Source organism: Heterodontus francisci, chromosome 27 (assembly GCF_036365525.1).
Source record: "Heterodontus francisci isolate sHetFra1 chromosome 27, sHetFra1.hap1, whole genome shotgun sequence".
In the NCBI taxonomy this organism is placed as follows: domain Eukaryota; kingdom Metazoa; phylum Chordata; class Chondrichthyes; order Heterodontiformes; family Heterodontidae; genus Heterodontus; species Heterodontus francisci.
This window is the reverse complement of record NC_090397.1, coordinates 25,177,827-25,249,581: the sequence shown is the minus strand read 5'-3', so window position 1 is coordinate 25,249,581 and position 71,755 is coordinate 25,177,827. Positions and strand designations below refer to the sequence as shown.

The window sequence follows — 71,755 nt, the reverse complement described above, 5'->3', positions numbered from 1 at the left end:
TCCAATATGTCTTATGAATCTGCCCTGCAACCTTCAATGATTTGTGCACAAATACACCTAGGTCTCTCTGTTCCTGCACCCTCTTTAGATTTGTACCCTTTATTTTATATTGCTTCTCTTAGTTCTTCTGACCAAAATAAATCACTTCACACTTCTCTGCATTAAATTTCATCTGTTGCTCGTCTGCCCATTACACCAGCCTGGCTTTGTCCTTTTGAAGTTTATCACTACCCTCCTCACAGTTCAAAATACTTCTAAGTTTTGTGTCACCCGCAAATTTTGAAATTGTGCCCTGTACACCCAAATCTTCTTTGGCCTCCTTGTCTCAAGAGACAATGGGTAAGCGCCTGGAGGTGGTCAGTGGTTTGTGAAGCAGTGCCTGGAGTGGCTATAAAGGCCAATTCTAGAGTGACAGACTCTTCCCCAGGTGCTGCAGATAAAATTGGTTGTCGGGGCTGTTACACAGTTGGCTCTCTCCTTGCGCTTCTGTCTTTTTTCCTGCCAACTGCTAAGTCTCTTCGACTCGCCACGCTTTAGCCCTGCCTTTATGGTTGCCCGCCAGCTCTGGCAATCGCTGGCAACTGACTCCCACGATTTGTGATCAATGTCACAGGACTTCATGTCGCGTTTGCAGACGTCTTTAAAGCGGAGGCATGGACGGCCGGTGGGTCTGGTACCAGTGACGAGCTCGCTGTACAATGTGTCCTTGCGGACCCAAATCTAAGTCATTAATATATATCAAGAAAAGCAGGGGTCCTCACACTGACCCCTGGGGAACCCTGATATACACCTTCCTCTGGTCCAAAAACAACCATTAACCACTCCTCTCTGTTTCCTGTCACTCAGCCAATTTCGTATCCATGCTGCTACTGTTCCTTTTATTCCATGGTCTCTAACTTTGCTGACAAGCCTGTTATTCGGCACTTTATCAAATGCCTTGTGGAAGTCCATGTACACATCAACCAAATTATCCTCATCAATCCTCTCCATTACCTCATCAAAAAACTCAAGTAAATCAGTTAAGCACAATTTTCCCCGAATAGATCTGTGCTGGCTTTCGTTAATTAATCCATATTTGTCTCAGTGACTGTTACTTTTGTCCTGAATTATCATTTCTAAAAGCTTTCCCACCACAGAGATTAAACTGATTGGCCTGTAGTTGATGGACTTATCCTTGCACCCTTTTTTTGAATAAGGGTGTTACATTTGCAATTCTCCAGTCCTCTGGCACCACCCCTGTGTAGGACTGGGAGATTATGGCCGGTGCCTCTGCAATTTCAACAGCATTACCATGGCTGAATCCCCCACCATCAACATCCCAGGGGTTACCATTGATCAGAAACTTAACTGGACGAGCCATATAATTATGGTGGCTAAAAAAGCAGGTCAGAGGCTGGGAATTCTGTGGCGAGTAACTCATCTTCTGACTCCCCAAAGCCTATCCATCATCTACAAGGCACAAGTCAGGAGTGTGACAGAATACTCTCCACTTGCCTGGATGGGTGCAGCTCCAACAACACTCAGGAAACTCAACACCATCCAAGACAAAATAGCCTGCTTGATTGGCACCCCATCCATCACCTTAAACACTCAGTCCCTCCACCAGCGGCACATCGTGGTAGCAGTGTGTACCATCTACAAGATGCACTGCGGCAACTCACCAAGGCTTCTTTGACAGCACCTTTCAAATCCGTGACCTCTACCACCAGAAGGGCAAGGGCAGCAGATGCATGGGAACACCGCCACTTGCAAGGTTCCCTTCAAGTCACATACCATCCTGACTTGGAACTATATCACCATTCCTTCACTGTTGCAAGGTCAAAATCCTGGAACTGCTTCCCTAAAAGCACTACCAACACAACATGGACTGCAGCAATTCAAGAAGGCAGCTTCTCAAGGGAAATTAGGGATGGGCAATAAATGCTGGTCTTGTCAGTGGTGTTCACATCCCATGAATGAATACATAAAATCATAGGAACATGGAATGGTACAGCACAGAAACAAGCCATTCAGTCCATCAAGTCTGTAATTGATAATCTCCACGAGCCACATTGTCTAATCACACTCTACTTCTTATTCTCAATGTTCCTCTTTTTCAAGTAACCATCTAATTCTCTTTTAAAGGACTTTTTACATTCTATGTCAACAATGACGTGTGATAGGGATTTCCATGTTCTAACCATCCTCTGTGTAAAGGATTTTGTTCTAACCACCCTTTTAATTATTTTTGTGATTATTCTTAATTTGTGCTCTTCTGGTACTATACCACCAGCCTTTGGAACCAGTCAGTCACTATTTACCTCATCACAACACATCATAATTTTGAAGGCCTACGTCAGCTCCAGCGAAAGGGCCCTAATTTCTCATAGCTGCCTTGCTAATTCCTTATCCTTGTTAACATTGTGATTTTATGTTGTACTTTTCCTTTGCTTTATATTCAAAACACGCATTAGAAAAAAAATTACTCAAAGGGTGATAAATGCTTGGAATGCTGAAGTAGAGTGGTAAGCATAAATTAAGAAATTGCATTTATATGACACCTTTCACATCCTCAGGGCATTACAAATCATTTCACACTCAAATGTAGTTGAAGTGCAGTCAATATTATTTTATTTTATTATTTTATAGCCAAACACAGCAGCCAATTTATGCACAGAAAAGTCTCACAAGAAACATAGAAAATAGGAGCAGGAATAGGCCATTCGGCACTTCGAGCCTGCACTGCCATTCAATACGATCGTGGCTGATTGTCCAAACTCAGTGCCCTGTTCCTGCTTTCTCCCCGTATCCCTTGATTCCTTTAACCCTAAGAACTATATCTAGCTCTTTCTTGAATATATTTAAGGATTTGGCCTCAACTGCTTTCTGTGGTAGAGAATTCCACAGGTTCACCACTCACTGGGCGAAGAAATCCCTCCTTATCTCAGTCCTAAATGACTTACCCCTTATCCTTAGATTGTGACCCCTCGTCCTGGACTCCCCCGCCATCAGGTGCATCCTTCCTGAATCTAGTCTGTCCAGTCCTGTTAGAATTTTATAGGTGTCAATGAGATTCCCTCTCATTCTTCAAAACTCTAGCGAATACAAGCCTAATTGAGCCAATCTCTCTTCATATGTCAGTCCTGCCATCCCAGGAATCAGTCTGGTGAACCTTTGCTGCACTCCCTCCATAGCAAGAACATCCTTCCTCAGATAAGGAGACCAAAACTGCACACAATACTCAAGGTGTGGTCTCACCAAGGCCTTGTATAATTGCAGCAAGACATCCCTGCTCCTGTACTCGAATCCTCTCGCTATGAAGGCCAACATACCATTTGCCTTCTTAACTGCCTGCTGCACCTGCATGTTTACTTTCAGCGACAAGTCTTGCTGCACCATCCCTTTCCCAATCTATCGCCGTTCAGATAATAATTTGCCTTCCTGTTTTTGCCTCAAAGGTGGATAACCTTACATTTATCCACATTATACTGCATCTACCATGTATTTGCCCACTCACTCAACCTGTCCAAATCACACTGGAGCTTTTCTGCATCCTCCTCACAGCTCACACTCCCACCCAGCTTTGTGTCATCTGCAAACTTGGATATATTACATTTAATTCCCTCATCTATATCATTAATATATATTGTGAATAGCTGGGGTCCTAGCACTGATCCCTGTGGTACCCCACTAGTCACTGCCTGCCACTCGGAAAAAGACCCGTTTATTCCTACTCTTCGTTTTCTGTCTATCAACCAGTTCTCTATCCATGTCAGTACCTCATTCCCAATTCCATGTGCTTTGACTTTGCACGCTAATCTCTTATGTGGGACCTTATCTAAAGCCTTCTGAAAGTCCAAATACACCACATCCACATCCACATCCACTGGTCCTCCCTTATCTATTATACTAGTTATATACTTATCCTTACACCAGTTACATCCTCAAAAAATTCCAGTAGATTTGTCAAGCGTGATTTCCCTTTCATAAATCCATCCTGACTTTGTCTGATCATGTCATTGTTTTCTAAGAGCTCTGCTATTACATCTTTTATAATGGACTCTAGCATTTTTCTCACTACTGATGTCAGGCTAACCTGTCTATAATTCCCTGTTTTCTTTCTACCTACTTTTTTAAATAGTGGGGTTACATTAGCTATCTTCCAATCCATTGGAACTGTTCCAGAGTCTAGAATTTTGAAAAATGACCAGCAATGCATCTACTATTTCAAGGGCACTTCCTTAAGTACTCTGGGATGTAGATTATCAGGCCCTGGGGATTTATCGGCCTTCAATCCCATCAATTTCCCTAACACCATTTCCCGACTAATTCTGATTTCATACAGTTCCTCCTTCTCACTAGACCCTATGTTCCCCAACCTTTCTGGGAGGTAATTTGTGTCCTCCTTTGTGAAGACAGAACCAAAGTATGTATTTAATTGGTCTGCCATTTCTTTGTTCCCCATTATAAATTCCCCCATTTCTGACTGTAAGGGACCCACATTTGTCTTCACTAATCTTTTTCTCCTCACGTATCTATAGAAGCTTTTACAGTCAGTTTTTACGATCTCTGCAAGCTTACTCTCATACTCTATTTTCCCCTTTTTAATCAATTCCTTTGTCCTCCTTTGCTGAATTCTAAACTGCTCCCAATCCTCGCTGCTTGTTCTGGCCATTTTATATTTCTCCTCCTTGGATCTAATACTAATGCTAATTTTTTTTGTAAGCCACGTTTGAGCCACCCTTCCTGTTTTGTTTTTGCGCCAGACAGGAATGAACAATTGTTGTAATTCATCCATGCTTTCTTTAAATGCTAGCCATTGCCTATCCACTGCTAACCCTTTAAGAAATGTTCCCCAATCTATCAGAGGCAACTCACACCTCATACCTTCATAGTTTCCTTTATTTAGATTCAGGACCCTAGTCTCGGAATCAACTCTCTCACTCTCCATCTTAATGAAGAATTCTATCATGTTATGGTTGCTCTTCCCCAAGGGATCCCGCACAACAAGATTGTTAACTAATCCTTTCTCATTACTCAATACCCATTCTAGGATAGCCTGTTCTCTAGTTTGTTCCTCAACGTATTGGTCTGAAAAACCATCACGTACACACTCCAGGAATTCCTCCTTTACAGAATTATTGCTAATCTGGTTTGCCCAAAATATATAAGATTAGAGTCACCCATAATTACAGTTGCACCCTTATTGCATGCGTATCTAATTTCTTGTTTAATGCCATCCTCTAGATCACCACTGCTGTTTGGGGGTCTATATACAACCCCCACTAACGTTTTCTGCCTCTTGGTGTTTCTTAGCTCCACCCATACAGTTTCCACATCGGGATTCTCCGAGCTAATATGCTTCCTCACTATTGTATCGATTTCCTCTATTACTACCAATGCTACTCCACCTCCTTTCCTTTTTTGCCAGTCCTTCCTAAATATCGAATACCCCGAGATGTTCAGTTCCCATCCTTGGTCACCTTGCAGCCATGTCTCCGTAATCGCAACTATATCGTATCCATTTACATCTATTTGTGCAGTTAATTCACCTACCTTATTGCGAATTCTCTACGCATTGAGACACAATGCCTTTAGGCTTGTCTTTTTAACATTCTTAGTCATCTTAGCATTATTTCGCACTATGGCCCTATTTGTTTCTTGCCCTTGATTTCTGTGCCTTCCACATTTGCCTTTTTGTTTCCTGTCTTTCGTTTCTAACATTGTTTCCTCCTCCTCAGTCTACCCACTCAGGTTCCCATCCCCCTGCCATTCTAGTTTAAATCCTCCCCAACAGCACTAGCAAACGCCCCTGCGAGGACATCGGTTCCAGTCCTGCCTGGGTGTAACCCGTCCCGCTTGTACAGGTCCCACTTTCCCCAAACCAGTCCCAATATCCCAGGAATCTAAATCTCTCCCTCCTGCACCATTTCTCCAGCCACGCATTCATCTGGTCTATTCTCCTGTTCCTATACTCACTAGCACATGGCACAGGAAGTAATCCTGAGATTACTACCTTTGAGGTCCTGCTTTTTAATTTAGCTCCTAACTCCTTAAATTCATCTTGCAGGACCTCATCCCTTTTTCTACCTATGTCGTTGGTACCGACATGTACCACGACCACTGGCTGTTCACCCTCTCCTTTCAGAATGCCCTGCAGCCGCTCCGAGACATCCTTGACCCTAGCACCAGGGAGGCAACATACCATCCTGGAGTCTCGTTTGCGGACACAGAAATGCCTGTCTGTTCCCCTTACAATTGAATCTCCTATCGCTATGGCTCTCCCAGTCTTCTTCCGCACACCCCCCCTGCCCCACCCTGTGCTGTGCAGCAGAGCCATACGTGGTGCCACGAACTTGGCTGTTGCTGCTTTCCCCTGGGAGGCCAGTTGCTGCTTTCCCCTGGGAGGCCATTCCCCCTCAACAGTATCCAAAGCAGTATATCTGTTTGAGAAGGGGATGGCCACAGGGGACTCCTGCACTACCTGCCTGCGCCTACTACTCAGCCTGGTGGTCACCCATCCCTTTTCTACCTGTGCAGCTATTACCTGCGGTGTGACCACCTCGCTAAACATGCTATCCACAACATCCTCAGCATCGTGGATGCTCCACAGTGAATCCACCCGCAGCTCCAGCTCCATAATGCGGGTAGCCAGTAGCTGCAGATGGATACACTTCCTGCACACATGGTCATTAGGGACACTGGAAGCGTGCCTGATTTCCCACATCGCACAGGAGGAGCATATCATGGGTGCGAGCCATGACTTACCTTTAGATTAATTAGTTACTCCCTATAAAAAATACTTTTTGGGATTTTCTTCTCCCTGCTGCTTTCACATGCGTTCAAGTCCTCTGAAGAAGGAATTTTCCTCCACACAAGATCATGGGGCAGGTTGTTCAACCTTGCCCGTCTAAGAGCGAAGTCCAAAGTACGGAAATTCCTCATCAGGGAACTCCTCTTTGCTGACGATGCTGCTCTAACATCTCACACTGAAGAGTGCCTGCAGAGTCTCATCGACAGGTTTGCGGCTGCCTGCAATGAATTTGGCCTAACCATCAGCCTCAAGAAAACGAACATCATGGGGCAGGACGTCAGAAATGCTCCATCCATCAATATTGGCGACCACGATCTGGAAGTGGTTCAAGAGTTCACCTACCTAGGCTCAACTATCACCAGTAACCTGTCTCTAGATGCAGAAATCAACAAGCGCATGGAAAAGGCTTCCACTGCTATGTCCAGACTGGCCAAGAGAGTGTGGGAAAATGGCGCACTGACACGGAACACAAAAGTCCGAGTGTATCAAGCCTGTGTCCTCAGTACCTTGCTCTATGGCAGCAAGGCCTGGACAATGTATGTCAGCCAAGAGCGACGTCTCAATTCATTCCACCTTCGCTGCCTCCGCAGAATACTTGGCATCAGGTGGCAGGACCGTATCTCCAACACAGAAGTCCTCGAGGAGGCCAACATCCCCAGCTTATGCACACTACTGAGTCAGTGGCGCTTGAGATGGCTTGGCCATGTGAGCCACATGGAAGATGGCAGGATCCCCAAAGACACATTGTACAGCGAGCTCGCCACTGGTATCAGACCCACCGGCCGTCCATGTCTCCGCTTTAAAGACGTCTGCAAACGTGACATGAAGTCCTGCGACATTGATCACAAGTCGTGGGAGTCAGTTGCCAGCGTTCGCCAGAGCTGGCGGGCAGTCGTAAAGGCGGGGCTAAAGTGTGGCGAGTCGAAGAGACTTAGCAGTTGGCAGGAAAAAAGACAGAGGCGCAAGGGGAGAGCCAACTGTGTAACAGCCCCGACAAACAAATTTCTCTGCAGCACCTGTGGAAGAGCCTGTCACTCTAGAATTGGCCTTTGTAGCCACTCCAGGCGCTGCTCCACACACCACTGACCACCTCCAGGCGCTTACCCATTGTCTCTCGGGATAAGGAGGCCAAAGAATAAAAAATAGTAATTACAGTAGGGGCCTTGTTCTACTCCAAACACTACCCACTACAATCTAAAGTTCTCAATAAATTATATTAATTTTAAATAACACACACTTTAGTAGTAATAATAACCTTATCACTTATATGGTAGGTTTTGAGGGGTTTTTTTCAAAGAAAAAAGAACTTTCCCCTTTTTTTTTGCGCTATTTAAATGCACTACAGCTGTTACTTACCCAACCAATCACCTTGCAGATTTCCCGTGATGCCACTGTAAGTTCTTTTCTCCCCTCTTTCGAATCTCAGCGCGCACGAGCAGAGAGAGAGAGAGAGAGCCAGAGAGACAAAACGGAAGGTCTGTGACAGGATGGAGGGCAGGAGAGATTAAATGGCAAAAAGGTTTTATGGTGCACAGCCAAAGGGAGCAGTAATGGGACAAGTAAAGAAACAAAGGATGTGTCCAGAAGATGTGTCAATGGCAGGATCCCAAATAGCTGCTGTCTGGAAGCAAAGTAAAGGAAATAAGAGAGAAACGAGCACAAAAAAAACCCAGCGAAGAAAAACAAAACAAAATCGGGCAGAGCTTATGATCTAAAATTGTTGAACTCAATATTGAATCCTGAAGGGTGTAAAGTGCCCAATCCAAAGATGAGGTACTGTTCCTCGAGCTTGCATTGAGCTTTGTTGGAACTGCAGCAGGCCAAGGACAGGAAGGTCAGAGTGGGAGCAAGGTGGATAATTAAAATGACAGGTGACCGGAAACTTGGGGTCATCCTTACAGACTGAATGGAGGTGTTCTGCAAAATGGCCACCCAGTCTGCGCTTGGTCTCCCCAATGTACAGAAGATCACATCATGAGCAGCGAATACAGTGTATTAAATTGAAAGAAGTACAAGTAAATTGCTGTTTCACCTGGAAGGAGTGTTTGGGGTCTTGGACAGTGAGAAGCAAGGAGGTAAAAGGGCGGGTGTTGCATCGCTTGTGCTTGCATGGAAAGGTGCCATAGAAAAAGGAGGGGGTGTTGGGGGCATTTGAGGAGTGGACCAGTGTATCGCAGAGGGGCCAGTCCCTTTGGAATGCTGAAAGGGGAGGGGAAGATGTGTTTAGTGGTGGCATCAAGCTGAAAATGGCGCAGGATGATCAATTGAATACATTGGGGTGGACCAGTTAATCTGTTTTGGTGGTGTTGGTTGAAGGATGAATGTTGGCCAAGGCATTGGGAGAACTCCCTGCTTTTCTTCAATTTGTGGCATGGGATCTTTTGTATCCACCTGAACGAGCAGATGGGGGACTTCAGTTTAATGTTTCATGCATAAGACGCGATGTCCAACTATGCGCAGCCAGTTAGAAAAACTAACACCTGACTCAAAGGTAACTCACTCACCTGTGAGACAGATACAATTGAAGCAAACATATTTGGGTGGCTAAAATTGGCAAGCAGTGTACTGGGAGAGTAAAGTGAGCTTTCATGGGCCAAATGACCATTTCTTGTCCTTGACTTTGTTAGGTATGATTGTAACATTTACAGCAGTGAACAAAGGATCATTATCTCGCCATAGTAATACAATGGCAGCTTTTGACTTTCAGGAGTATTCCTTTAAGTGAAATGGTTTAAGATTAAAATACAATGACAGACCTAATGGAAGAATGTATGCATTTTCCTTCTTGCCAGAAGCACTATTCATCTGACAATTAACAAGTTGGGCCTTGTGACAGAAATCAAGTTTTTCAAGCATGAAATATTGCATCTAATAATGGCTGTCTGTTGGTAAAAGTATGACATATTTATTATTTAAACAACTCTACAAGCATCTAATGTTTTTTCAGCCAGCAATGAAGGAAAGACTTTAATATTTTATAAAACTCTTACCCATCATCTGTGCTTATACCTTTAGAAGAATAAACAAAGAGAATTCTTTTCATACATTAAAAGTTTATGTCACTCAACAAACCAAGGACTCAACATATGGAAAATATACATTGAAGAAGCTTTTGGACAAAGCTATGCAATCTTCTTCTAGCACAACACAAAGAACATCTGCCATTTTATTACTATGGAAAGATAACCAGTCCTTTGTTCACTGCTACAAATGTTATGATCACATTCGACCACCTGAGCAAAGCTAAAAATCAGCAAGCAATTTTAGATAGATTCACTGAATCCCACAGCACAGAAGGAGCACATTATGCCTGCGCTGGCTCTTTGAAACAGCTATTCAATTTGTCCCTCACCCCCACTATTTCCCATAGCTTTCCAAATTTCTTCTTTTCAAGTATATATCCAATTCCCTTTTGAAAGTTATGATTGTACTGCCCTTTCAGGTAGTACATTCCAGATCAATTCTCCTCATCCACCCACCTGGTTCTTTTGCCAATTATCTTAAAAAAAAAAGTATCTCTCTCTTAGTTGTTTCTTTGCATCTTCCCCCTCTAATTATTTCCCTATCCCTTGTGCTTTAGGTTATGTTTGTCTTCCAATCTTTATCTCCCTATTACTTTCAACACTATTCTCAATGTGATGTCCATCTGAATCTCACTCATTGGACTGAATTTTTGTTTTGGGGTCAGGACCCTGTCGTCAGGAGCATTTCTAGTCCCAACCCCACATCGCATCATGTCTGACTCGTGACACAATATCGAAGGAGATGACCAATCAGTGGTCAGAGGGCCCGCTCGCCATCCAATTAAGGACTGTACTTTTTTTTATCCTCTCCTTTAAGCCCCTTAGCATCCAGGGGGTCCAGATTTGTTATTCCTATCCTTTTCCTTTAAGGGAACATACTTGTTCTCAACCCTCACTATCTCTTCCTTTATTACCATCTAAGGATCAGGCAGAGATTTACCTTCAAGTGGCTATTTCCAGTCCACTTTAGGTAAATCGTATCTCAGCTTAGTAAAATCAGCTTTTCCATAATTGAGAACTTTTATTCCTGGATTATCTTTGTCTTTTTCCATAATTACCCTAAATCGAACTGAATTATGATCACTTCCACCAAAGTGCTCCCCAACTGATATCCCTTCCTCCTGCCCAGCTTCATTTCCTACAACTAAGTCCAGAACTGCCTCCTCTCTTGTTGGGCTTACTACGTACTGGCTAAAAATGTTCTCCTGAATACATTTCAAGAATTCTGCTCCCTCTGTGCCTTTCACTGCTAATTCTATCCCTGTTAATATTAAAGAAGTTGAATTCCCCCCACCCTCCTCCCCCTACCCCTCCTCCCCGGCACTGGATTGAGAGGCTGGCGGCTGCTGATCTCTGCTTGTTACAGCTCCCGTTTACCGGGTGGTGGCCGCACCCCTCCACCGCCTTTGTTCGGCGGACAGTTTCATCTGTTGACCGTTTTTGTTATTAAAATAAAACCACCCAGTTTGTATAATTTACAGCCTTGTTGTTTTTTCACATCTCAGAGTTTTGCATACATATTTGCTCTTCTATCTCCTTCTGACTGTTTGGGGGTCTATAGCACACTCCCAGTAGAGTTATTGCCCCTTTCTGGTCTTCAGTTCAACCCATATGGCCTCATTTGATGATCCTTCTAACATCTCTCCTTACAGCTATAATTGTTTAATCAATATTGCCGCTCCCCTCCTTTTTATCCCCCTCTCTATCTCACCTGAAAACCCTCTAACCAGGAATGCGGAGCTGCCATTCCTGCCCTTCTTCCAGCCATGTCTCAGCAATAGCTATATCATACTCCACATGTCAATCTGTGGTCTCTGCTCATCTGCTGTATTCCTTAGACTTCTTGCATTGAAGTGCATAACATTAAGCACTGCCAAATTCCCTTGTTGTCTATTTTCTCGCCTTTGTTTCCCCTGCCTTCCAAACACACTTACTAATTTTCTTCCTTCCACTTCTAACTTTTCTACTCTGCCTTCTGAATCTACTCTCAGGTTCCCATTTCCCTGCCAAGCTTTTTTTTATTCATTCGTCGGATGTGGGCATTGCTGGCCAGGCCAGCATTTATTGCCCCTCCCTAATTGCCCTTGAGAAGATGGTGGTGAGCTGCCTTCTTGAACCGCCGCAGTCCACATGGGGTAGGTACACCCACAGTGCTGTTAGGAAGGGAGTTCCATGATTTTGACCCAGCTTCAGTGAAGGAACGGCGATATAGTTCCAAGTCAGGATGGTGTGCGGCTTGGAAGGGAACTTGCAGGTGGTGGTGCTCCCATTCATCTGCTGCTCTTGTCCTTCGAGTCGGTAGAGGTCGCGAGTATGGACGGTGCTGCAGTGCATCTTGTAGATGGTACACACTGCTGCTACTGTGCGTCGGTGGTGGAGGGAGTGAATGTTTGTGGATGGGGTGCCAATCAAGCAGGCTGTTTTGTCCTGGATGGTGTTGAGCTTCTCGAGTGTTGTTGGAGCTGCACCCATCCAGGCAAATGGGGAGTAATCCATCACACTCCTGACTTGTGCCTTGTCGATTGTGGACAGGCTTCGGGGAGTCAGGAAGGTTCCGAAGAAGGGTCACTGACCCGAAACGTTAACTCTGCTTCTCTTTTCACAGATGCTGCCAGACCTGCTGAGTGGTTCCAGCATTTCTTGTTTTTATTTCAGATTTCCAGCATCCGCAGTATTTTGCTTTTATATCAGTGAGCAGGTAATTGCTAAATAAGTGCCACTTGATAGCACTGTCGACAACACTTTCCATCACTTTGCTGATGATCGGAAGTAGACTGATGGGTCAATAATTGGTCGGGTTGGATTTGTCCTGCTTTTTGTGTACAGGACATACCTGGGCAATCTTTCACATTGCCGGGTAGATGCCAGTGTTGTGGCTGTATTGGAACAGCTTGGCTAGGGGCGCGGCAAGTTCTGGAGCACAGGTCTTCAGGTACCATTGCCGGAATGTTGTCAGGGCCCATAGCCTTTGCAGTATCCAGTGCCTTCAATCATATCTTGATATCACACAGAGTGAATCGAATTGGCTGAAGGCTGTATCCATAGCATACAAGGCTGCGGGCCAAGTGCTGGAAAATGGGATTAGAATAGATAGGTGCTTGATGGCAGGCACAGACACGATGGGCCGAAGTGCCTGTTTCTGTGCTGTATAACTCTATGATTGGCATCTGTGATGCTGGGGACTTCAGGAGGAGGTTGAGATGGATCATCCACTCGGCACTTCTGGTTGAAGATTGTTGCAACTGCTTCAGGCTTATCGTATTTTAAACCCTCCCCAACAGCATTCGCAAAACCTCCTGTGAGGATAGTGGCCCCGTTCCTGCTGAGGTGTAACCCGTGTTGTTTGTACAGGTCCCAACTCCCCCAGAAGCGGTCCCTATACCTCAGAATCTAAAGCCCTCCCTCCTGCACGATCTCTCCAGCTCAATCTTCCTACTTCTGTACTTACTTGCAAGTGACATTGAGAGTAATCAGAAGATTACTTCCTCTGAGGTCCTGCTTTACAATCTCTCCCCTAACTCCCTAAAATCTGCCTTCAGGAGCTCATCCCTTTTTTTGCCTATGACACTGGTGCCAATACAAACCACAACCTTTGGCTGTTCACCCTTTCCCCTCAGACTGCTTTGCAGCTGCTCAGTGACATCCTTGACCCTGGCATCAGGGCAGCAACATACCATTCTGGAGTCACATCTGACTATACCCCCTCACTATCCAATCCCCTCGATCTTTTCTTGCACCCCCGCTGTGCAGCTGAGCCATCCATTGTACCATGAACTTGGCTCTGCCTGCACTCCCTAGAGGAATCATCATTCTCACCAGTATTCAGAGCTGAATACCAGTCGGACAGCAAGATGCACTCATGGGATCCCTGCCCTGCCTGTCTGGCCCTTCTTGTCATTCAGGCAGTCACCCATTCCCTCTCTGCCTACACATTTTTAAGCTGCAGGGTGACCAGCCCCAGAAATATGCTCTGCATGAAGCTCTCAGTCTCAAGGATGCCCCGTAGTGACTCAAGCTCCGAAACCCAAAGCTCAAGCTACTCGAGCAGGCAACACTTCCTGCACATGTGGTCATCCAGGCCACGAGAAGCATCCAGGATTTCCCACATGGCACAGGATATGTATTACACGGGGCTGAAGTTCCCTGCTATGCCTTTACTTACTAGACTATTATCTAGAAATATTTATCAGCTACTCACCAATCGGCCTCTTCTCTGGTTGGGACATCATTAAAAAATTTTTTGGCAGATGTTGCATTTGTTGTTTTTATTTTTGGAGATTTCATTGGAGGCTCTCTTCCCCACCTTAATTCCTCGGTCGTTGCGCTCAGTTTCCAACCAGGTACACTGCTGCCAGTGAGTCTTTCTGCAATATTGATAAACGCCTATCTAATGCTTCTAGACTTTAGATCTTAGGCCTTACTGTCTCCCACTCTTGTTTTCTGCAAAACCAGAACAGCGCCTCCTCCATCACTTAATAAAAAAAATCTGGAATTGAAAGCTAGTCTCAATAATGATGGCCATGAAACTATTATCGATTGTTATAAAAACCCATCTGGTTCACTAATATTCTTTAGGAAAGGAAATCTCTGTCCTTACCTGGTCTGGCCTACATGTGAATCCAGACCCACAGCAATGGGGTTGACTCTTAATAGCCTTCTGAATTGGCCAAGCCACTCAGTTGTCAAGGGCAATTAGGGATGGGCAACAAATGCTGGCCTTACCATGAAAGAATTTTTTTAAACTGTGCTGAATTCCCTGAGCTAAGTACTCTGTCAAAGGAGTATTCCGTCGAGCTGGATTCTATGCTGAAGAAAGTTGATGGAAGCATTATAAAGCAGGGTGGGTAAGTTTGTGTGTACGTGCTGGCATTTTTATCAGAATTGTTTGTATTTGTTAGATAATAAATGTTGCGGGATGTGACAACAGGGAGGCCCGACTGCAATGTTAATCCGAGGTATGAGCAGGGGAGCAGTGGTGGCTTATCCATCAGGCCAGGAAAAAGGTAAGTTTTAAAAACAATGTTTTGTTTCCTTGTGAAGCTGGAGTAGCAGGAGGTCCTCTGGCTCCCATAAGGAATCCATAGTCCCTCCCTTCCTCTGTCCAGGTTCCCAGTCAGAAATCCTGCCTGATAATTTACTATAGTGGTGAGGACTGTTCCATCTCGTGTAACTCTTTGCAGTGATAGCGATTATTATGTGAGACAGTTTCATTTTGCATGTAAAGGAAGATTATTCCAGGTGACAGTGTAAATGTGCCTTTTTAAAATATTTGTTCATGGGGTGAGGGCATCGCTGGCATTTATTGCCCATCCCTAATTGTCCTTGAGAAGGTGGTGATGAGCTTGAACTGCTGCAGTCCATCTGGTGTAGGACACCCACAGTGCTGATAGGGAGGGAGTTCTAGGATTTTGACCCAGCAACAGTGAAGGAATGGCAATATAAATCTCTGAGTCAGGATGACATGTGACTTGCGGGGAAACTTCCAAGTGGTGGCGTTTCCATATGTCTGCTGCCCTTGTTCTTCTAGGTGGTAGAGGTCATGTGTTTGGAAGGTGATGTCAAAGGAGGCTTGGTGAGTTGCTGCAGTGCATCTTGGAGATGGTAAACACTGCTGCTACTATGTGCTGGCGGTGATGGGAATGAATGTTTAAGGTGGTGGATGGGGACCCAATCAAGCGGACTGCTTTATCCTGAATGGTGTTGAGCATCTTGAATGTTGTTGGAGCTGTGCTCATCCAGACAAGTGAACAGTATTCCATCATACCCCTGAATTGTGCCTTGTAGATGATTTTGCAGATGTGATGCAAGATTATTCCATGTGAAAGATTTAACTCTTTCTATGGGATATGAACTCATTCTATATATTTTAATTAATACAGACCTGGACATATGACTAAATAATAGAAAATTCCTCCACAAAACTATGTACATCGTACCACAATTTCCCTGACAGTACGACAGACAGAGATGTTAGAAGCTTTAAGCTGTAGTTACTGGGACATGGAACAGGTTCTTTGATAGTCAATAGCTTTAAAATTATGGTGAGAAATATCAGTTTACGAACACTAAATACATTTATCTGAAACTCCTCTTTATTCTTTTAGTGCAGGATAATCAGAAAAACACATGAAGTGTTCCAAGATCTCTGCATTGTTACAATTCTGGTCTCTTGCAGATCCCTAATTTTAATTGTTCCACCGTTAGTACTGACCCTTCACTGACCAAAGTCCATAGCCCTGGAATTCCTTCCCTAAACTTCTCTGCCTCTCTCTCCTCCTTAAAACCTCTCTCTGATCTGTCCAAATATCTTAAGTGGCTTGGTGTCAAATGTTGTTTGATAACAGCCCTGTGAAGTGCCTTGGGATATTTTATGACATTAAATGTGATATATGCAAGTCATTGTGTTATTGTATTATATCAGCTATTTCAGGGCCTATGTTCTTAAAAGCCCTATAATAAAGGACAGACTCATTTTACATTACTCAATTTTACTAGCAGTATTATTGGATTTTGTATAATTACATAATTTCTATGTAATAATTCTCATTTATGACTCCACAAAGATAATTGTAAAAAAAAGACCATCTAAATGAAAAGCTGTGACTATAATACTGTGATGCTCAGTGCTCTACAGTAGGTCAGTAATGCCACCAAATGGAGAAAATGATAAGTGTTGAGTAATTCAGTCTTCAACTGCATTAAAGATGCTTGTGCCAAAATAAAACTACGATCCAAATGTCCTTTAAATTTTCATTTGGCGGAAATGCACGATACTGATCTGATGATTGAAATATATTTTATTTAACATTGGATCAACAATATATTTCACGACTTCATGCAACTTCAAAACTAATGTAATAATGTAAATGTAACAAGCATTGACGGATGAATTTTATGGAACTGGCAGAGGTCCTGATGCCTGGCCCAAAAGACGAGGGGAACTCCGCCTCAGCGCTTTGGAGACCGCCCCCCCCACCACCCCTCTGGCTCTATTTAACGGTACTCGGGCAATTAACTTCCTGACGCCAGGTTTCCCATTCCTTTAAGAATTAGGATCCCGCCTCCAATCAGAGGACTGACAGCTCATTAGTATCGGCAGTGCCACTGGGACTGGTGGCTACTGCTGGTACTACAAGAGGCCCGGGACTAGGATCAGACCTGGAGCTCCAGTTCCCAGGTAAGTCTGGTGGGGTCGCCAAGTCAGTCTGGCAGGCCCTGGCAAGGGGAGGGGCAAGGGTGGGCATTGAGGATGGGGGGGTATTAGCGGAGGGGCGGTCTTTGCCGCTGGGTGTCCTCCATGGGCCACGGATTGCTGTCACAGAAGGGTCAGCGACATTCAGTGCTGTGCTGGACACTGCTTGATTAGAACATACAAGCATAGGAAACTGATGGGAAGGAAAAGACCAGCTCGTCCATCAAGCCAACCCGACATTGTGATCGTCGAACTCCACCATGGCTAAACATATCTTCCCACCTCTCACTTACCCCACATGCCTGCAGCTATGTAATCTCCTGGGAGAGGGAAAAAACGTAGGAACAATAAGGGAAAAGAAATTCTGTAAAATTCCTCTCCAACCCCCTCCTACGTGATCGAAACCAGTTCAGGAGTTCATGTGAGCCAGTTGTTACCTATAAAGATACTTGCCTTCTGTATGATGCAATCTCTGCCTCAGTTTGGAATGAGTCCAGCTCCCTCTTGAAATCATGCAGAGTCCAAACCCACCAAGCCCCCAGCAGCCAATCTATTCCAGAGGCTCACAATTCTCTGGGAAAAGAATAACTATCTAACATCCAGTTTATTCCTTCTCTGACATAGAACAGGTCTCCTTGAAAAGCAAAGGAACATCAAGCAAATTTAGGTAGAAATGATCTCTAAGCCTTTCCTGAAGCAGGGAAGAGAGAGTATTTCGCCTTGAAGATGGTTCTATTGAAACCATAATTAGGTAGATATGCATTTGTATGGTGCTGTTCTTTACAATCATGTGTATTTATTTCTGTGTTGCACAGTTAAGAAATTTTATGGGTGCCCTATGGATGGGGGGGCATAAAATTGCATGGGGAGGTGGGCGCGGTGTGCCCTTCGCCTTCCCAACGCCTTGGAATTTAGTCCGGGGCGGGGAAAGCTGAAGACGGCCTTCCCGTCCATAGGCCAATTGAGGCCCTTAAATGGCCGATTAAGGCATCTTCCTGTTGCTGCTGGTATTTTACCGGTGGCTGGTGCGAGCCCTAGCACATGGGGATGCCACCCAGCAATACAATGCAGCCTCCCTGTGGGCTGGGTGTGGGGTGCCTTCTTCATGGGCAATCTACCCAGCCCATGCAGTGTCTTCTTTGAGTCAGGGCTGTGGTGGTCTTCATATGGTCCAAGGGAATGGCCATTGCAATCATACAGATAGCAAGTACTGGGAGCAGATCAATGTAGGGCAAAAATTAATGGCGAAGTAAGAAGCATTTATCCATCTAGAAGCAGAGGTCGTAGTGCTAGGGCCTTTATACAAGTTTCTATGGTGTGGGGGGGGGGGGGGGGCAGCACAGGGGGCGATGGAAGAGGGGTTGTGGTGATTTGAAAATGAGCCAATAGGGAAGACTTTCATATTTTCAAGCACAGGGTTACTGTTACACCCCCCGACCATCCTAATGTAGCCATGAAATATACCATTCATTTAGGCAAAATAATCAAATTATAGAAGAAACAAATTTAAAAATAAGTAGCTAGGAATAAGAGTGAACGTTGTAAGGAACTATGTTTTTCTTTAACAAATAGGCATATAGAATAAATTACTGAAGTGAATGTAGACATAGCATAGATGGGTTCAATGTCCAAAAAGTTTTTTTCAAAGCGCTCCGCCCCCACCCAGCTCTACAAAAATATTGCAGGTTGCTGCCTCCTTGGATTTTCCCCCTCTCCCTATAGAACCTAACAGATCAGCATTGGAAGAAGAAGTTGTTCCGAAGAAGGGTCACTGACCCGAAACGTTAACTCTGCTTCTCTTTCCACAGATGCTGCCAGACCTGCTGAGTGGTTCCAGCATTTCTTGTTTTTAGATCAGCATTGGAGCCAGTTAGAATTCATCAGACTGTGACCAGCGAGATGCATTAAGATGGAATGGAATGAATCAAGCTCACCTCTTCCATTCAAATGAGGCCCAGTGCCCAATTTCACTTAGGCCTTGGGCTGGCATGAACTGGTGTGCAAAGCAATTATTTATCCAATAGTGTTCATAATATGATTGAGTTCAACGTAACGTTTGAAAGGGAGAAAAGTGAATTAGCTACTAAGGTCTAGATTTAGAAGAGGCTGACTTGCCTCTCCACAGCAAACTGGGCAAATCTGTTAATAGACAAAAAGACAAATGATCAATGGGAGATATTCAAACAAATTTAATGTGATACTGAACCAATTTATACCCTTTAGGGGCAAGATTTCTACCTGCCAAAGAAAACAGCCATGGCAACTAAAGAGATGAGTCAACATAAAACGAAAAGAAAAAGCAGACAAAAATGCAAAAGACAGCACAGATCCTAAGAAAGGTGAGAGAGGAAAACCACGGAATTATAGACCAGTTAGCCTAACATCTGTTGTCTGGAAATTACTACAGTCTATAATTAAGGATAGAGTGACTGAACATCTTGAAAATGTTTAGCTCATCAGAGAGAGTCAGCATGGTTTTTTAAAAGGTAGACCATGCCTGACAAACCTGCTTGAATTTTTTGAGTGGTAATTGAAGTGGTGGACAGGGGAATGTCTATAAATGTTACTTATATGGACTTTGAAAAGGCATTTGAGAAAATCGCTCTTAAGAGACTGGTTCAGAAATTAGCAGAGTGCTAGGAGATAAAGAGTAGGGATAATGAGCAGGTACTTTAATTGACAGGATCTGATTAATGATATCAACTATTCACTGTATTTATTAACAGCTTATATGATGGGATAGAAAATCCAAGTTTGCCAATGACACAAAGATAAGCAGCATGGTAAGCAGTCAGATAGAGGCGTAAAATCACAGAAATATTGATAGATTGTGAGTGGGAAAAAACTATGGCAAATGGATTTCATTGTAGGCCAATGTAAGTTCATCCACTTTGGAACTAAAAAGGATTGGACCGAGTACTTGATAAATGGTGAAAAGCTAGAAATAGTGGAGGTCCAAAGATACTTGGGTGTCTAGGTACTGTCATGCAGACCCCCATCTGCCAAGAATGAGGCATATTAATTTTGTCATAAGAACATTGATTTTAAACTGTTGCTGGAGTGAAGAAATGACTTGTTTGAAGATCACCAGACACTGGGATGGAAGGACATTCACATACTAAGAGATGCTGCTTGTGGAGACAAAGGACTATTCCCTGCTCCAATTAACCCAAATGGATTTTAATCACCAGACATTGAAGGTGTAAGGAAGCACATTCCAGGCCCTGCTAAGATGATACAATCCACAAAGCCAGGACTGGTTAAACCAGCTGGTCACATGACCAACTGGTTGGTCCAGGTTTTTTGAACTAGCCACAGGACAGTTTGAAGGCAGAAGGCAGTTTGCAACTGAAGCTGGAACAAAGAATCCTCTCTCTCCATCTTTCTACCAAGTCACTGGACCCACGAAAGACATGGAAACCTCAAGAGAGAAAAGACTCCTACATCGGAACAAGTTGAAGCGTGAACAGGGCCTTAACAAATTGCAAGACTTACCGGCAACCAAAGACTCCACTTTGAACTTAAAGGACTGTAACTACCAGATATTGCTTCAAACTTTTCCCCTTTATTCCTTCTACTTTTTCTGTCTCTATCTGCATGTGTGTTTATGCATGCTAGTGTGGTCATGTCGCATATTCGTAGTCGTTAACTGGATTAGAGTTTAAGATTAATAAACTTCTACCTTTTGTGTTTAAATCTAAGGAAACCTATTTGATTTCCTTGCCTTACAATTGGAGTAGTGAGGGAACCCGTAGGCCCCTTCTCACCTGGTCGTAACTGAAATTTGGAGGCTGGTGTCCTGGATTTGACCCACAGACAAACATGAAATTGGAAGTGGGAAGTCAAATTGATCCAAAGCAAAAAGAGAAAAGATTTCAATACATTTCTTGTGGTTGTGTGTGCTAGAATACCAACATGTCTGCGACTGAAGCTAGTAGCTCCCCAAGCCAGGGTGAAGTAACTTGGGATAAGTTAAAAGCACTGTCTATGGAGGAGTTGATGAAAATAGCTGAGCAGTGTGGGATCACTGTAAGTGGCAAGGCTAGGAAGTCTGAACTCCTAAGGCTAGTGGCCAACCATTTTTCCCTTGAACCTGAAGAAGCAGAAACAGGGTTAGAAGCAGACTCTGACAGGGTATTTCTAGCAAAGATACAATTGGAACAGAGGAAACTTGAATTTGAGGCAAGAGAGGGAGAGAAAGAGCCTTCCAGAAGGAACATGAGGAAAGAGAGAGAGAGAGAGACCTGAGAAAAAAAAGAGAGCAGAGAGAGAAAGAAAGAGCCTTCCAGAAGGAACATGAGGAAAGAGAAAGACCAGAGGAAAAAAGAGAGAGGAGAGAGAGAAAGAGCCTTCCAGAAGGAATGTGAAGAAAAAGAGAGACAGGAGAGAGAAAGAGAAAGATCCTTTCACAAAAATGTGGAGAGAGAGAGCTGAAGCAGCTGAGTTAACTAGGGGGTGGCAGAGTAACCCCAGTGAAAGCATGGCCAATATGGAGCAGTGTAATTCAGGGCTGGGTACAGAATTGTTTAAACTCTCCCAACTGATCCCAAAATTCAATGAGGGAGACCTGGAAGCATTTTTTTTTGTCTTTAGAAAAATTGCCAAGGCAGTTAAAGTGGCCAGCTGAGGCTTGGACTCTCCTGCTACAAAGTAAGCTAACTGGAAAAGCCCATGAGGTTTATTCCATGTTGCCAGACGACAGTTCATCAGATTATGAACTGACAAAAAATGCTATCCTTGGGGCATGTGAGTTCGTACCAGAAGCCTATCGCCAAAAGTTTAGAACCCTCAAGAAGCAAGCTGATCAAACTTACCTGGAGTCTGAGAGAAATAAGCAGCTGGCTTTTGACCAGTGGTTGAAGGCTCTTGAAGTACAGCTCAGCTATGAAAATCTCAGAAAAGTAATTTTGCTAGAGGAATTTAAAAACTCTCTCCCACTCTCCATAAAGACCCATGTGGAGAAACAAAAGTCGCATAGAGCCCGGCAGGCAGCAGTTCTGGTTAATGAGTTTGCTCTCATTTATAAGTCGGTTTCCCAAGGGAAAACCTTTCCTAATCACCCCCATAAATCCGAAAAGGACAAAGGGTGGGAAGGTGGTAGAAGCCCAAGCAGTCCTGGAGGGAAAGAAAAGCAGGAGCAAGAAAAGCCCTCCTCCAGCCAATAAGGGAGATGCTGCTGTAAGCAGGAGTGAGACCTGGAGATCGGTGTGCTTCCATTGTAATAAAGCAGGACATTTAAGAGCTGACTGCTGGAAACTAAAGGGAAAACCTGTAGGATTAATCAAGGCATACCCGCTCAGTGAAGAAGCGACCCTGATGGAAAGCACAGCCGAACAAGCTGTAGTTTTAACTGCAGTAAGAGTTGAGACCCAAGAAGCTTACAGCTGCAAGTGCAGGAAAATGTAATGAGATTCTTGAAGGTTATCAGGGTTTTGTGTCTGAAGGGAGAGTAACCCCATACCCCTCCAGTGGAGCAGGCAAGCCCATAGTGATTCTCAGGGACACAGGGGCCACTAGATCCCTTTTACTGGGAAAAGGCCTGACCTTTCCCCCAGAGAGTGCAGTGAAGACCAGAATGGTGGTGAATGATATTGGAGGGCAGTGTATGCCTGTACCTTTACAGCGGGTGCACTTGGAGTGCGACCTAGTTTCGGGACCGGTAACCGTAGGGATTATCCCTAGTTTGCCTGTGGATGGGGTTGACCTGCTCCTGGGTAATGATCTGGCGGGGACGAAGGTGGTAGCTTCCCCATTAGTGAAAGAGAGACCGCAGGATGTCAGAGAGACAGGGTAATGGCAGGAGACGGTCCCCTGCAGTTTCCCTGAATGTGAAACGAATCAGGCCATGATCAAGCCAGCACCCCCAGAGGAGACTGAATTGGCACTGCAGGCAGATAACCATGAGGTCTTTCTGTCTGAGACTTTCTTTGGAAAGTTAGAAGACACAAGGATTGAGTTAAATGGTTGTTCACTAACTGAGGCTCAGCAAGCAGACCCAGTATTGCAAGAGTTAGCACAGGCTGCCCAGTCTGAAATTAAAGCAGAGGGAATCCCTGATTGCTACTATTTAAAGAATGAGGAAATGGAGTTCTCCTCACAGACCTGAGAGCAAGGAGTGGTCAGTGGTTCACCAGTTAGTGGTGCCGCAGAGGTACCGGAGAGAAATAGTAAGAATGGCCCATGAGATTCTAGTGGTTGTACATGTTGGTATACGAGAAACCAAAGCCCGCATAAGACAGCAGTTTGACTGGCCAAAACTCCACAACGATGTGGTGGAGTACTGCAGGAGTTGCCACATGTGCCAGGTTGAGGGGAAACCCCAACCTACAGTGAAAACTGCATCTCTAAGTCCTGTATCGGTGTTTGGAGGGCCCTCCAGCAGAGGGATGATGAACTGTAAGGGACCCCTGTCGAGAACAATAGGGGACAGGAACGGGGGAAAAAAGAGACCAAAAGTGCAGGTTAAAGGAAGTCCAGGAATAATCCCAGATGAATCTCACTGTACAGTCAGCCAACCCCAAAATATTTGAAAAGTTAAGACTCCACATCCTCCTATGTAAATGCCGACAGTAGAAGCACCCCGCCAGAGTCGCTAACAGCATTTATAGGAACCTGCAGAGACAAAGAAAGTCCTCAAGAGGGCAGAGAAACCATGAAGGTGATTCCTCACCGAGTCAAAGTGCCGCAGGGGAGTGCAGCAGAATCTGGACAAATACCTGCCAGCAGGATTGTCCAGAGGACAAAGGGAAGATTAGCAAGGAATATCCACCCACCCCCCCACAGTCAGGAAAAAAGGGACCCTGCCATCCCCTAAGGTGAAAAGCCTTTGCATGACTCATCACGCATTGAAAGAGAGTTCAGAGTGGATCTGCCCACTGCCCTCACCCCTGAGCTGAACTCCAACCTGGGGCTAATTAAATCTAACAAGAACAAAGACATCTTAGGCAGTCATGGAAATGTGCAAACTGAGAAAAAGAACTTCCCCAAAAACCACATGTTTATTGGGATGCCAAAAAGGGCAGTTTAAAGCAGCACTGCTACCAAGAAAAGACAGGCTGTAACAATTGTTGAGGTTTCTGAATGAATGAGAGAGATGTATGTATGTCTTCCTGTCCTTATCTTCTCTCTATTCCCTTTTCATGAAATTCTCTTTTTTAAAAATCGCATTTTATTCCATTGGGTGTGGAGGTGTCATGCAGACCCCCACCTGCCAAGAATGAAGCATATTAATTTTGTTTTTTAGGTTTTTTTTAGTTTTAGAGATGCAGCACTGAAACAGGCCCTTCGGCCCACCGAGTCTGTGCCGACCATCAACCACCCATATTATACTAATCCTACACTAATTCCATATCGCTACCACATCCCCACCTGTCTCTATATTTCCCTACCACCTACCTACACTAGGGGCAATTTATAATGACCAATTAACCTATCAACCAGCAAGTCTTTGGCATGTGGGAGGAAACCGGAGCACCCGGAGGAAACCCACGCAGACACAGGGAGAACTTGCAAACTCCACACAGGCAGCACCCAGAATTGAACCCGGGTCGCTGGAGCTGTGAGGCTGCGGTGCTAACCACTGCGCCGCCCTAAGAACATTGTCATAAGAACATTGATTTTAAATTGTTGCTGGAGTGAAAAAATGACTTGTTTGAAGATCACCAGCCACTGGGATGGAAGGACATTCACATACTAAGAGATGCTGCTTGTGGAGACAAAGGACTATTCCCTGCTCCAATTAACCCAAATGGATTTTGATTACCAGGCATTGTAGGTGTAAGGAAGTGCATTCCAGGGCCTGCTAAGATGATACAATCCACAAAGCCAGGTTAAACCAGCTGGTCACATGACTAACTGGCTGGTCCAGGTTTTTTTAACTTGCCACAGGACACTGAATTCAGAAGGCAGTGTGCAACTGAAGCTGAAACAAGCAAGTCTCTCTCTCTCACATTTTCTCCCAAGCCACCGGACCCACGAAAGACATGGAAACCTCAAGAGAGAAAAGACTCCTACATTGGAACTGGGCCCCAACGAATTGCAAGACATAACGGCAACCAAAGACTCCACATTGAACTTAAAGGACTGTAACTACCAGATATTGCCTCAAACCTTTCCCCTTTATTCCTTCTACTTTTTCTGTCTGTATCTGCATGTGTGTTTATCGCGTATGCATGCTAGTGTGGTCGCATTGCATATTCGTAGTCATTAACCGGATTAGAGTTTAAGATTAATACACTTCTACCTTTCTTGTTTAAATCTAAGGAAACTTGATGGATTTCTTTGCCTTACAATTGGAGCAGTGAACAAAGATTCACTAAGGGGGAGCTAAAAACACGGTGTTTTAAAATTAAACGCTGTTACGGTTAAACTAGATAAAGTCTGAGAGGGATCCCCTAGACCCCTTCTCACCTGGTCGTAACAGTGCATAGATCATTAAAATATCACGAACAGGTATAGAATATAATCAAAAAGGCTAATGAAATGCTGACCTAGCGGACTAGAATACAAAGGGGTAGAAGTTATGCTGTGGCTATACAAAGCCCTGGTTAGACCACATCTGGAGTACTGGGAGCAGTTCTGGGCATCACATCTTAGGAAGGATATTTTGGCCATGGAAGGGTGCAGCATATATTTACCAGAATGATACTTGGACTCCAAGAGTTAAATTACAAGGAGAGATTACACAAGCTAGGGTTGTATTCCCTGGAATTTGGATGGTTAAGGAGTGATTTGATCAAGATATTAAAAGGAACAGAAAGGGTAGATAGACAGAAACCATGTCCACTGGTTGGGGAGTTTAGGACTGGGGGCAGACAGTTCTTTTTGATTTTTTAATTCAATTTTGTCCCCTCATAATCCCTCATCTGTCCTTATTCTGCTCTTAAACTTTTTTTTTGCATGCTCTCATATTGTCTTTTAGTTTTTTTTTATCATAGTTCTTATAGGCCCTCTTAATCTTAATTGATTTCTAACCCTACATATACTTATTCTGTACGTCTGCAAATTATTTCTTTTTAAATCCCACTATCGCTATCCTGTCCTATGATATCTCCTTCCACCTCGCCTCAGCTAGCTCACTCACAGCTCATTGTTCAAAAAGCTACCCTATTCTAATCTGTCATTTTAGATTTTCTATACTAAAGTTGCTAGTTGTGCCACTTTGCAGCAGTGTTGTTAAACAGCTACTCACAAGAAAATAAATTTAAAACAAAATACTGACTCTTCAAGAACCACAGTGCCCTAGAAGTGGTGGGATGTAAAGCTGGTCCCCCAGACTACTCCATCCCTAGTCTTAGCCACACCATTGTAGGGAGCTCCTGTGCACAGGTTATGCAATTCTCTGGGAAAAAGGATAGTTCAGAAGGAAAGTTGCTGCTGGGATTTTTGCACTTCTTTTGGAAACTGATTGAAGATAGCTGTGAGTAGTTCCCCAACTACCATCTCAGCCACATGTGGCACATGGTCCACGGAGACAAGAAAGGTGAAAAGTTGAACAGCAAACCAGATACAAAATACATTCAAACAAAATCTGAACCTTTAATGTTGTTGCACTAAAGTATGCTTAGCATCAACATAAAAAATGTTCAGCTTCTGTATCAACAGGACTGGGACCAATGTCCTCATGGGAAGCTCACTAGTGTGGTTGGGCAGGCTTTAAACCAAATTGGCAGGGGGATGGGCATCAGCTTTTCTTTTAGAAACATATATTTACCAGAATAAGATGCATAAAAGAGTGAGAATGTTGGATAGTACTAGAGAAGGAGGTAGTACCATATTAGATAGGATCAGACTAAGAAGGACCACGAGGTATACAAAATCAGGTTTAGAATGCATGTATGTAAACGCACAAAGCGTGGTGAATAAGGTTGGTGAGCTATAAGAACAAATAGTCATGTGGGAATATGATGTGGTGACAATAATGCAAGTGTGGCTTAAAAATGGTGAGGACTGGCCGCTTAATATTCAAGGATACAAAGTCTTTAGGAAGGAAAAAAAGGAAGGTGGGGTACCAGTACTAATTAGGGAAGAAATTGGAGTGTTGGAAAGAGGGGATGTCCTTGAAGGGTAAGGACAGAATCCAAAAAGGGTATGATCACACCATTGGAGGTATTCTATAGAACTCCAAATAGTGAGAGAGATAGAGGAGCAAATCTGCAGCGAAATCAGAGAGATGTGCAAGAACAAAAGAGTGAGGATATTGGGGGACTTAAATTACCCAAATATTGATTGTGATAATATTAAAGGGCAAGATGAACGAGGCACTTCTGAAATGTGTACAGGAAAACTTGCTTGACTATTATGTTCTCTGTCCAACTAGGAAGGAGGCATTGCTGGATCTGGTGCTGGGGAATAAGGTGGGCCAGATGGACGAATTGTCTGTGGGGAAACACTTGGATAAGAGTGATCATTGTATCATAAGGTTTAGAATTATAACAAAGAAGAGCAAGGAACAGTCTAAAGTACATTGGAAGAGGGCTAACTTCAAAGGGATGAGAGGGGATCTAGCCAGGGTAAAATGGAACCAAAGACTAATAGGAAAAACTGTAACGGAACAATGGGTGATCTTGAAGGAGCAGATGCTTCAGGTACAGGCTAGGTACATTCCAACAAGGGCAAAAAGTAAGGGAAATAAAGCCCGGGCTTCTTGGATGATGAGGGAAATAGAGAACATGATGAAACAAAAAAAAGCAGGTGTATGATGCATGTCAGATAAATTCTTCAAGTGAGAGCCAGGCCAAATACAATGAGTTGAGAGGGAAAATGAAGAGGAAAATAAGACTGGAAAAGAGAACATGAGAATAGAATGGAAGTTAACATAAAAGGAAACCCCAAAATCTTCTACCAGCATGTAAATATTAAGCGGGTAGTAAGAGGGAGGGTGGGACCTATTAGGGACAAAGAGGGTGATATGAGCTTAGAGGTGCAGGGCAAGGCTAGAATAGTTAATGAGTACTTTGTATTGGATGCTGACAAAATATCGATAGAAGTGGAGATGGTAGAGGTAATGGATAGGGTGAAAATTGATAGGCAGGATGTACTGGAAAGGGTGGCTATGCTTAGGGTGGATACACCACCTGGTCCGGATGGTTTGCATCCCAGGTTGTTTAGGGAATTGTGAGTGGCAAATGTGACACACTTATCCAAGAAAGGGTGTATGGACATTCCTAGTAACTACAGACTGGTCAGTTTAACAGTAGTGGTGAGTAAGGTTTTAGAAACAATAATCAGGGAAAAAAATCAAAAGGCATTTGGAGAGATCTGAGTCTATTAAGGAGCGCCAGCACAGATTTGTAAAAGGCAGATTGTATTTGACTAATCTAATTGAATTTTTTGATGAAGTAACAGAGAAGGTTGATGAAGGGAATGGAGTGGATGTTGTCAATATGGATTTTAAGAAAGTGTTCGACAAAATACCATGTAAAAGGCTGGTTAACAAAATTGAGGCTCATGGAATGGCGAGGGGGGCGGTGGTGGTGGGGGTCAGTGTCTAGTTGGATTTTTAAAAATTGTCTTGAGGACAGAAAACAGTGATTTTCAGACTGGAGGATGGTAAACAGTGCAGTTCCCCAAGGGTCAGTGCTAGGTACACTGCTTTTTATATATATATATAACTTGGACATTGGAATAGAGTAAAATTTCAACATTTGCCTATGATACCAAACTTGGAAGTATGGCAAACAGTGAGGACAATACAAATTGATTGCAACAGGACATAGATAGGCTAGCAGAATGGGCAGACAAGTGGCAGATGGAATTTAATACAATGATGTGTGCGGTGATGCATTTTGGTTGAAGGGATAGGGAGAGGCAATATAGTCTTAATGGCACATTTCTAAAGAGTATCTATGGACCGAGGAACCTGGGATTTCATGTGCACAGATCTTTCAAGGTGGCAGGAGATATGAGAGTAGTTAGCAAAACATATGGGATCTTGGGCTTCATAGAGGTATTGAGTACAAAAGCAGGGAAGTTATGCTGAACTTTTATAATGCTGTGGCTGGGCCACAACTAGAGTATTGCATCCAGTTCTGGTCACCACACTTTAGAAAGGATGTTAAGGTCCTTATGAGGGTGCAGAAGAGATTTACCAGAATGGTTCCAGGGATGAGGGATTTTAGCTACAAGGTTAGAGTGGAGAAAATGGGGTTGTTCTTCTTGGAGTAAAGGAGATTCAGGGGAGATTTGTTAGAGGTGTACAAGATTATGACAGGTTTAGACAAGGTAGACAAAGAAAAGCTGTTCCCATTAGCTGATCATACAAGACTAGGGGACACGGATTAAAGGTTTTGGGCAAGAGATGGAGGGGAATGTGAGGAAGAACTTTTTTATAAAGTGAGTGATAACGACCTAGAACTGGCTGCTTACAAGGATGGTGGAAGTGGAGACGGTCAATGATTTCAAAAGGAAATTGGATGGGCACTTGAGGGAAATAAACTTGCAGATCTACAGGGATAGAGTGGGGTAATGGGTCTGACTAGATTGCTATAGAGAGCCAGCATGGACTTGGTGGGCCAAAAGGCCTCCTTTTGTGCCGTAATGACTCTATGACAAGTGACAGGATTATGAGGAAGGGATTTCTCGAGAGTGTTTAAGCACAAGTGATCCCAAATAACTGTTGTTGATGTGAACTTACTAACAGCGCAGAGTTGTACATAATTATAGATTATTGACTTGTTTAAAAAATAGCCTTTTCCAAGCACAATCAAAATCTGTTCACTGTCCGAAGCATGAGTTGTTGAAATCATGGAACTGGCAACTGGTCCAGGATGCATAATATAGAATCATTATTAAATGGGTTTTCTTGAATTCTTATTGTTCTTCGGATTGTTCTACAGCAATATAAATGGGTGAAATAATTCATGATGAAACAGATGGTCTTAATCTATGGAGGGAAATGCACTTGATTCTTTCTATTCTATTCACTTTCCCTTTAGAAAATAAAAGCAGTGCAGATAGCCATCAAAACTACTATGAACTAGGTGTTTTTTTTGTTCTGCTATGTTCTTTTTGTTCATGTTTGAATTGTTTTCTCTTCGCTTGACCCCCTCCACCATACAATAGATCGTGACTGAGGCTCAAAAAGGCAACATAGTCCTTCATTCTTTTGGAGACTCCTCAACTGATTGTTACAAGAAAACTGCCTCAAAGCAATGTACTGGATGATTACCTCCTCATGCCAACCCATTCCAAGTGAAACAGACAAGATAAAGAATTAGTTACATGGGAATCAATGTACTCCACATAAATTAAAAGGGCACTGCATTTTTGTTAACAAAAATACTCATTACCATGATGTCTGACAGGATTTTAGTTAGCTAGCCACTAAACTTTATAATTCGTTCTGTGATTTTCAGAGATTCATTAACAACTTTACAAACAGGTGCCCGATCACATCTGAAATATACTATGGGCACTTTGGTTTCTTTAGAAGACAAATACAGCTCTTGTCACAGAGGACATTACTTTGAATGGGCAGAGAGCTAACTGATTAGAATATAATTCCAGTTTATTCACACAAATCAGGAGGAATATCTTAAGAGCTTAGTGGTGTCTGTTATATGTCAAAATGTTTTGACACACTTTTATTCCTGGAGCCTAATACATGCCATTTCTTAGCACAAGAATGGTGTGAATAATGCAGGTTTTCAGCTTGGAATGAGTTTGCCATTGTGGCAGTCTTTGGGGTAGCACTTGGGGACTCAGAAATAGCCACATACCGTTACCATGGTTACTAATGTTAGTAGTGGCATGTGATAATGTAGTCCTAGTAGGTTTGATGCAAATGAAGGTCTAGGCTATAACAATAATTAGTATATCTACAAGAACAAACATGTGTCACTGTACTCATCCAGTATTACAATATAGTGTTTAAAGAACTCTCACAAAAATGTTAGATGTTGTAGCCAAGTTTACAACAAAAGAACTTTAATAGTCTTCATTAAATGGTTTGTTTCTTCCATATATGAACACTGAATATAAAGATGATGGGGCTTTAGTTGAAGTTCAGTTAAGCTTGTGCTGCAATTGAAGGTATAAACAGGTTCTTAAAAAAAAAGAAACAAGGGCCAGCTCTTATAAGTGGTGCAAGTGGAGCTTACATTATTTTCTATCATGTTGATGTGCAAGATATGTCAGCATTCCAACCTTATTTCGGTACTTACAGCTATTATAATGCTATTGGTCTTCAGGAATTATCGTGTACAATGCAGTTAATTATGATGGAAGAGATAAGTGACTATCAAAGATTTTTTTCCCCAGTCTGCATCTCGACAGCTATCACTTCCATCTCCTACAATAAATGCGTTCAAATAAACATATCTGTCTCACTCAAATGTTTTCTCAAATTATTCAATAATGAAGGTATTAACTTTAACACTTTTATGTATTTGCCATATATATACACCGTCTACTGAGCCATTTTAGCGCAAAATTATATTTTTGCTAAGCCATGCATAATTTGATGGCTCATATTAAAACAAATAAAATCCAGATGAAAGTAATGAACTATGCTTTGCTTAACGTATTCTGATTTTCAAACAGCACAATCTAAAGCACAAGTTTAGGTCTACTAAATGTACAGTGAAACCTGAAATTAGGGCACCTTAGGGGCTTGCAGTAAGTGTCCTTACTTTTAAATTGGTCATTGTATGTATGGCAAATCAGATGAGCCAAATATTCCAGGATTCACTATACCTCCCACAACATTCCATTTGTTCTTCTGGACTCACATGGGATCATGTCCAATTCCGAAACTTTGCCAGCAGGTTGTAATTTCAGTGCATTGGGTTCCCATTGCTGTCCCTTTGTTTTCCGATGAGAGCTATCCTGATCCTAGGATCTGCTATGCTGGCCACCTGCACAGGGCAGGGTGGCTGCTGTAGGGGCAGACTGCCTGACAAGATTCCAGCCAAACTGAGGGAGGGAGGGAACTAATGCTCTGCAGACCCGTCTAGAGACAACCCTACCCCCTCTCCCATCCACTCTCACTGTGTGCTGCAGCTGCTAATGTTTGACGCGCTGCGGATAGGAAATGGGCTGTTGGTAGATCATCAGTACCTGATACACTGGAAGAGTAGGGCTGCCAACTCTGGAGGTATTCTTGGAGGTTTTATCATATGTTCTATCCATATGACATCAGATTATGTGACATCATTATCATATAACTTCTACAAATATTACATATATTGTATAAAGGTTGGGTCCCCTGTATTTGAAAATCCTTATTTATGGTTTCACGGCAGCAGCTGTTGCGTGATAAGTTCAAGAATCAAGGGACCACCCAACAGCCTAAGTGGTGAAAGAGGGATGCGGAAACTATTTGAGCTACGTCTGCCCCCAGTCTCCCATTTGTGCATTTTGCTTTCAAATTTAGTAAAAGTCTTGATGTTAGGTTTCTAAATATATCTTTAACACTTGGGCTTTCTCCCAAGTTTGCATAAGCAGTTCTTGTGGAATTAAACTTGGTCTCTTAAGCATACTATGATTGGGGCATTGTGACGCAAACAAGCAATTAGCCCTACCATTTTATTCTGAACAATAGGCCGTATGGGATGGGATGGCCGTTAGATTATTCTGTCCACTGACCACCTCCAGGCGCTTACCCATTGTCTCTCAAGACAAGGAGGCCAAAGAAGAGAAAGAATCACACCATCAAGTTCAGGCTATTATTAACAATTAGTTTATTTACAAGATAATTGTAAGGAAGCAAAAGAATATTGCAAGTAGGCTGTTGTACAGTTCTTAACTTACAAAATACTTAAACTGCTCTAAAGCAATAGTATCCACAATCTTTTCTTCAACAGCTCTTTCTTCAGTTGGAATAGGTTGTGAGAAGCAGGAAATGAAACATTGCAGGAAAACCCACAATTTTTATACATTTTTCTAGAACTCTGGAAGATATAATCGACAACCCAAGATCAAAGATATTCTTTCAAATAGCCAGTTAGGATACTAACCATTCTTGACCCTTAAGTGGACAATGAATGAACAATACTCTCTTGGCCACCTAGGTTTTGACACCCGACCTCTAGAAAAACAGTGGTTAACGTCAGCAAATAATACCCTGTCCATGTAGGGGCTACTAATTCAACTATCCCTTCCAAACTAACATATCCTAACTAATCTGTAGATCAATGGGCATGCTTGAAGCTGACAGGCAGCTATCAGAATTGATATTTTAAAAATAGCATAGGAAATACACAAATTTCCTCATTGTAGACATGATGGAATTACACTTCTATCACAAATAAATACTGTCCTGTACCCTGACATACTTTGGAGCCAGCATCAAGTACTGAGCAACAACATCTATACAATGCCATATGCTGACATAAGGTTAACGTAAGGAAGCTGCATCTTTTTCATGGCTTGGCCACACCATCTATTCTCAGTTTTAAATCTGCTGCCGAAGGGTAATGTACTGCACTGGACTCAATTGCTCTTTGTTGTACACTGGTGGGATTCAGATTTATGTACATTATTTAAAGACAAAAATAAGTTAATGCTCATCATTGCGGGGTTTTCAACTAGGAATAATCTAAACAAGAACACACAGCTCATAAGAAATTGGCTTTTGACAGTGGTATCAAAGGGAAAAGCAATTTTAACATTTCATAACCAGTGTCCAAATAATAAATTAGATTACAATCCTGGACTTTTCTGTGACCAATACATGATTTTCTTTTCCTATTTTAAATCAACTATAATATTGTCTTCGGTTCTCTGGTAATACTAGTAGCTCAAACTGATATGGTGTGGTGAATGTTCCACAAATGGTGTTTTTTTTTAGGATTTTTAAAATGATGGCCACTTGCTTTGACATATAGCCAAGGTTAAGGTACAGTTCACACAACATAATGAGCAGAATTAATAGCCTCTTAGCACTTCCAACATGTAAACTTTATTAGAAAAATATAGTTATAGTAGTCCTGAATACAATGGTTTTAATGTTTGTTCCAAATGGTTGTGGAGTATCAACTGGGAGAAAAAAAATCCCAAAATCTCAATTCTTTTTGGCTTTTATTTTTATGCATTTTGCTTTTTCTGGGAGCTATTGCCATCTTCTGGTCATAAGATTCAACCTTCCTGCCTTCAGAAATAAGTCTCAAAGAAAAAGGTATAGTGCCTCATTTTCAATTCTTTTAAACGTGTCTCCATTTTCAACTGTGTTTCAAAATTTCTTTTTAAATATTGTTCTTTGAGCTTTTAGTTTTTTTTGGGAGGGTCGTCTTTATTAAACACAGTAAAGTTTTCCTGCCACATTAACTGCAGCTTTCTAAATCTGGCATCAACTGTAATGTCCTGCTTGTCTGTCCGTCTGAACACTGTCCCAGCTGAGCATTCATTTCAAGTCAGCTATGTGGCCTGGTCCAATCTGCACCTTCTCCTTTGTTATCTCTTGCCCAACCCCCACCTCACTTGTTTATAATCTGTGACTTTTCTAATATTTGTCAGTTCCGAAGAAGGGTCACTGACCCGAAACGTTAACTCTGCTTCTCTTTCCACAGATGCTGCCAGACCTGCTGAGTGAATCCAGCATTTCTTGTTTTTGTTTCAGATTTCCAGCATCCGCAGTATTTTGCTTTTATTCATTTCAATGTAGTGATCAAAGAAATTAATCAAAGCCTAAAATCTATAAATGTACAAATTGCACTTTCAAAATAAGGTGGATAATTAACATATTTCAAAGCCTCATGGACCCCATTCTCAGATATTAGTTGTTTTGAGTTTTCTTCTATTTGTTAAAATTTATCTACAATTTTCTTTAAAAAGTGTGAAAAAATTATAATCCTAATCATAGTGTATTAAGAATTATTTCATGTTGAATATACAATTTAATATCAAAGATATAAATAAGACATAACTGTTATCTTGATGTATGGTACAAACTGAATTGCCAATCTTGCACCTCTGCTTATAGCTTGCAGATCTTTGGAATGGCGGAAGGCTCCCCTCTATAGACTATTATAGCACCTGCAATTTCTAAACCTGTCCCGCTCAGTGATCAAAAAGTACTGGTAAAACAAAGCCAGAAAAAACAATACTGGGGCTTAGGTTAGGAAGCAATAATAAAAAATGTTTTCTAATTTCCTACGCACGCGACTGGACAGAAGATTTAGACAGCCACATTGACTAGACCTGCCTTTCCCTCTTCCCATGTTACATGCACAGATGTATTTTTATAACTGTAATGTCAGTCTTGGCTCAGTAGGAGCACTCTTGCCTCAGTCAGAAGGTCCTGGGGTCAAACCCTGCATTAACACACAATCTTCAATGCAGCATGGAGGGAGAACTGCAGAAATGGAGGTACTGTCTTTCACGAGACGTTTGAGGGCGTGTCTCCAGTTTCATAAAAGATACCATCAGATTACTTGATGGACAGCAGGACTTGTGTGTCCTGGCCAACTCTCATATGCAAACTGGCTGCTGCATTGGCCTACAAAAAAAAACTGATTCAGCTAAAAAATAATTAACTGACTGCAAAACACTTTGTGACATCTTGAGGACGTCACAGGTGTTATATAAAGGCGTAATTTCTTTCAGTAGTTTATGATGGGTATAAATTTATATAATTATCTTCCTGGGGTAGACAAATTAGACACCTTTTATTTCAGGAACCAAAAAACTCTTACTTTACTGTCTCTGAATCATCTTAAACTACTTTCCAAATCCTCTCTGTGAAATGTCAAGCCCTCCTCCCCCACAATGACCTCCAACTCGGTGAGGAATGCCACAGAGGATCTGCTAGGAATGTTAATTATTAAAGTTGATTAAATAAGTAGATCTCAGTACCAAATGGAAAAACCATGCTTCAGATAAAAGCTGTACGTGATAACATAACAGACTTTGCAGTTCAATGTCAAAAACCTGATATTACAGCAAGCATGACCAGAACACTCCATGTGAAAATATGAATAATTTCTCTAATATAGGTCTAATGATGGGACACACTTCAACAGATCATCATACTGGAACACAAATGTCTAATATTTATCCTAGTCCTTAAATCCTTTTAGTTCGATATGAAAAAAAGACAAAAAAAAATGCGATAACATGCAGAACTCAATGGGTTGTGATGTTACATTAAGATCAAACTGCCACTAATGGACAGGACCACAGTTTCAAATAGATTTTTTTTTTAAAAACAGGCAGTTTCATCAATAAGGGTGTAAAATTCTATCTTCATACTTCAACAGCAGTGCAAAACATTATAGCATTAAATGTCTCCATAATTCAGATAGAACCAGAGGACACCAATGTAAGGTGAATGACAAAAGAACCAACAAGTAATATTAGAAATGATTTTTTTAACAGTGAGTGCTTAGGATCTGGAATGCACTGCCGGAGAATGTGGTGGAGGCTGATTCAATCATGGCTTTCAGGAGGGAATTGGATAAGCACCTGAAAAGAAAAAAATCTGCAGAGCTACGGGGAAAAGGCAGGGGAGTGGGACTAGCTGAGTTGCTCGTGCAGAGAGCTAGCGGGAATGGCCTATTTCTGTGCTGAGTCTATGTCAACAACTTGGCTCACTTTTGAGACAGCACAAGCAAAATCAATATAGTACATGCGGCCTAAAACCAATCCTTTACATACGTAGCTTTAAATAAATGAAGTTACCGTAATGAATAGTTTGGCAGAAAGACCAATGATTGCATTCCTGCAAATATACAAGTAGCCAAGTCAACTAAGTAGAGAAAAAATTTTAAAACTCTTCCTAATTTATTATAGAGATTAAAAGTTTTAAAGTATGTTAATTGTTTATGTACAAATTTTTCCCCTCCCTACAGAAATGATCCCAAATATCACCACATAAATCTTTGAACTTCTTTCCTATCTGGCCATTGAAAGGTTTTGTTTAAAAACAAATAAAGAGTTAGCACATTTATCAGAGCATATATAGCCAGCTCTGCAAGAATCTTAAAGCCCAAGGGCATCGGAATGTTCAGTCTGTAGATCAGATAGGGTACAATGAAATAACGAAACTCTAATAATTTTTGTGGAATGGTGGCAGCAACCAAGCAGAAAAAAAATACTAAATTCCAGAATATCGATTTGGACTTCAATGCTTCCATGAATGTCCAAGCAGCAAAGATGTAGCCTGGGACCAACACATACTTAATCAGTTCGTGCCTCTGAAAGATATTTTTCCAAACATAAAATGTGTAGTGTCTGTTATCAGCCAGCAAGAACTTATGGACATAAGTGAATTTCCATACCAACAACAGGGAGACAATTACAAGGCCTGTGTAAAATAATGGATGCTTCTTTACCGAATCTAGGAAGGAAAGTATCTTATGTGGGGAAAGCAGATGAGAAACAGAGAATATAAGGGTGAAGGAGAAGAAGTAGAATAACTGAGGAAAATTCAGAGTGATCTCGTGGTTGGTTCTGTCGCCAACAACTATCCCTCCATTCAGGAAGACAAATAGCAGAAATCCCACAACTAAGATAATGTATGGCCACGTCATAAGTATCAGTGCTTTCAGATTGTTTATCGACAGGACATATTCGAAAAGGAAGTGCACAATCTTCTTGATTTCTGCAATTGAATCTGGAACAGTAGGTGTCCTTTCATCCTTTTTCTTGAGTGAATTGGTTTTCCACGATTCTGTCAATTTCTGTGCAACAACACTTCCTGCACAGAATATAATCCAGATGATATTAGTTTGACGAAACATAAAAGCACAGAAGCCAAGACAGGCAGCAATTTTGTGACTCCCATACAGGCACATCAGGTAAGTAAATAAGATGAAGAATGTTGAGCCTGCATCTGTGTAATAGAGGAATGAGAAAAAGTAAAGCAGGGGAAATGAGGCAAGTGTTAATGCAGACACAATTCTCTGGAACGCAGAGGTAGCCTGGAAAGAAAAAAATGAAACAATTACAACACATTATTCACTGACAAGACATCTCCATTAAGTCAATGAAAGCTACTGCAATTTTATAATACAACAGAACAAAGTATTTCAATCACATGCAAGCAAATGCTCTATCAGAGCATTCATGTTCTTTATCTCCAATTTGTAGTAGTTTTCACATGACCATCATTCACTGCTATTGACAGAACCGACTAATCCAGTTAATTCACTCTGATATGAGGCTAGCATTACTTCCATGAACAGAATCAGGAAAAACAAGTATGTTTTGTGTATCTCAAACAACAGAACAAATATGTGGGGAATCAGCTGCAAGTGCGCAGAAGAATTTTTGCTAGTTCTGAGCTTTCCCACCGTAACATACTGAGCCCTAGCTACGATGTGGCTGTACACTGGTTTGCACTTGGCCAATTATTCTACATATTTTTTTCAAACCAAGACTAACAATAACAAGTTATGATTGCAACCCAGAATAATCTAGTGGCATATCTATTACGATTCTTCAATCACACTTTGTAGGGAGCCAATGATTTTGAATTTTGTGCTGATTACATTAAGGGTAACAATATTGGAGCTAGTACAATTAACACTTATTAGCAACAGTCACTTCAGTCCGCAATCCTTAGATACAGGTTAACTCTTGAGCTATCACAGTATTCCACTGTTTCTCTTGTCCCCAGTTATAGCTTAATGTTTGATGAATAGCAAAAAGATTAACAAAAAGGCATTTGAAAACACTGTCACTTCCATTAGTTCCAAAATAGCATTACCAGATGCACAAACATGTCAGTTGGAAGTATGAAAGTTTTCCAACACAAGGCTCTTCTGATGGTTACATGTATAAGTGCACTGCTTGGTATGATTCAGGACAGACATCCTGGGTTCAATTCCCAGTTTGCACTGCACTAACTGAAGTATGATTATTTGTTCGGTGTCCCTGGGCTAAGAACAAGGAAATTAAGCCAGTGTTTCATATCCTGATGCTGGAATCACTCAGCAGGTCTGGCAGCATCTGTGGAAAGAGAAGCAGAGTTAACGTTTCTTCCGAAGAAGGGTCACTGACCCGAAACGTTAACTCTGCTTCTCTTTCCACAGATGCTGCCAGACCTGCTGAGTGATTCCAGCATTTCTTGTTTTTGTTTCAGATTTCCAGCATCCGCAGTATTTTGCTTTTATTTCATATCCTGATGGTTAGAGAGCACTTATGGAGACCGGGTAAGGACAGAGCAGATAGAAAATCACTAGCCAACCATTGGAAATTTATTATATCTCTATATTACAGCTTTGCAAATGGGGGTAAGATGATGTACTACAGCACAAAATCATTCAGCAGAGGGCTTCTTTGCAAAAATATATAAAATTTCTAAATAGCCATGTTTAAAAAACTAATGATTAAAGTAGCACTTCATGTTAACTGTATATTGTGTTTAATTGTATGCAGGTGGTGGAGATTAACTGGTGTTTCCACAAGCACATATAAAGAGACACTATTTAAACTGTGGTGTGGCTGAGTTAGGAGGTAAATGCTTGTAAATAAATGTAAGACTGAGCAAAGATTGGCTCCAGTATTATCCTTCACCAGCTGGCTTTCTGAAGTATAACACCCCATACAACAGGAGCCATACAGCTTTAATTGCAAGTTTTTCTATTTTAAGTGCATCAAGCATTGATTATTATTTTGGTGCATAAAGAAAAATGAACAGGAACTTGTGTACCTTGTCCTTCTTCTGGTGTATCTTGCACAAAAGCAGATAAAGCAAGTAAAGGTTCCCAGTACTGAACAGCAGGTTAATAAATCGTAGCATTCCTGTAGAACACACCACAGTCCCTGTCCAGCCCAGCAGCCACGACACAGGCTTGATTATCCCAGTAGAGACCAGATAGAGGCCGGGTAGTGTTGTGATCATTGGATCCCACTGCATGTTATTTGAGAATTAAACAATTTTAAATATACTGACATTGTGAACAAGTACTATACAATAAGGCAACTTGAGCAAAGAGCAATTCACAGTAATATGAACTTAATTTGAGAGTCTGCCATTTTCCACAGGCATGAGTAAAGGTAGCTACAATTTTATGGAACCTAAAGCACAAACTGCACTTGATGTACTAGGTGCTTGTTTGAGGAACACTGCACGTCTCATGATTTGCTTTTCCACACTGTTCCAAGAATGTTACATGTGAAAAGATGCTTTTAAATCACATGCCTCAAAATCTTTGAAATAGCTCGTTTATATCTTGGGTAAATAAGGAACCATCAGATTACAAAGATCTTTCTCCAAGAATAACAGCATTGATAGATTGGTGTATTATCTTTTACCATTTCATGAATGTCTGAGTCCAAGTTTAAAATTGTTACACAAGATACAATCCAGAGTCAACAACTGTACCACACTGGAGGTTGACAGTAATTTCCAATGGTCTGCAACAGCAGCAGAGAGAAGTGCCAAGTGCGGTCAATTACTTTCATATAGTATGAGAAACTCAAAGATCAAAATCAACAGTTACTTACCAGAAAACTGAAATTTGGAATCAGCCTCATTAATTGCTGGAAAATAATATATGGAGCGGGGAAGAGCAATGAACAGAGTGGACAAGAAAATAATTCTCAATGCCCCAATAATTTTTCTCCTGATTTTCTGGCAGCAGCTTCCAAGTATTTAATCTTTAATTCCGGGAGACTCCAGGAAAATCATGGAGGGTTGACAATCCTATGCTAATATCACTGGTTTTTAAAATGAAATACTATTTCATGAATGGTGCCCATGTTAAAAAGTCCCCTCCAAATTGGGACATAACCTATTTTGTAATGATAAAATTGCACAATAAATCACTTCACAAGATGCTAAGTCCTTCTTAAATATGGGGATGGTGCCACAGGACTTGAGAATTGCAAATGTTAAGCCCCTATTAAAAAAAAAAAGAGTACAGGCCAGTCAGCCCAATGTTGGTGGTGGGGAAACGTCTAGAAACAATAATCTGGGACAAAAGTAATTGGCACTTGCAAAAGTATGGGCAAATAAATTAAAGTTAGCATGGATTTGTTAAAGGCAAATCATGTTTCACTAACTTGATTGAGTTCTTTGATGAAGCAATGGAGAATCACTGAGAGGGTTGTGAACTTTTGGAATTCTCTACCCCAGAGGGTTGTAGATGCTCCATCACTGAGTATATCCAAGGCTGGGATAGACAGATTTCTAGACTCTAAGGGAATCAAGAGATATGGGGAGCAGGCAGGAAAGTGGCATTGAGACAGAAGATCAGCCATGATTATATTGAATGGTGGAGCAGGCTCGGGGGGCTACTCCTGCTCCGATTTCTTATGTTCTTTGAGGGTTGATGGGGATATGGACTTCCAAAAGGCATATGACAAAGCACCACATAATAAGCTTGCAAGCAAAATTAAAGCCCACAGAATTAAATGGACAGTGGGAGCGTGAATACAAAATTGGCTCTGGGGCAGAAAACAGAGATTAGTAATGAACATAATAAAAACAAGAAATACTGGAAATACTCAGCAGGTCTGGCAGCTGTGGACACAGAAACAGAGTTAATGTTTCAGGTCAGTGACCCTTCTTCAGAACTGGCAGATATAAGAAACGTAAAAGATTTTAAGCAAGTAGAGCCGGGGTGGGGCAAGAGATAACAAAAGAGGTGTTGATAGGACAAGGTCACAGAACAGCTGACCAGAAGGTCATGGAACAAAGGCAAACAATATGTTAATGGTGTGCTGAAAGACACAGTGTTAGAACAGATAGGGAGTTAATGGACTGAAAACTGAACAGCCACAAGCACAAACATGAAAAAAAGTGGGTAGGCACAGTAGAAATAAACAGAACAAACTAAAATAAAATAAACACAAAAATAACTAAAAATGAAAGTAAAATGGGGGGCCCCCATCATGCTCTAAAATTACTGAACTCAGTGTTCAGTCCGGCAGGCTGTAGCATACCTAATCAGTAAATGAGATGCTGTTCCTCGAGCTTGCATTGATGTTCACTGGAACACTGCAGCAATCCCAGGACAGAGATGTGAGCATGAGAGCAGGGGGGTGTGTTGAAATGGCCATCAACCGGAAGCTTGGGGTCATGCTTTCGGACTGAGCAGAGGTATTCCACAAAGCGGTCATCCAGTCTGCATTTGGTCTCCCCAATGTAAAGGAGACCACATTGTGAGCAGCGAATACAGTATACTACATTGAAAGAAGGACAAGTAAATTGCTGCTTCACCTGAAAGGAGTGTTTGGGGCCTTGAATAGTGAGGAGAGAGGAGGTAAATGTTACTCTGCTTCTCTCTCCACAAATGCTGCCAGACCTGCTGAGTATTTCCAACATTTCTTGTTTTTATTTCAGATTTCCAGCATCCTCAGTATTTTGCTTTTATTTTAGGTAAATTGGCAGGTATTACACCTCCTGCGATTGCAGGGGAAGGAGCCGTGGGAAGGGGACGAGGTGGTGGGGGTAATGGAGGAGTGGACGAGTGTGTCGCGGAAGGAACGATCCTATCGGAATGCTGACAGGAGAAGGGAGGGAAAGATGCCTTTGGTAGTGGCATCACGCTGGAGGTGACTGAAATGGCGGAGGATGATCCTTTGGATGTGGAGGCTGATAAGGTGGAAAGTGAGGACAAGGGGAACCCTGTTGCGGTTCTGGGAGGGAGGTGCGGGAAATGGGCCGGACACGGCTGAGGGACCTGTCAACCACAGTGGGGGAATCTTCGGTTGAGGAAAAAGGAAGACGCATCAAAAGTGTTGTCATGGAAGGTAGCATCATCAGAGCAGATACGTCAGAGACGGAATGGAACGGAGTCCTTATAGGAGGCAGGGTGTGAAGAAGTGTAGTCGAGATAGCTGTGGGAGTGTGTGGGCTTATAATGAATATTAGTAGACAGCTTATCCCCACAGATGGAGACAGAGACAGAGAAGGGTGGCACAGTGATTAGCACCACAGTCTCATAGCTCCAGTGACCCGGGTCCAGTTCTGGGTATTGCCTGTGCGGAGTTTGCAAGTTCTCTCTGTCACCGCATGGGTTTCTGCCGGGTGCTTCGGTTTCCTCCCACAGCCAAAGACTTGCAGGTTGATAGGTAAATTGACCATTGTAAAAATTGCCCCTAGTGTAGGTAGGTGGTAGGAGAATGGTGGGGATGTGGTAGGAAATATGGGATTAATGTAGGATTAGTATAAATGGGCTGTTGTTGGTCGGCACAGACTCAGTGTGTCGACTGAGGGCCTGTTTCAGTGCTGTATCACTCTATGACTCTAAGTCGAGAAAGGGGAGGGAAGTGTCAGAGATGGACCATGTAAAGGTGTGAGAAGGGTGGAAATTAGAAGCAAAGTGGACAAAGTTTTCCAGTTCGAGGCGGGAGCAGGAAACGACACCAATACAGTCATCAATGTACCGGAAAAAGAGTTAGGGGAGTAGGACTGGAACAAGGAATGTTCAACATATCCCACAAAAAGACAGGCAAAACTAGGGCCCATGCGGGCACCCATAGCAACACCTTTTATTTGAAGGAACTGAGTGGAGTTGAAGGAGAAGTTGTTCAATGTGAGAACAAGTTCAGCCAGGCGGAGGAGGGTGGCAGTGGATGGGGACTGGTTGGGCCTCTGCTCAAGGAAGAAGCGGAGAACCCTAAAACCATCCTGGTGGGGGATGGAGGTGTACAGAGATTGGACGTCTATAGTGAAGAAGAGATGGTTGGGGCCAGAAAAACGGAAATTGTCAAAATGACGCCGGGCGTAAGAGTCACGGATGTAGGTGGGAAGAGACTGCACCAGCGGAGAATACAGTCAAGATAGGAAGAAATAAGTTCAGTGGGGCAGAAACAGGCTGAAACAATGGGTCTGCCAGGACAGTCCTGTTTGTGGATTTTGGGAAGGAGGTAGAAGCGGAATGTCCGGGCTTGCGGGACTATGAGGTTGGAAGCTGTAGAGGGAAGATCTCCAGAGGAGATGAGGTCAGTGACAGTCCTGTGGACAGTCGCTTGATGTTCGGTGGTGGGGTCATGGTCCAGGAGGAAGTAGGAAGGAGTGTCTGAGAGTTGGCGCTGAGCCTCTACAAGGTAGAGGTCGGTATGCCATACAATAGCACCAACCTTGTCTGCAGGTTTGATGACAATGTCGGAGTTAGACCTGAAAGTACAGTGTGTGGCAAGTTCAGAGGGGGACAGGTTAGAGTGAGTTGCGGGGGGGGGCAGAGAAATTGAGACGACCAATGTCACGCCAACTGTTTTCAATGAAAAGATCAAGAGCGGGTAAGAGGCTAGAGGGAGTGGTCCAGGTAGAGGGAGAATGCTGGAGGCGGGTGAATGGGTCTGCTGATCGGGGTGAGGACTCCTGGTCAAAGTAGTGAGCCTGGAGGCGGAGGCGACGGAAGAAGAGTTCAACGTCATGAACAGTTGTTTTCCAGACTGGAGGGAGGTATGCAGTGGTGATCCCCAGTGGTCAATATTAGGACCATGCAGAGTTTGATACAGTAAATGAGGAACGGCAGAAGGATCAATGGAAGATAAAGATGCAAGGTGATGAGCAAAAGGAATTAGAGGTAACACGAAATAAAAACAGAAAGTGCTGGAAATACTCAGCAGGTCTGGCAGCATCTGTGAAGAGAGAAACAGAGTTAATGTTTAAGGTCTGTGACCTTTCATCAGAACTGACAAAGGTTAGAAATCTAATAGATTTTAAGCAAGTGAAAGGGGGAGGGGGGGAAGAGAACAAGAGGGAAGGTGTGTGATAGGGCAGAAGGCAGGCAAGCTTAAGTGACAAAGATATCATGGGACAAAGGCAAAGAGTGTGTTATTGGTGGGGTTAAAGACAACGCATTAGTCCAGAATTAATATGAAGATTTTTTTAAAATAAGGTGTTATGATCTAGAAAGTACTGCCAGAAAGGGTGGTGGAAGTAGATTGCATGGCAACTTTCAAAAGGGAATTGAATCAATACTTGAAGGGGAAAAATACATACAAGGTTATGGGGGGGGGCAGTCAGGGAGTGTGACTATTTGAATAGCTCTTTCAAAGAGCCGGCACAGATAGAATGGGCTGAATGGCCTCATTCTGTTATGTATCATTCTATGAAATTCATTACAGCTGGAGGCAACTGAAGCTGTAAAACTTTTAGAACACTTTAAACATCGGTTAGGGGTTTTAGCACCTCATTCATGCCTCGGTTCATATTATAAGAAGCGGGGGTGGTGCAGCAAAGCTGAGCAGAAAAGGTGCGGCTGTAACCAAGTGCAAATGGACAATAATCACCAATAATTTCCGTACCTCTGAAAATTTCCCATCGCAGTACCGCTGCGCCTGCGGGACGTGAAACATTTCGTCCATGTAAGGAGTCCTCTGCCCCCGGCTGATCATGGAGAAAACGACGGAGGAGACGAGGAAGCTGCTGCTCACAACAGCAGAGAACACGAGCTGCTCGAGCCGCTCCATCCTTCCCGGGACCAGGAGCTCGAGCTCTGGGACAACAATGAACCGCGCTCGAACAGGGGCCCCGACTGATGATGCGGGGCGGGAGTGACGCAGATAGCAGCAAGCGGGGCGGGAGTGACGTAGTAAGCGCCGCACGGCGTTGCTCGGGCACATCCGATTGGGTCCGGAACCCTTATCGTCGTTCCAAGCCTGCCGGGGGATGGATTTGTTGGTCGGAGTTGCTTCCGGTTAGTGGCTGTACTGTGAGTTACTGGTGAGTTTATTTAAATGAGGATGTAAGTGAAATGCTGAAGGAACCTGATGAGGTCCAAACTAAAACAGAAAATGCAGGGAATACTTAGGCGGGTCTGGTAGCGTCTGTGGAGAGAGAAACAGAGTTAACGTTGCAGGTCTATGTGACTTTTCATCGGAACTGGGAAAAGTTAGAAATGTAATGAGTTTTGAACAAGTAAAAGTGGGGAGGGTGGGAAGAAGAATAAAAGGGAAGGGTTGTGATGGGGTGGCGGATAGGAGAGATTAAACGACAAAAGGGTTCATAATACAAAGCCAAAGGGAGTGGCAATGGGACCAGTAAAGGAACAAAAAGTATGTCTAATGGTGTGACTGGCAAGATAGCAGCCACCTGAATGTAGAGTAAAATAAATAAGAAAGGAATGGGAGAAAAAAAAAACCAGAAAAGAAAAATGAAACTAATTGGGGGCAGTGGTTATGATATAAAATTGTTGAACTCAGTGTTGAGTCTGGAAGGCTGTAAAGTGCCCAGTGGAAAGATAAGGTGCTGCTTTTCTAGCTTGCATTGAGCTTTAGTGGAACACTGCAGCAGGCCAAGGATGGAAAGGTCTGATTAGGAGCCAATTAAAATGACAAGTGACAGGAAGCTTGGGGTCACGCTTGACTGAATGGAGGTGTACTGCAAAGAGGTCAAGCAGTCTGCCTTTAGTCTCCCCATTGTAGAGGAGACCACATTGTGAATACAGTATACTAAATTGAAAGAAGTACAAGTAAATCGCTGTTTCACTTAGAAAGTTTAAGGTACAGAAAGAGGCCACTTGGCCCATTGTTTCTGTGCTGGCTGAAAAACGATCCACCCATTCTAATCCCACCTTCCAGCAATAGAATCATAGAAGGAACTTGGAAGGAGTGTTTGGGACCTTGGATGGTGAGAAGGGAGGAGGTAAAAGGGTGGTGCTGCATCTCCTACCCTTACATGGAAAGGTGTTGCAGGAAAGGGGGATGGTGATGTAGGTGACTGAGGAGTGGACCAGGCTACTACAGAGAGAACGGTCACTTCGAAATGCTGAAAGGGAGGGAAAGATGTGTTTTGTGAGGGCATCACGCTTGAGGTGGCGGAAATGGCAGTGAAAATCCATTTAATACAGATGCTGGTGGGGTGGAAGGTGAAGACAAGGGGAACCCTATCATGGTTCTGGGAGGGAGGGGAAGGGGTGAGAGCAGAAGTGCATGAAATAAATCGGACACGAGCGAGAGCCCTGTCAACCACTGTGGAATGGGATCTTTGGTTGAGGAAAAAAGAAGACATATTGGAAGTGCTAGTATGGAAGATTGCATTGTCCAAACGGATGTGATGGAGACTGAGAAACTGGGAGAATGGAATAGGGTTCTTGCAGGATGTGGGATGTGAGAAAGTGTAGTCCAGGTAGCTGTGTGAGTCCATGGGCTTGCTGAATATTGGTTGATTGCCTATGCCCAGAAATGGACACAGAAATGTTAAGGAAGGGGAGGGAGGAGTCAGAGATGGGTTGTGTGAAGGTGAGAGAAGGGTGGAAATTGGAAACAAAGTCGATGAAATTTTCCAGTTCATGGCGAGAGCAGGAAATGGCACCGATACAGCCAACAATGTACCAGAAAAAGAGGTGAAGCAGGGTCCAGAGTAGGATAGGAACAGGGAATGTTCCATATATCCCAGAAAAAAAAGGCAGGCATAGCTAGGACTCATGCGGGTATCCATGGTAACACCTTTTATTGGAAGGAAGTGAGTGGATTTAAAGGATAAGTTGCTCAGTATGACAACAAGTTCAGCCAAGAGGAGGGTGGCGGTGGATGGAGACTGGTTGGGCCTCTGTTCAAGGAAGAAGCGGAGAGCTCTCAGACCATCCTGGTGGGGGGTGGAGGTGTCGAGCAATTAGTCATCCATGGTGAATAGGAGACTGTGAGGGCCAGGAAACAGGAAACTTGAAGTGACGGAGGGCATCAGAAGAGTCCTGGATGTGGGTGAGCCTGATTGGTATTTGATTTTATTCTATTGAATACTTGGGATTATTGGTGTAAGGAAACAGAAATTAGATCTACAGCTCAACTGTTCTCTGTTGGTGTGGTTTATGTTCCTCCCTCAATGTGTGGTTCCCTCTGACTTTACTGTTCTGGCTGCATATCTCAATAATTATTTGCTTTGTTTGATGATTCTGCTGTATCAGTTGAGCATCTGAGTCTTCAGGACTCTTGGGTTTCTTTCAACTTCATTCTTAGCCAATACAAAGCCATTGATATGTTTATTTTTCTTTTTGTGTTGTACTTTACTGCTAATGCTTGTCTGTATTAAATTTCATCTGCCGTCATTCTTTCCACTTACATAGTTTTGTCCAATTCGCTGTGTATTTCCTGAGTTCCCTCCTCCAATCAACTTTCCCTCCTACTTTTGGTATCTGCAAATTTATCTAATTTGCATTGGCTTTGTGAATACAAGTTATTAAAAGGCCTGAATTTATTATAGTGCCGTTCCAAACTTAGGATGCCCCTAAATGCTTTACAACCAATGAAATACTATTGAAATGTAGTCACTATTGTAATGTAGGAAACGATGCAAATTCAAAACAGTAATGATCTGAAATCAATCTCAAGGCTCACCGTGCCGCCCATCCCCCACCCCTGGCCAACATAATTTCTCCAACTAGTAACGGCTATTTTCTATCCTTGAGTCTGTTTTTTAATCTATTCCAAGCTTTACCCTGAATTCCCACCACTTTTGAGTTAAATTAGTAATCTTTTGTGCAAACGTTTGTCAAATATTTTTCAGAAGCCTAGTTATATTAGCTCTTTGGGCTTCCTGTAGTCCACTTGTGGTACCACTTCCTCAAAAACGTTCAGGAGCTTAGCCAGGTAAGGTCTTCTGAATCTGTTTTATCTACAGTTTACCAGGTTATCAATTCTTTTATTTTACAGGGCATTGAGGTTACCCCAGTGAGTCATTCTCACCTTTTCTTGCCTTTTTGAAAACGGACTCTACGATAGTTAATTTTCAAATTACTAACCTTCCCAGTACCCATCAAATCCCTCATAACGATTGTCAGTGTCTTTGAAACCTCATCGCCTATGCCTGTTAGTACTCTGTGATAAATCCATCTGCCTCTGATACGAGCACTAGGATTTTCCCTACACAAATAATTAAACATCGTTACTGGATTACAGTCAGTTTAAATCATTTTCCTTGGATTTGTTTTGTTAACCACCATGTTTATCCAAACAAAGAAACTGGAAAAAAATTGAAACTATTGTGATGATAGTCCATATTCTTATGCTACAAAGCTATGTAGTCAATGCATAAGTGACTGTACACACAGGGAATTCTGGTTCAATAGGTATAACAAAGATTAGAAGAGACATGTTCTGGTTGTAATTAGAGGTCCTTCTACCTTATTCCTGATGCCTTGTATTGGGAATGAAAGTCGTTGCACCTAGAACATTTGGTATTTGAATGTTGCAATAAAGGTTACAATATTTTAAAAAAACAGCAAGGGCTTCTCTCCCAGTTTGGTTGCTATTTTGACAGTACTCAGAGTTTGTGGTGGAGATTTCCCTCTTTGTCAGTTATATTTGAAGGAAATCCATTGTCATCAGAAATGTTGTCATTTAGTGAAGCTGTCAGTTTATTTTGGGATACCTACCTTTTGTGTGGACATCGACATTCGTCTGCAGCTGTTAACAGTACTGGATTAGGAAACCTGTTTAGTTGGGAGCTGAGCACCATTTTGGAGATTGGCCTGGAAAATAGTCGTGGCAGCATTCGACATTTTGTGCCTTTGGAGTTTTGGTCAGTCGGAGTTTCATCTCCTCACCTGTTCTTTATCCATATTGGACTTGTCAACCGTGAGCTCATGGTCGACATAATTTATTTATTTTATTTATTTACAGATACAGCACTGAAACAGGCCCTTCGGCCCACCGAGTCTGTGCTGACCAAGAACCACCCATTTATACTAACCCTACAGTAATCCCATATCCCCTACCACCTACCTACACTAGGGGCAATTTACAATGGCCAATTTACCTATCACCTGCAAGTCTTTGGCAGTGGGAGGAAACTGGAGCACCCGGCGAAAACCCACGCGGTCACAGGGAGAACTTGCAAACTCCGCACAGGCAGTACCCAGAATTGAACCCGGGTCCCTGGAGCTGTGAGGCTGCGGTGCTAACCACTGTACCACTGTGCTGCCCACAATTGCAACGGAACTTTCACCAAGGGCCATTCGCAGGCGACATTAGGATAAAGCAAGGTCTAACTCTGTTGTATCCGCTGTATAACATTTAATTCATATTGATTTGACCATTAAAATACAGAAATAAGGTGAAATCTAGTTTATTGATTTTTTTTTTTCCATTGTGGTTATTTGATAAACGCTATTTTTTTGTTTGGTTGATCCTAACATGAATCATAACACTGGATATTTTGATTTTAACAAGCGTATGCACTGCTTTATGTTTGTGAATTTTTTTTTTTAAATAGTGGACAAGCACAGCTAATTTTCCTTGGCCTAAACTGTAGTATCTTGGTATCTTGTTCACGCGCATCCTATGCTCCATCTTTGCAATTAAGTGTTAATATTTTCCCCCATCTACTGTTATGTGACCATGGTAACAGCTTATTTTTCTTTCCCATCCCCCAATCTGTATTAGTCAAATCATAATATTGCTAGTTTGTCCAACTTTGTTAAAAGCTAGAAGTCTGAATTGATGGTTTGTGTAGTAGTCACTAATAGTCTGCAGTTCAGAAGTTTAATTTCGAAATAATGCTGTTACTACCCAGCCAAGGCCATCACTAAGTTTGAGAGCTGACTAAGTAATCTGCAATTTAACTCCATTTTTGTGATGGAACAGTGACAGATATGATTGGATCACTCTCATGTCAGTCGTTGTGGTAGATGTGAAATGAGCAAGGCTAACTGAGTTAGAGATGCACTACACTAACATCCAAAATCCTAAACTACTAACCCTGTCATTTGTTAACGTTATTAATCACTCTGCTTAGGACATTTTTATTACCACACTGTAGGTCTTCCCAATGTTTCTAAGAAAACAAAAGCCCCAAAAAGTGAAGATATTAAAAGGCCATCAATTTGCTGACTTTGCAAAATAGTTTCTAAAAGTTATACAGGGATTTTAAATAACCTGGAAAATAATGCTGAATTTGGTGTGATTTAATTACGTGACCAGTGAAAGACAATAAACAACATTTTTCTTTACATTTAGGGAATCCTGTGTTGACACTTTGTGCCTTATCAGGGGAACAGGGGCAGCTAGAAGAGTGTAGTTTAGAAATTCTAAGATGTGTAAAGTCATATTTTATACCCAGTCATTCACCATTCAATGTCGTATGTCTTTATACAAAAAAAAAGTTGTTTTGTTGGATTAGTGTCTAACCAGAAAGCAAATGCATTCCTGGGTATTTCTGTTTTTAACTTTTTCCATTACCAATTGGTAAGTGTGTTAGTCCTGGCATGAACCTTACAATTTTTTGAAAGAAGGATTTTACATGGCTATGAAGTTGTCTTTTTGTGATGTGTTTTATTAATAGTTGAAATCATTCTGTTACTTTAGGTATGATTATCGTCCAGTGAATTGCTGCTTTTAGCTGATAAAGAAGATGATTATGGCACATAAACTAAAACTTTTTCCAGAATGCACTGTAACACTTTTGTTGTTTAAAGATGTTAAAAATGCTGCTGAACTTCGAAAGAAAGCTGTGGAGGGAGCCATAGATGGAGCATTAATAAATGCATCAATGGTGAGGATAATAATCTAATTACCACTGTGAGTGTATATAGAGGCTGCTGTATACTGATTGTTGAATATGATATTTATTCCATGAGTGAAGGAGATGGTGTAACTGAGCTACACCACCAGCTCATGAGCAGAATAAGCAATGTGTTTATTGATTCTTGTACAGTATTTTATTTAAACAAAGTGTGGTTCCAGTTTCATGTTATTTTGTTAAAAGTTTTATTGTACTGTTACCTTTTAGGGGATGACTCTGGGTTGGTGAATAATTCATAACAAGAGTGCTGACCCATTTATACCAGGCAGTCACTGACCAAATGTTGAAACAGCTGATCTCAGCTGGGATAATAAAGGCATGTTAAAACTGGCTTTAGTAGCTTTAGGGATAAAGATTAAAAGAAAAGACAGGGTTTCACTCCTTATTACTATCCAATTGTTAGAAATTTATATGTATACATTTTTGGGTGAGGAAGGCATCATGTTTGGTTGTGGTCACTTTTTTTTCCCTGTCCCACCCAGACCAGCTTCAAGGACATTCACATATGCTGTAAGGTAAATCTTGGCAGTGAGGGAAATAGACAACCAGCAACCTTTATTTTTTTTTCATGTGAAATTAAGTTCTGCAAAGTAGCAGTTACTAAGTAGCTCCATCTACCATTCTATGATGCAAATTGTTTTGAGTGTGGTTTCATACGTAGGAATATTGATCATGTGCTCTTCTGCGGTCTGTTGGTATAGAGTATCTGTCGTCTAATTCTGGACATGTTCCTCCATTCTTTTTCTCCTATCACTCCAATGTCAACTGAGATGAACCACTTTCTTTCATGCATTAATTTGTATTCCTAGTTATATTCTTACACTTTATAAGGATATTTCTTAAATCTAAATTCATATTTTCACAATTGTGCACTGATGTTGATTGTTTGTTTTTGCATTTAAGTTTGAAGATTAACAACTGTGTCATCACATAATCTAAATAATTTCTGCTTGATTTGACCTTGCTCCCTGTGTGCCAGTTTCATGATCTATATCTTGCCGATGCACATGTTTTTGTATTGCCTGGCAACATTGCATGACCTTCAGACGTGCATGGTTAGGTAACAAAACTTGAGTTTTTAATTTACTGGAATGACATTCTATCTTTTGGTGCTGTACATAATTGAGCTATTCCAAGGCTTCATTAATGTACTGAGTTAGTTGCGTTCTATATCAGTGCAGAAGGCAAGATATCCCAAGGTACACCCAAACTTCTCCCGCTGAAGCCGTAAAACTTTGTAGCTTACAAGCTCCATAATTACTCCTGATACCATTTCCACAGCATAGCGAAAGTTAGTAAAAATGACTGAAGTGATGCAGGTGAGCATTCCAGGGAGACTCCATATTGGTTGTGTGATGACTTTCTTGATACGGATTAAGTGAAGTAAATAGAATCACTTTAGGAATAATATGTTCCTCTGGGTAGAGATGTCACCCCTGCCTCTTCCTTTGATTCTATCTTTCTCCCCATTTACATCCTGTCTGCTTTCCTGCCATGTCATTTGATCACCTTGTGATCCAGGCTCTGTGACTCTACAGTCACACCTTTCTTGTATTGTTCACTTTACTTTGCATGCAAACTTGCTTTTGGATTGGGCAAAGATAATAATCTCTTCATCTGCCCTTAGTTCCCTTGATCAAATGGTCAGCAGTCCAAAAAAAATGGTTCTCTTATCAATACCTCACACAATATGATCAAGTGGGTTTCCATTTACTATTGTATCACCTGCAACTTGTTCTAGCTTAATATTGTCCAACCTGAAACTTCTTAACCCCATCTTTGAATTCTGCCATTACCATGCTACTTTAAGCTAATACTTCAAAAATGGAATTCTACCATTAACCCTGCTTCCTTGCAGCACTGCTGCAGGTTCCAATTTCAGCACTGTCCAAAATTCCTTTGGGATCACTCCTGATGGATGTAATAATATGTGATCCTTGAATATGTATTTATATTTCAAAAAGCAACTGTTTTTAAAAAAAAAAAGCAAACTTCCTAGAATAAAATCACTATCAGTAAGTCAGAACTAAAACTATTGAATGTAAAAATATTAATTGCAGAGCTGGTTTGTTTTCAGAAGATTTTGTTCTGTAATTATAATATTGTAAGTTGTCAAAGTGATTTGATTTGTGTCTAAAATATATCTACTCCTGTGGTTTTATCAATAATAACAATGTGAATTAACACATGGAGCTGTCAGTGCAATAACCTCTTTTTATGTAAACTATACACATAGTCTTTATCTTTTCTTGCAGGTAATTGATCCATTTCAGATACTCGTGGCAGCCAACAAAGCAGTTCATTTACACAAACTGGTCAAAATGAAGACAAGAAGCCTTTATTCTGAAATCATATTTAATCTCTCACCAACAAATAATGTAAGATTTGATCTTAACATTGAATTAATTTTGGAGTGTGCTGTAATCTCACATATGTATTATCAGATGTATTCAGGCTGCTTTGCAGTTGAGTGCCTTGTTGCCACCTGAATACACCAGTTACATAACTATAGAGTTGAACCTCACAATTGTGAACTGATAGTATCTTCACGGTGGAAAATTCAGTGGCTTCACTGGAATAATGCCACTCACTATGTAATTTGTAGTTAAAAATGAATATTTTTATTTCAAAGATGGTGTCAAGAATAGAAAAAGAACCATTGAACCTCCAGCTCCTTTTCCGTTCAGGGATTTGCTCGACATTCTGTCGGTCAAGCCAACCAACCACTTCAAGAGAAAATTCTCAGGCAACATTTCGTGCTGGGATAACATAATTAGAATGATAGAATTATCCCCACTACAGGTGTGGTTGTTTTGTGAGGCTGTTGGGAACAGAATAATGCATTATTTAGCGTACCAAGTCATTGTAGACAACATCTCCGCTCAGTCCGCAAGCAGGACCCTGAGCTTCCGGTTGCTTGCCATTTCAACACTCCCCCCTGCTCTCATGCTCACATCTCTGTCCTGGGATTGCTGCAGTGTTCCAGTGAACATCAACGCAAGCTCGAGGAACAGCATCTCATCTACCGATTAGGCACACTACAGCCTGCCGGACTGAACATTGAGTTCAATAATTTCAGAGCATGACAGCCCCCCATTTTACTTTCATTTTTAGTTATTTTTTCTTCCTTTTTTTTTTACATTCTTTTTTTACATTTTTTACAATCTTTTTTTGCATTTATTTCATTTCATCTTAGTTTGTTCAGTTTGCTTACCCACTGTTTTTTTTCAGGTTTGCACTTGCTGCTGTTGAATATTCAGTGTATTTACACCTAATCTGTATTAATGCTTTGTCTTTCAACACACCATTAACATATTGTTTTCCTTTGCTCCGTGACCTTTTGGTCAGCTATGTGGCTTGGTCCAATCTGCACCTTCTCCTTTGTTATCTCTTTCCCCACCCCCACCTCACTTGCTTATAATCTGTGACTTTTCTAATATTTGTCAGTTCCGAAGAAGAGTCACTGACCCGAAACGTTAACTCTGCTTCTCTTTCCACAGATGCTGCCAGACCTGCTGAGTGATTCCAGCATTTCTTGTTTTTGAATAAGGATGGTTGGCTCATTAAACTCTTCCTCTGTTTCATTGCTGCAGCCTTTGTTCTTTTTAAATTCACTTTGCTTTAAAACACAGTACTTAAACGTAACTTGGTCCCAGATCCTATCCGTGAAGAATAAAGGAAGATCAAAATTCCCAAAATGCTTCAATCTCATTAGTATGTTTCTCAAGATTTCAGATGCCTTCAAAAAGTTTGGGATTTCAGATAGTGACTCTGCTGTTCTCATTGTTCTGGTGGATGATGGAGAGAAAAAATCTAATTTAGAAGATATCATAAGCCAAGTGGAGGGACAACAAATCTGTGTTCAGGATATCTCAACAATAGCAGATGTGACCAAAATTAAAAAGGTATGTAAACTACAAGGCAACTTGCAAGAAATAATGGGCCTTCAATTTTTTTTATTCTTTCATGGGATGCAGGCGTCACTGGCAAAGCTAGCATTTGTTGCCCATCCCTAATTGCCCTTGACAACTGAGTGGCTTGCTAGGCTATTTCAGAGGGCAGTTAAGAGTCAACTACATTGCTGTGGGTCTGGAGTCACATGTAAGCCAGGCCAGGTAAGGACGGCAATTTCCTTCCCTAAAGGACATTAGTGAACCATATAGGATTGTAAGAAAGGTTTTTATGACAATTGATAGCTTCATGGCACCATTACTGAGACTAACTTTCAATTCCAGATTTTTATTAATTAATTGCATTTATTAATTAATTGAACTTAAATTCTACCGGCTGCCATAGTGGAATTGAACCCATGTCCCCAGGCATTAGCCTGGGCCTCATTACAAATTTTCAAAATTAGCTTTGTCTTAAAGCTATCTGCATTTCAAACACAATTTACATTCCACTCACTTGCAAATTATCTAAACAGCCTTAACAGTGGTATAAATTAGGCTTTGCAGCTGAGTTTATTTTGTACTGCAACTATTGCATTTCAATGCAGTTTAACCCCTCAAAATTAAAACTAGCTCGACAAAAACAAATTGATGTGCTGAATCACTCAATCTAAGTTGTATATTTTGTGCTACTTTTCAGATTAGTTATATTGACACCACCAGATGTTCCTATTAAAATTTAAATTTGTTTATATGAAGCTTGCAGTATCAAAATATTTTGAAAGCTGAATCATTGACGGCACAATGTTGCAGCATACTCCAGTGATGTAACAAAGAAAGCCTAATTAAGATTGAGGACATCAATGGCAGATGCCTGTTCACACCTGCGATCCTTTATATACATCATGTCTGATCTTCTCCATGCTGTTGTAAGACACATACAGCAGAGGCCAGTTCATTTCTTCGTTGGAAGGGTGGGTGAATCACCTCAGACCACCTGTCTATGGCGGGCTTTAAGCAGATTTGAAGCAATGTTTCTCCTACCAAGAATTGTGCAAGACACAGGGAGACAGAAGGGGAGGTGGTGGCAGGGCGGGGCAGTGTGGTGTGTGAAACGTGAATTTCTTTTCAAATAAGGGACCCTTGCTCTTACTTAAGTCCAAATTAAAATGTTTTGCTTTCCACAGTTTTACAAAGTGGCTCCTGCTGAGGAACAAGTTGGAAAGTTATTGGATGCAATCATTTGTCGAATGTCGGTGAAAGATATTCTGTGACAAAAGAAACTGTTGTCTTATAAGGACTCTTCAAGGATTTTGTTGGTCTGAAATAAAGAGAGTAGCTGTGTACAAACTGTAAACTTTACCTCCACTTTTATGTGTATTTGAACTGAAAATCAAAGCTAGCTGCAGCTAGTTTTACAAAACACTTGTAAAAAGTTCAAGTTTAAATCCAAATGTCGAAGCAAATCTGTATGAAAATTATTTTCAATAAAAATCCTGTAAGTTCATGAGCATTATTTTTTTTAAAGAGTTCAGAGCACTGTGGCTATAGTATATACAGGAAGTACAACAGCAACTCACCAAGGCTGCTTGAACAGGACTTTCAAAAGTAATCATCACCATTGAGGAGAACAAGAGCAGCAAGTGTATGAGAACACCATCACCTCCAAATCCTGCACCATTCCGACTTAGACATAGATCGGCGGGTCAAAATTTTGAAATTCTCTACCTAATAACACTGGGAGCATGTGGACTGCAGTGATTCACAAAGAAGGCCCACCACCAACTTTTCGATCAAAAGCAAAATACTTTTTGCTGAAAATCTGGAAAAAAAAAGCCGAAAATGCGGAAAATAGAGTTAATGTTTCAGGTCTGTTTGACCTTTCATCAGACCTTGGACAAGTTAGGAATGTAATAGGTTTTGAGCAAGGGGGAGGGGGTGGGGGAGTGGGAAGAAGAATGAGAGGGAAGATATGTGATAGGGTGGAGGGTGGGAGAGATTAAATGATTCATTGTGCAAGGCCAAAGGGAGTGGTAATGGGACAAGTGAAATGAAAGATCTGTTTAGAGGAGGTGTGAGTGGCAGGATAGCTGCTGTCTGAATGCCAAGTAAAGAAACAGGAGAGAAAAAAAACAAACCAGCAAAAGAAACATGAAACAAAATGGGGGCAGAGTTTACGATCTAAAATTGTTGAAATTAATGTCGAGGCCAGAAGGTTCTAAAGTGCCCAGTCAAAAGATGAGATGCTGCTACTTGAGCTTATGTTGAGCTTCAAAAGAACACTGAGGGAGGCCAAAGACAGAAAGGTCGAGTGAGATCAAGGTGGAGAATTAAAATGACAGGTGACTGGAAGCTCGGGGTCATTTGATGACTGAATGGAGGTGTTCTGCATAAGATCACCTATTTTCATCGTGAGCAGTGAATACAGCATACTAAGTTGAAAGTAGTACAAGTAAATCACTGTTTCACTTGGAAGGAATGTTTGGGGCTTTGGACAGTGAGAAGGGAGGAGGTAAAAGGGCACGTGTTGCATCCCCTACGCTTGCATGGAAATGTGCCATAGGAAAAGGAGGGTTAGTTGGAGGTGACTGAGGAGTGGACCAGGGCGTCATGGAGGGAATGGTCCCTTCACAATGCTAAAAGGGGAGGGGCAGGATGTGTTTGATGGTGGCAGCACGCTCGAGGTAATGGGAATGGTGGAGGATGGTGGGGTGGAAGGTGAGGACAAGGGGAATCCTATCTTTCTAGGAGGGAAGGGAAGTGGTGAGAGCAGAAGTATGTGAAATAGAACAGACACGGTCGAGGGCCCTATCAACCATGGTAGTGGGGGGGGGGGGGGGGACCTTTGGTTGAGGAAAAAGGAAGACATGTCGGATGTGCGAGTATGGAAGGTTGCATTGTGTGAACAGATGCAACAGACGGAGAAACTGGGAGAATGGAATAGAGTCCTTAGAGGGAGCCGGCTGTGAGGAAATGTAGTCAAGGTAGCTGTGGGAATCAGTGAGCTTATAGTGAGTATTGGTAGATAGCTTATCCCTAGAAATGGAGACAGAGAGGTCAAAGAAGGGAAGAGTCAGAGCTGGACCATATGAAGGTGAGAGCAGGGTGGAAATTGGAAACAAAGTCCATGAAATTTTCCAGTTCAGGGCGAGAGCAAGAAATGGCACGGATACAGTCATCAAAGTACTGGAAAGACAGATGATGGAGGGGGCCTGAGTAGGAATGGAACAAAGAATGTTCTACATATCCCACAAAAAGGCGGACATAAGCAGGATCCATGTGGGTACCCATGGCAACACCTTTTATTTGGAGGAAGTGAGTGGAGTTGAAGGAGAAGATGTTCAATGTGAGAACATGTTCAGCCAGGCAGAGGATGGTGCTGGTGGATGGGGACTACTTTGGCCTTCATTCAAGGAAGAAGCGGAGAGTTCTCTGACCATCCTGGTGCGGACGGAGGTATAGAGGGATTGGACATTCATAGTGAAAGAAGGTGGCTAGGCCCGGGAAACTGGTAAGAGTTAAAATGACGGAGGGCATTGGAAGAGTCACAGATGTAGGTGGGAAGAGACTGGACAAAGGGAGAAAAGAATAGAGTTGACAAAGGAAGAAATGAGGTCGTTGGGGGGAACAGGCCGAAACAATGGCCAGGGTTTTATGAGACAGAGGTGTCCCTGCCCGCCTGCTGGAAAGCTGGGGACAAGTTCGCCTCCGCTAGCTCTGGAAGCCAAGATGGTTCTTAGGCAATTAACTGCCTGCTGTCGTGGCTGCCCCCACCTGCCCTCCCACCCACTCTGAGGCAGGATACACTGACTCCAAGAGCTGCTGGCCAATCGGAGGGCCAGCAGCTCTTCAGTTCCAGCAGTGCCACTGAGGAGTGGTGGTCACTGCTAGGACTGCAGCAGTACCCAGATCCAGCCAGTAATGGAAGCTGGAGAATAAGTTATGTGAGGTCAGATCTCACCAGGGCAAATCATCCAGGCCCTGCAAGGGCAGGGGGTGTTCCAGCAAGGCCAGACTGTGCTGCTGAGGGGCCCTCCATGGGGTCCGATCAGGAGGGAACCCCCAGCCTGCAATGAGGCCACCAGGTTTAACTGGGTGGCTTCCCCAGGTGGTGGTGTCCATCTACTGCTGGTAAAATACCAGCAGTGAAAGGACAAGGCCCTTAACTGGCCATTAATTGCCCGCTTAAGAGCCTCAATTGGCCTAAGAGCTGGCGGGCTGTCTGCCACCTCCTCCACCGCTGGTAAATTACCAGTGGGGGTGGGTAGGCACGGGCATGGAGCCCCCTGCTATCCCACCTGATTTTGTGCCCCTCCCAGCCTGCTCCCGAAATTTTACAACCACTATGTAAGTAAACCATTATATCTGCCTGGAGGCATCGAGTTGAAGGTATTGGGAAAGCTGTAAACAATTTTAGTTACTGGGGAAAGGAAATTCCTGAGACCTTATATGCAATCAAGAATCAGAGTTGTTTACTCCTAAGCAGAGAGGCTTGCATAGATCTACAGCTAATATGTAGAGTTGAAGAGCTTAAAGGTACTTTAATGAGCAAGGCATAGAGGGATATGGAATTAATGCAGGCAGGTGTGATTAGTATAGATTGGCATTATGGTCGGCATGGATGCGGTGGGCCGAAGGGCCTGTTTCTACGATTCTATGACTATGACTCTATGTCTACCAGAGTAATCCTGTTTGTGGATATTGAGAAGGAGATAGAAATGGACTGTTTGGGTTTGGGAGATCATGAGGTTGGAATCTGTGGAGGGAAGATCTCCGGAGGAGATGAGGTCAATGACAGTCTTGGAAACACTGGCTTGATATTCGATGGTGGGATCATTGTCCAGAGAGAGGTAAGAGGAAATGTAGAGCGTTGGCTTTTGGCCTTTGCTAGGTAGAGATCGACATGCCAGACAACAAGGTAACACCTATGTCAGCAGGTTTGATGACAATTTTAGGGTGTGACTGAGAGAATGGAGTGCTGCAAGGTCAGAGGTAGCTAAGTTAGAGTGAGTTAAGGGAGCAGAGAAATTGAGATGACTAATGTCACACAAGCAGTTCTCAATGAAAAGATCTAGAAAGAGTAAGAGGTCAGAGGGAGGGGTCCAGGTAGAGGCAGAATACTGGAGATGAGTTAAAAATCCACAGAGCGGTTGGGGGGGGGGTGGGTGGGTGTGGGGGGGAGTGTGTGGTGGGGAAGTGGGAGACTTCTGGCCAAAGAAGTGGGCGTGGAGGTGAAGGTGAAGGAAGAAGAGCTCAATGTTGTGCCGAGCTCAAAATTCATTGCGGTGGAGACATAAGGGGATGAAGCTGAGGACAAATATTCAGAGTCAGAAAGAGAAGGTCAGAGGGATCGTGAATACATGGCAAGGGGTGAGATTGGAAGAAGGGATGGGGTCAGAGGAAAGTGAAGGGGAAGAAAAATCGAGGGGTGTTGGTATTCATGAGTTGTTGAAGCTTGCGATCCTTCACACCTGAAAGGAAGATAAAAAACTTTTTGTTAAAGCAGCAGATCAGGCGAAGGAGGAAATGAAACTGAGGACCAGGACTGCTTTGAGATAGAGTGAGTCGGTGCTGCTAAAGAGAGAGGTCGAGAGTGTACATGTTACAATGCATGGGATTGAGTGTCAATATCAGGATGCGGCAAGAACAGCAGTTCAAGGAATGCTGAATATCTCGGAGATATCTGTAATCGTGGGTGGATCCAAAACACAAAGAATTTCAGTTGGAATCCATGTGGAATAAATTGGAGCTGGAGACAGTTGCTGAGGAAGGAGATGTGACTGTGAAAGTAGGTTTTGGTAGGAGCAATACATATTGAGAGAGTGGTTAGCAAAGCGTATGGGATCTTGGGTTTCATAAATAGAGGCATTGAGTACAAAAGCAAGGAAGTTATGCTGAACCTTTATAAAGCTCTGGTTAGGCCCCAACTACAGTATTGCATCCAGTTCTGATCACCACACTTTAAGAAAGATGTGAGTCCTTGAGAGCCATCAAGTCATAGAGTTATTCAGCACAGAAACAGGCCCTCTGGCCCATCGTGTCTGTGCCAGCCATCAAGCACCTATCTATTCGAACCCCATTTTCCAGCACTTGCCCAAAGCCTTATATGCTATGGCATTTCAAGTGCTCAGGGTTCCTGCCTCTACCACCCCTTCAGGTAGTGTGTAAGAGAGTGCAGAAGAGCTTTACCAGAATGGTTCCAGGGATGGGGGATTTTAGTTAGGTTGGAAAAGCTGGGGTTGTTCTCCCTGGAGCAAAGGAGATTGACGGGAGATTTGATGGAGATGTGCAAGATTATGACAGGCTTAGATAAGTTAGACAAGGAAAAACTGTTCCCATTAACTGAGGATATAAGGGCTAGGGGACACAGATTGAAGGTTTTGGGGCAAGATATAGAGGGCGAATATGAGGAAGAATTTATTTATGCAGTGAGTGGTAATGACCTGGAACTCGCTGCCAACGAGGGTGGTGGAAGCACAGGCAATCAATGATTTCAAAAGGAAATTGGTTGAGCACTTGAAGGAATTAAACTTGCAGGACTACGGGGATCGAGTGGGGGAGTGAGACTGACTGGTGTGGACTCCTTCTACGCCATAAATGACTCTATGACCTGATCAAACAGGAGAAGGGAAATAGAAAGCAATGACGGTGAGCAAGGTAGAAGAAACAAATGGAAATCCCATTTGAGAGAAGAGCAGAACTTCTTCAAGATGGGCATTCCTGGAAGAGAAGTGACAGTGAATTAAACACTAACACAAAAAGAAGATACTGCAGATGCAGTTTTTGTTTCTTTACTTGTTCCATTATCACTGCCTTTGGCCTTACACCACGAAGCCTTTTATCATTTAATCTCTCCTGCCCTCCACCTGATCACAGACTTTCCCTTTTGTTCTTCCCCACACTCTCTGCTTTCACTTGCTCAAAACCACTTACATTTCTAACTTCTCCAAGTCTGATGAAAGGTCATAGACCCAAATTGTTGGGTTGAATTTTCGGACACTGCTGATGTCAGGAATGGAGGCTGATGGGGCCCAAACATTATAAGGCCAGCTGGTATGCCAGCTTCCTCACCCCTTTCCCGACAACCCCCATGAGACGGGCAGGCAATTAGGCTCGTTAAGAGCCTTGTACCAGGGATTAAGGAGACAACTGCGATTTTCCAGTTTCTCAACGCGATGGAGGCAGTTCAACTGCCAGGAGGCAGGCACCCAGCGGCAGGACGGGGTGTTAATGCCACAGGCATGATTATAGACCCTCCCTGCCTGCTTGGTTGGGTGTGCAGCTAAAGACCACCTTGTAGAGGGGCTGCCCGCCCACACGCACACACATGGTGGTGGTCTGGCTGCTTTTTGTATTTTTTATTTAAAGTTTTTAAAATGTAGCTGAGAGGGCACCTTCTTGTAGAAGTGCATACTTCTACATGTGCATACTTCTGTATGTGGTTACATACCTTGTACAGCAGCCCGGTCCGGTGCTCCTCTGAAGCTGGAAGACCTCTGATTGGCCCTCCAGTTTTTAGAGACAGCCTGCCGCCCTAATAGGAAACCTGTCTCCATACCAATTAAGGAGGTGCCCCGGTCAAATTTCCAGGTCAGTGACTGTTTTACCCTGGGAGCAGATTCAGGACCCGGAAACAGCTCCGGCTCCTGTTTCCTGTCCCCAAGATAAGAATTCAACCCTTTAACTCTGTTTCTCTCTTACAGTTGCTGCCGGACCAGCTGAGTATTTTCAGTATTTTCTGTGTTTACGTCTTAAGGTCAACTATGGATAAACAACAAATGCTGACTTCACGAGCAACTCCCTGTGAATGAATAAAAATCTTGAAGCTGTGAGCACTTCTTGTTGACGTACATATCCTTTGCAGTTATTTTGTCACACCTGTGAGACAGTAATGTCTGGCTACTATACTTTCCAAAGTTAAATGTAATCATTACTTACATTGCATTGCAGGTCTCCCACAGAATTAAGACGATTGCATTACTTCACTCCATCTGCAGTCTACCCACTTTCCAATGCTGGCCCAAACCTGACTTCACCTTTCATGGCATTCAGAACTGTTGACCTTCTTGTCCATGCCCTGCCACTTTGCTGCCTTTAGCCTGATTGGCCATTTACAATTTATTGGTGCTACCTGCCTACCTTAGCTGTTCCCAGGCCTAACTCTTCAGCATTACTGGCCATTTAATATTTCATGCATTTTGCATGCCACTGACCTCTAAGAAAGTTGCCCACAAAGATCTAGTGATCCCTGGCGTGAATTTCACTGCTCCCGAAGTTAATTTGATTCTAGCACCAGTGATAGGGGATCTCTGGAGTCCAGCAACAGTGATGTCATCAAGTAGGCTAAGCAGCTAATCGCGTTGAAGAATTTCCACAAACAGAAAGCCAGGAAGTAACTAACACTGATTATCCTTCACTTTTTAATCTTTTTACAGACAGCAAAATAAAGATAGGGACATATACATGGTATTAAGGCAGAAGCTGAAATAGCATAAAGAAACTTTTAAAAAACAAAAAAACTATGTTTTTTATCATAATGGAGAAGTACTAACATTCCACAAATATATACTTAGTTTTTCAGGGTCAGTGAGGTTGTTCAGCTATAATTTTGAACTTAGTGTGCTGTTACAAATCCAGTTACACCTCAACAAGGCATAACTTTTTTCTAGAGTTTTTACAAGTAAAATAGCTTATAAGCGGATGGTCAAATCAATTTAAGTGATTTCAAAAGATTTCTAGCTGCATGAATTTCAGCACCGCACCCTGCGGAAGAGCAGGGAATCATGATAGCAACTTCTGGATTTCCACATTTAACATCGTGTACAGATGCCAGAAGTTGCTGTCAATTTCGCAGTGTAATGATGGTGAATGCTGACAGTTTTGCTGTCATTACAACTGCAAAATCCAGGCCAATCATACTGGAGAGGGAGAAAAGGATAAATAAAGGGAATGAAAGAGATGCAAGAGGCAGAATGAGACAGCTAGGTGAGAGACACAAAGATCAATGAAGGCAGAGCACTCATATATCCATATTAAAATTCTGTAGACTTAATGTTTTATTATGGTCACAATTCAGTAATACGGGGATCGAGCGGGGGAGTGGCACTGACTGGATTGGTCTGCAAAGAGCCAGTTGGACTCATTGGACTGAATTCTTTTGGGCCTCCTTATCTCGAGAGACAATGGGTAAGTGCCTGGAGGTGGTCAGTGGTTTGTGAAGCAGCGCCTGGAGTGGCTATAAAGGCCAATTCTGGAGTGACAGGCTCTTCCACAGGTGCTGCAGAGAAATTTGTTTGTTGGGGCTGTTGCACAGTTGGCTCTCCCCTTGCGCCTCTGTCTTTTTTCCTGCCAACTACTAAGTCTCTTCGACTCGCCACAATTTAGCCCTGTCTTTACGACTGCCCGCCAGCTCTGGCGAATGCTGGCAACTGACTCCCACGACTTGTGATCAATGTCACACGATTTCATGTCGCGTTTGCAGACGTCTTTATAACGGAGACATGGACGGCCGGTGGGTCTGATACCAGTGGCGAGCTCGCTGTACAATGTGTCTTTGGGGATCCTGCCATCTTCCATGCGGCTCACATGGCCAAGCCATCTCAAGCGCCGCTGACTCAGTAGTGTGTATAAGCTGGGGGTGTTGGCCGCTTCAAGGACTTCTGTGTTGGAGATATAGTCCTGCCACCTGATGCAAAGTATTCTCCGAAGGCAGCGAAGATGGAATGAATTGAGACGTCGCTCTTGGCTGGCATACGTTGTCCAGGCCTCGCTGCCGTAGAGCAAGGTACTGAGGACACAGGCCTGATACACTCGGACTTTTGTGTTCCGTGTCAATGCGCCATTTTCCCACACTCTCTTGGCCAGTCTGGACATAGCAGTGGAAGCCTTACCCATGCGCTTGTTGATTTCTGCATCTAGAGACAGGTTACTGGTGATAGTTGAGCCTAGGTAGGTGAACTCTTGAACCACTTCCAGAGCGTGGTCGCCAATATTGATGGATGGAGCATTTCTGACATCCTGCCCCATGATGTTCGTTTTCTTGAGGCTGATGGTTAGGCCAAATTCATTGCAGGCAGCCGCAAACCTGTCGATGAGACTCTGCAGGCATTCTTCAGTGTGAGATGTTAAAGCAGCATCGTCAGCAAAGAGGAGTTCTCTGATGAGGACTTTCCGTACTTTGGACTTCGCTCTTAGACGGGCAAGGTTGAACAACCTGCCCCCTGATCTTGTGTGGAGGAAAATTCCTTCTTCAGAGGATTTGAACGCATGTGAAAGCAGCAGGGAGAAGAAAATCCCAAAAAGTGTGGGTGCGAGAACACAGCCCTGTTTCACACCACTCAGGATAGGAAAGGGCTCTGATGAGGAGCCACCATGTTGAATTGTGCCTTTCATATTGTCATGGAATGAGGTGATGATACTTAGTAGCTTTGGTGGACATCCGATCTTTTCTAGTAGTCTGAAGAGACCACGTCTGCTGACGAGGTCAAAGGCTTTGGTGAGATCAATGAAAGCAACGTAGAGGGGCATCTGTTGTTCACGGCATTTCTCCTGTATCTGACGAAGGGAGAACAGCATGTCAATAGTCGATCTCTCTGCACGAAAGCCACACTGTGCCTCAGGGTAGACGCGCTCGGCCAGCTTCTGGAGCCTGTTCAGAGCGACTCGAGCAAAGACTTTCCCCACTATGCTGAGCAGGGAGATTCCACGGTAGTTGTTGCAGTCACCGCGGTCACCTTTGTTTTTATAGAGGGTGATGATGTTGGCATCGCGCATGTCCTGGGGTACTGCTCCCTCGTCCCAGCACAGGCATAGCAGTTCATGTAGTGCTGAGAGTATAGCAGGCTTGGCACTCTTGATTATTTCAGGGGTAATGCTGTCCTTCCCAGGGGCTTTTCCGCTGGCTAGGGAATCAATGGCATCACTGAGTTCCGATTTGGTTGGCTGTATGTCCAGCTCATCCATGACTGGTAGAGGCTGGGCTGCATTGAGGGCAGTCTCAGTGACAGCATTCTCCCTGGAGTACAGTTCTAGGTAGTGCTCAACCCAGCGGTCCATCTGTTTGCGTTGGTCAGTGATTATGTCCCCCGATTTAGATTTGAGGGGGGTGATCTTCTTGATGGTTGGCCCAAGAGCTCTCTTCATGCCATCATACATTCCTCTGATGTTTCCGGTGTCTGAGGCCAGCTGAATATGACTGCATAGGTGTTGCCAGTAGTCGTTTGCGCAACGCCTAGCTGTTCTTTGTGCAGTACTTCTGGCTGCTTTAAGTGCTGCGGATGTTAAATCGCTGGGGGCTTTCTTGTAGTTCAAAAGTGCAATGCGCTTAGCGGCTATGACAGGTTCCAGCTCTTCATTATGAGATTGAAACCAGTCTGCATTTCTCTTCGCACTTTTGCCGTAGGTGGTCAAAGCTGACTCATAGATGGCGTCTCTGATGTGGGCCCACTTGGTCTCAGCATCCCCTGTGGGAGTGTTTTGAAGGGCTGTTACAAGTGAATTTAGAAATTTTTGTAACAGCTGTGGGTGAGAAATTCTGCTCGTGTTGATGCGCGGGTGGCCCTTCTGCTTGGAATGATGCAACTTCTTTGGTCTGAGTCTAACCTTGCTGCACACCAGGGAGTGGTCGGTGTCGCAGTCCGCACTGTGGAAGCTGCGTGTGATTTGAACACTGTTTAAGGCGGCTCGCCTTGTGACAATGAGGTCTAGCTGGTGCCAACGACGTGATCTTGGGTGCCTCCATGAAACCTGGTGACAGGGTTTAGTGTGAAAGAACGAGTTGGTGATGCAGAGGTTATGATAGGTACACAACTCAAGCAGTCTCTGCCCGTTCTCATTCATCCTTCCAACGCCATAGCGCCCAAGGCAGGAGGGCCATGAGTCATGGTCGGCCCCAACCCTGGCATTAAAGTCCCCCAGCAGGAATAGGTGTTCGGTGTTGGGGATGCTGCTAATGATGTTATGGAGTTGTTCATAGAACTGGTCTTTAGCTTCAGGTGCGGAGCAGAGTGTTGAAGCATAGATGCTGAGTAGGTGTACTGGACCAGAGGTGGTGAGCAGTCGGATGGACAGTATGCGTTCCGAGCCATTTGAGGGAGGCTCTATCATGCTGAGCAAGGAGTTTCTGATGGCGAAGCCCACTCCATGCTGTCTTGGTTCTTCGGGATCCCTGCCCTGCCAGAAGAAGGTGTAGTCTTGCTCTGCTAGAGAGCCACTCGCGGGGAGGCGAGTCTCCTGAAGTGCTGCAATGTCCACATTGAATCTACTGAGCTCATTGTTAATGATGGCGGTCTTCCGAGAATCGTTGATTTGTGGAAGGTCTTCCGACAGGCCAGGACACATAGTTCTGACGTTCCAGCTTGCAAAGCGAAGGGCTGGTACCTTCTTTCCTTTTTTCATGTTGTTTGGTGCGGTGTATCAGTCCACCTTTCGGGCAATGACCCTGAGCTCCAAGCACCCATTGAAGCAGGCAGACTGTGGCGGGACAGAACCTTATTGACCGGGGGCTGCCCGGTTTGAGGCGGGCGGTAGCTGTCCAGTGAGGTGCAATGACCTCTCCCACCGACAAAGGCAACCCGTGGCGCCCAGTTTCTACGCCAATTTATCTGGACTTATAACCCGTAACTGCTGCCTTCCGTGTTGTTTTAGTCGCTGTGAGGCAACTATGGAGTGACCTCTCCATGGCGCATGCCTGGGCAAATTTATGGAGGTTGAGAGTTGCCCAGTCGTCAAAACCCCCCTCTCGGCCTTTCTGGTGGGGTCCAAAGGAGTGCAGGACACGACGTTTGGCACCAGTATGGCTGCAGGAACTGCCGGAAACATGCCAAAGGTGACACATGACCGCCTACGGGGTTCCGCTCCGGATTTTCTGTTAGGGTTTACTCCCTTAGCCTTGGTCTCTCCCGAGACGCCCACAAGGCAGTGGGGTTGTTGGGGCCCCTACACAGGTGTAGGATGGTGCCGGTGGGAGGGGGGGATGCAAGGGGGAGGGGTAGAGGGAGGGGGTGGGGGGGGGTGCAGGGGAAGGGGGTGCGGGGTGAAGATGGTGCGAGGGGGGGGCGGGCTGGGACGGGGTTGTGAGGGGGTGAGCTGAGAGGGTGGAGCAGGGAAGGGGACGGGGGTGGGGGGTGGTGGAAGGGGGGTAAAGGGGGGGGGAGGGGGGGTGGAATCTGGTGCAGGTAATAAGCCATTTCCTCAGTGCCCACCATCGACGTCCGGAAAGCTCATCCACGTCCTTCGGGAGGTGAAGCATCATTTGGCAGACTTAGAGGTGATTACATTTGCTAAGGGTTTTTTTTTTTTGCAGTGGTTTAAATAAAGGCATGCAGCATTGCCGACAGTGCGCTGCAGACTGAATAGCCTCCTTCTATGCCATACATGACTCTAGGACTTAAATTAATGATGTAACAGTTCTTCGTATTGTTTCAATGAGCAGTGCTGTAACAGTAACACCGGCTCTTACCCGAGAGGTTGCACGATAACTTATCTTAGGCTGTTGCAACAAACACAGCTAAAAATATAGCATTTTCTCTGACTAACTAGTGTGTATATAAATATATTTCTGTATAAACAGGTATTCAGATATAGATACATACATATTGTTGATATCTATGATAGGCATGTTTTTGAGGGAGTATTTAAATCAAGTATTTTCTGACTCCTTCCATTTATTCTTTAACAAATATGGGTAGTTTATTTTGAGAACACAGAAAAATACATTTTCAGTTACATTAAAGTTTTTTTTTAAATAAGGATGTCTGTACTTAAAAGCCTAACAAAAGAGAACATTTCTTATGTACAGTCAATATCACACATAAAATGGAACATTCTTATAAATCACTTCATTCTAAGATTTCAGAACAATTTTTAAATAAACTTCTGTCTGAAACTATGACATTGTTTATGCCCTGTCTGGCAAGGCCTAAATTAATGCAATAATATTGTAAAAACAATTCAGTAATGTCTCCAGTGTTAATATTAATGTTAAGTCAGTTGTTTCGTAAATGGAAGATTGTAAAAGATAGATCATTTCAGAGTTACTAGATCATACGGTGAATTACAATGGGATTTAGTTTCAAAACCAACCTGGTCTAATACAGTGGAAGTCTAGCCTCAATCCAGTACAATTCCATGGTATAATATTGATTGGAAGCTAGATCACCAATATCAAAGAGCACAAAAATGCCTTTTGTGGAAATTTGGGTTTAAGGATACTCCTAAATAAACATAAAGGTAGCTCATGCTATGTCTGACCTACCAAGCATTGGCTGCTAATTCTGGGTGATAAAAGTGCAGAAATATTCAACTTTGCAGTATGCCATCAATTATATCAGCATGAAACTGAGAAAAAAATCTTGTTTAAAAATCATGAATTGGAGTTCAATTGCATCACTGTTTAGACCAACATGCTCTTTCCATAGGTATTTTGAGTAATTTTCTCCAAACGTAATGACCTAACAGTGCTCACCGTTAGTATGGAGTTAATCAGACAGCAACGTCTGGAGTCTGCCCTGCGCAGTTAATCGCAGAAATCCAGAAGTTGCAGTCGAGTTACCTTACTCCTCTACAGGCTGCGTTATAACAGTATTTTGCTGATATGCTCAGCATTGAAATACATGCAATCGGGTGAAGTTGTGGTACTTACCCACAAGTTACCCACTAAACATGGCAGAAAAAGTCAGGGCTGGTGCATTCAGGTGTCACTGAATTTTTAACAGTATATTTTTTAACAGATAATTACTGCCAGACAGCCTCGCTGGCCATGGAGTCTCATTCTATCAGAACTTGATTAGTGTTAGAGATTTTAATTTTCTTTTAACTTTTTCTGTCTGCTTCTTTTATCTCTCTCTCTTAATCCCATCTTTCCTTCCCAACCTTTGTTTTTCTTCTTGTACATGATTTAAATCTAATTTACACTTCCTGCTTTATACTCTGTGTGTCTCAGTGAGGATTCTTTCATCTGGTTGGTTGAAGAGCCTTGCTGTTGTTTGCCCCACTCAGGCACGCCACAGATTCCCTGTGGAGGACATCACACAGGATCAGACGTTTGATTAGAGCAAATGTCCACTCAAAAGCCCTCAAAAATGTTGTGGGCAGCTGTCAGTGTAGTGAATAGTGTCACAAGAGCTTTGTTTTTTTGTTGAAAGCTAAGAATTCTGTGTGCTTTTAAAAACTGAGAAAAGGGATTTTTCTCTGTGAACACTGAATACAGAAATTTGGTGTTTGAACATAGTGTATCACTGCAAGACACCTATTTCCAAGCAGCTCAACAGGGAAATGACAAGAAGATTTATGGCTGTCACATGACTTATTGTTAGAGTTTCAGTTTCAGTTTTGCAGTGTGAAAAGACCAGGGAGCTGGAAGCAGCTAGCAATGAGCTGGTTGAGACCTGTGTTTGCAGACCAGAGAAAAGGCCAACTCTCTGAAAAAAGGTTTGCCTCTCTTGTTAAAAGAAATTCTTTGTTTGAGGTGGTGGCTGTTGTCTGCCTGGAGAGAGGAAAGACCCCTGGAGAGAAAAAGATCAAGGAAAAGAGGAGCTGCTGCTCTCTGTGGAGAAAGGCTCCTTTGCTGAGAGGTAGCCCTGCATTTTAAAGGTAGCAAATTCCTATTGCCTCCAGTCTCTGAAAAATCTCTACCTCAGGAGTGATTCCTTTTGCCTCTTGTGTTTTGAGAGATCCTGAAATCTTAAGAAAGCTGCTATTGCTAGACTGCTATTTCAAAACCCAAGCAGACCTGTTGCTGCACCCTTTACTGAAAGATCTGTGTGACGCCTACTGCCGACTAAGTGCCATGAACACCTACCCATCACAGACTGTTCATTAACCTCGCCTGGAGAGACTTCGAGTGGCATCCAACTATTCGACTCTGGGACACCTAACCAACTGGAAATATCCTACCAGAGCGTTACAACCCAGTTATTTTATTATTCCTAAGAAACAGTTGTAATCTGAAAACATCCTTTTAAAACCGGTTAACTTTTTAAAAAATGTATGTGTGTGTTTGCATAAGGAGTTTGAAAAGAATCCTTTCACATATAGAGTTATCTCATTATTGTTAAAGACGTCTTCTTCTTCTTTGCCCTCCTTGCCTCGAGAGACAATGGGTAAGTGCCTAGAGGTGGTCAGTGGTTTGTGAAGCAGCACCTGGGTTTAAGACTTAGTTTATTAATAAATAGTTAATTTTGTTGTTGTTTAAAGAAACCTGGTTTGCTGTGCTTTATTCTGGGGAAAAGATAGAGTGTTTAATTTGGCTATCTTCCGGTAGGTGGGAAACTTTACCAATATGCCATGACCTATGGATTAGTGGGATTGAATTAACAATGTGTTCCTCCCACCTTGGTCATAACAATAGCAAGCACTGTTCTGTCATCTCTGAGTGCAAATAGACATGTTAATAGAAAATAGCCAGCAAATCATTATAAACAGAACTTTTATAGAAATGCATGTGAGCTATTGTTAAATTGATTATTTCAAAAAAGTATGCTGCTCATTGATTTTAAAATT

General features: G+C 42.8%; 2 protein-coding genes across 4 annotated transcripts; one reads left to right on the top strand and one right to left on the bottom strand.

Annotated features, from left to right (window-relative positions):
* Positions 1-32,671: 32,671 nt before the first annotated feature.
* alg10 (ALG10 alpha-1,2-mannosyltransferase) lies at positions 32,672-45,388 on the bottom strand. Of its 2 annotated transcripts, none has more exons than XM_068059010.1 (3): positions 45,152-45,388; positions 39,600-39,800; positions 32,672-37,866 (listed from the first exon to the last, which is right to left on the bottom strand). In XM_068059010.1, the coding sequence occupies exons 1-3, from the start codon at positions 45,314-45,316 to the stop codon at positions 36,811-36,813; spliced, it is 1,422 nt and encodes a 473-aa protein (XP_067915111.1). In that variant the 5' UTR covers positions 45,317-45,388; the 3' UTR covers positions 32,672-36,810. The 2 variants fall into 2 exon arrangements, with proteins under 2 accessions (XP_067915111.1, XP_067915112.1); XM_068059011.1 differs by having other exon boundaries at positions 39,600-39,804; positions 45,152-45,221.
* A 93-nt stretch (positions 45,389-45,481) lies between these two features.
* On the top strand, positions 45,482-56,752 carry tprkb (Tp53rk binding protein). 2 transcript variants are annotated; one of them, XM_068059008.1, is made up of 6 exons: positions 45,511-45,569; positions 48,351-48,433; positions 51,149-51,335; positions 53,621-53,743; positions 55,094-55,270; positions 56,443-56,752. In XM_068059008.1, the coding sequence occupies exons 3-6, from the start codon at positions 51,195-51,197 to the stop codon at positions 56,527-56,529; spliced, it is 528 nt and encodes a 175-aa protein (XP_067915109.1). In that variant the 5' UTR covers positions 45,511-45,569; positions 48,351-48,433; positions 51,149-51,194; the 3' UTR covers positions 56,530-56,752. The 2 variants fall into 2 exon arrangements, with proteins under 2 accessions (XP_067915110.1, XP_067915109.1); XM_068059009.1 differs by lacking the exon at positions 48,351-48,433 and having other exon boundaries at positions 45,482-45,569.
* The last annotated feature ends 15,003 nt before the right edge of the window (positions 56,753-71,755 follow it).

What these genes read in the sequence shown, in the direction of transcription:
- alg10 (XM_068059010.1), bottom strand. Translation starts at nt 45,316, where the DNA reads ATGGAGCGGCTCGAGCAGCTCGTGTTCTCTGCTGTTGTGAGCAGCAGC. An exon ending in GCGATGGGAAATTTTCAGAG is followed by an intron (nt 39,801 to 45,151) that starts GTACGGAAATTA and finishes AATAACATGCAG; the next exon opens with TGGGATCCAATGATCACAAC. An exon ending in TACACCAGAAGAAGGACAAG is followed by an intron (nt 37,867 to 39,599) that starts GTACACAAGTTC and finishes TTTTCTTTCCAG; the next exon opens with GCTACCTCTGCGTTCCAGAG.
- tprkb (XM_068059009.1), top strand. Translation starts at nt 51,195, where the DNA reads ATGATTATGGCACATAAACTAAAACTTTTTCCAGAATGCACTGTAACA. An exon ending in ATCTCTCACCAACAAATAAT is followed by an intron (nt 53,744 to 55,093) that starts GTAAGATTTGAT and finishes ATGTTTCTCAAG; the next exon opens with ATTTCAGATGCCTTCAAAAA. An exon ending in ATGTGACCAAAATTAAAAAG is followed by an intron (nt 55,271 to 56,442) that starts GTATGTAAACTA and finishes TGCTTTCCACAG; the next exon opens with TTTTACAAAGTGGCTCCTGC.